The following is a 72,089-nucleotide window of genomic DNA, read 5'->3' as shown; positions in this document are numbered from 1 at the left end:
TGTTCCGGTTTGTCCACTATATTCCTCGCCACACATGTTACAAATAATGCAATATATCAAGTTTTTCGATTTGCATGACATGTTATCATTTACAGTAAAATATTTTCCGCATTTAAAAGTAATAGAAGGTCCTGTTTTTGGGGAGGGCATGTACCACACCTCAAGTCACCACATGTAGAAACTGCATATTTTTATGCCCCCGAGATCGAAGATCGGGGGGCATACATGTAATGTTTTTGTCCTGTCTGTCATTCTGTCTGAAACTTTAACCTTGCAAATAACTTTTGAACAGTAAGTGATAGAGCTTTGATATTTCACATGAGTATTCCTTGTGACAAGACCTTTCCGTGGGTACCAATATTTTTTACCCTATGACCTTGATATTGGAGTTTGACTTACTTTTTGAAAACTTTAACTTTGCAAATAACTTTTGAACAGTAAGTGATAGAGCTTTGATATTTCACATGAATATTCCTTGTTACAAGACCTTTCCGTTGGTATTGAACCTTTTGACCTTAACATTTGACCTACTTTTATTTTATTTTTTTTTACATTGGTCATATCCTCTAAATGGTAAATATTAGAGCTTTCATATTGTACATGAACATTTCTTTTGACAAGATCTTTCTACTGGTACCAAGATATTTGCCCTTGTGACCTTGGCCATCTTCGAAATTGGCCATTATCGGGGGCATTTGTGTTTCACAAACACATCTCGTTCAGGCATTGAATTGAATTTGGCTATTTTTTAATAATTTCTTCAAGTTGGATGGTTGTCGTTGGCTGTGGAGTAGGTCAGATTTGGGAATAGTTTTCTGAAGTTCTAAACCACGCTCAATAATTGCAAAATTTTTCTTAGCTTCCTGAAAGATATTTTTATGTTTTTCGTTGTAAGTTGTCAAAAATGGTATTAGGAAAGGACCGTGGTCGTCTATTTTTTTTCTTGTTCTAAGTATATGCTGTGGAATTTATGGCTAAGAATGAGTTTTTTCCTGATAGTTCTGTGCAGTAAAAAATATTTTCAATTCGGCCAGTCTTTGGTCTTTAGTATTTTCATCTTTAACAATGATGCAAATCCTGACATATTTTACAAAACAATGGACACACACCAATATTTGTTTTTCAATATTTGAATTTCAAATCATGTCATCCTACACACACCAAAAGGAATATCCCGTACAATTTGGCCTGAAGGATTTGCACCATTGTTAAATATCAAAGAAAATAGTCAAAAATGTGCAAGTTATTTCGAAAATATACATACATGTACACCTATAAATCTGAAATTCTCTCCTTAGTCACACAATGCCTTGATGTCCTCTGTGATGGAGATGAACAACCAACGCCAGCAGCTGTCTCCAGAAGTGCTAAGATACAGGACCACGGGTGAACAATTACTGCCTTGGGAGACCAGACAGCCAAGCCTCGCCACGAAACGGAGATGTCCATAGCAGAAGGAAGACGTCATCAACGATAGTGTGTATTAGTTTTTAAAATGTCAGAACATTAAAATGAGGACAGATATCAAATGTGAATATACTTTAAACATCTTATATATATAGATTTGAAATGAAAGCGCTAAAGCTTTACTAAACGTCTTCGTGTTTCATTTTTATTTTTTACCTATATATATATAATGTGTATACTTTATATTAAAATATTTCCTTACTTAGGGCACTCATGTCTATTTAAGAGTTCATGACAAACTTTGTGCTTTATAAAATATTTCAAATCCAGTGTGTATCTTGTGTGTTCCTCTTAAATTTACTTTAAATGACTCTTTTCCATTCTCAATGTCTATGTAGCGTGTGACAGCGTGGCGAGAATTCCACCGCGCCATCGAAAGGTCTAACGCCCTGGTCGCACACTTGGTTCCGCAGGTCTTGAGTAAATATACGACCTGTCCCTTTTTCAGGATGATAGAATATTTACATAGAAGAAGAAAGAAACTACATGTAGCATTAAAAATAAACTTCAAAGGCCTGAAAAAACAAGCATCTACATATTGAAAATCGTCAGGTTTTTCTAAAGAATTGAAGATCAGTCTTAACTCAACGTGTTTTGAATCATGGTGAAAAACGTGCACGATATCATATGATTTTTTTATTTTTATATACATGAATGCCAGTAACCTGGCCAAAAAAAATAAGGATTATTAAAAACATATTATATGTGTCAATATGACTGTCTAGAAATGTACATTTACATGCAGAATGTAGAAATAAGCGCTGTATATTTTCCATTTACCTGAGAATGTCGATACATGTATATTAAGCGCTGTATATTTTCTATTTGCCTGCAGAATGTAGATATAAGCGCTGTATATTTTCTATTTACCTGCAGAATGTAGATATAAGCGCTGTGTATTTTCTTCAAATATTACAAAAACCAAAGTTCAGCAAACTTTCCTATTATTTTGTAATATAATCATCCAATGCTGGGATAATCACAAATGAACACACGTGATTTCACAAATGAACACACGTGATTTCTCGTTTGGTTGCTATTAAAGCATTGTTTGAAACAAGCACAGACCACAGTGTTGTATTCAATGCAAGGTGAAGATAACGAACAGTGATCAATCCCATAACTCCTACAAGCAATACAAAATAGATAGTTGGGCAAACACGGACCCCTGGACACACCAGAGGTGGGATCAGGTGCCTAGGAGGAGTAAGCATCCCCTGTTGACCGGTCACCCCCGCCGTGAGCCCCATATCCTGATCAGGTAAACGGAGTTATCCGCAGTCAAAATCAGTGTGCCAAGAACGGCTTAACAATCGGTATGAAACACGTCAGACAGCATTTGACCCAATGCGAGGTTGTATTGACGAACTAGATCGTTATAAGGACCATAGAATTTGCGAAATGCTGACTTCAATCGAGACTGTTGAAATCCCTGTACCATCAACTTGTTTGTCAGTAGCTTACCTCGATTTAAAAACTGACTATACCCAGAACAAGCTCTTGCATATCGAATCAGTTGAGATATATAAACACCATATGCAGGTGATAATGGAATATTGCTACATAAATGTGGGAAGTTGACGATGGAGAAGCTGAAATCATCCCGTTTGTCATACAGTTGAGTTGTTAGTTTGCCGTTAATGTCTACTTTCAATAAAATATCTAAGTATGAAACAGAAGTGGACGACTCTGTGGTGTCCTTTATTTCGAGTTCACAGGGATATATCAAATCGACATATGAATGAAAGCTATCATTGTTAATAGACAAAACGTCATCGATATATCTAAAAGTCGAATTGAAGGTCACAGCGAGAGATTTTTTCTTCTCACGTAGAAGTTTTTGAATAAATTCTGCTTCATATGAATATAAAAACATGTCAGCTAACAAAGGAGCACAATTCGTGCCCATGGGAATTCCAACAGACTGTTGGAAGACCTGATCACCAAAGACCACGAAGATATTGTCAATGAGGAACTCTAGCATATTTTTTATTTCAACTTCAGAGTACTTGTGCGTGGAATCAGAGTGGTGTTTAACAAAGTAAGTTTTTGAATGACTGATCACTAGATATGAATATTTCCGTTTTTGTTGAAGAAGCAACTGTCTATGATGTCAAAAAGTCTAGTCTTTAATTTATCGTGAGGAATGGTCGTGTATAGTGTTGAAAAGTCATAGGTTTTAATGCTATTGATTTGGGAAAAATTCTGTGATTTCAAGTTTACTAAAAGTTCTTTAGAATTTTTTAGAATCCACATTTGATTAACACCACTTCTGGCATATGTAGTCGCACAGTAAGTTTGAAGTTTCTCCTTCACAGCTGTTAACATTTTCGTGAGGAGCAAAGATAGGGGCTTGGTAGAGCACTTACTGGATCCAGCAATGTATCTTTGTTTGTAAGGGTTTTTATGTAGTTTAGGAATCCAGTATAGGTACGGTAACTCATATTCATTCGACCCATTGACTGGAATATTAAATGTGTCTAAAACTGAAGCATGGTTTTGAAGAATTTCGTCTTTTGAAAGGGCAGTCGGAGTATAAGTATGATTACCAAAAGTGGAATTAATGCCAAGTTCGTTTAAAATACAGTTGTAATAATGAGCCTTACAAACAAAGACAATGTTGTTACTAGCTTTGTCAGCTGGAACCAAAACATATTCCTCATGTAACCTATCTAATTCTTTTATCACTTCTGGTTTACTAAACACAGAAGGATAGATGGTACGTACTTTTGTTTTCATGTGTCTAATGCGGGATTTTAATATCCCTCTTATGCTTTTAACCCATTCTGACAATGTATCAAGTTCTTCTTTTTCATATTTAGCCCATCGTCTGGCATAATCTTCGACAGAACTCATAATAGAGATGAAGTTCTGTCGCCAATTAAAAGACCGAGGTTCTCTGTATTTAGGACCTTTAAGAATAAGTGATTTGAGGTCCTCATTTTCAACTATATCAACATCACCAGTAATGACATGTCCAGCTGGACTGTAGTTGAAAAAAGATGAAGAACAAGAACATGTTGGTGGATTACGTATAAGATGGTCTCAATATAAACTGTACATGCAGTGCTATTAACTGTTTGTGTTACAGTTCCGATTGATTGATTGTATCTTGCTTAACGTCTCACTCTAGAAGGAGACGTCACCAAGACCGGTGAAGGGCTTCAAATTTAGGCCTATGCTCGGCGCTTACGACCATTGAGCAGTGAGGGTTCTTTAGCGTGCCACACCTACTGTGACACGGGTCATCCGTTTATAAGGTTATATCCGAGGACCCGTGACATTCACACCTGATGCCGAGCGTTTGGCGATGGAACTGTCAGTACCTGTTTTAACGACTTAGGTGTGTCGCGGCCGGGATTCGAACCCCGGGCCTTCCACATACAGGGCGAATGCTCTAACCCTTCGCCCACCGCGGCGGTTGTTTCAGTTCCGAAGATGAAATATAATTTGTATATTGCGTGTTCAAAGAATACATGTATCTAATGATAAAAAAGGAATACATTGTACATGACCCGTTTTGACGATTTGATAAATGGATTATTTTTTTTTCTTAAAAAGTCGCTTTTGAATTTTCAAAGTGAACTTCACAGAACTGGTAATTTTCATTTTTTAAGTACCTATCGGGTCTATGTATAGCCGATGAATTAATTGGCTTGGTTGTAAAATAGAAAACGAAATAGTACCCATTTTTAAACGATGAGGTTTGACTGAAAGAGGTTGAATCCTGCAGTGGGTGTTTCATCATTAGTAATGGCAAATTTTATTTATGAAAGATGAAGATAACGAACAGTGATCAATCTTATAAATCCTATAAGCAATACAAAATAGAGAGTTACCGGTCACACTCGCCGTGAGCCCTATATATCTAGATCAGGTAAACGGAGTTATCCGTAGTCGAAATCAGTGTGCAATCGGCATGAAGCACGACAGACAGTATTTGACCCAATGATAGGTTGTATTGACAAACTAGATCGTTATAACGACCATAGAATTTGCGAAATGCTGATTTTAAACGAGACTGTTGGAACCCCTGCACCATCAACTTGTTTGCCAGTAGCCTGTTTCGATTTAAAAACTGACCCGTATCGAATCAGTTGAGAGATGTAAACACCATATGCAGGTGGTAATGGAATATTGCTACTTAAATATGGGAAGTTGACGATAGAGAAGCTGAAATCATCCCGTTTGTCATAAAGTTGAGTCGTTATTTTGTCGTTAATATTTACTTTCAATAAAATATCTAAGTATGAAGCAGAAGTGGACGACTGTGGTGTCTTTTATTTCAAGTTCACCGAGATATATTGAATCGACATATGAAAGAAAACTATTATTGTTAATAGGTAATACATCGTCGATATATTCAAATGTCGAATTGAAGGCCACAGCAAGAGAGATTTTTTTTCTTCTCACGTATAAGTATATAAATTTATCAAAAGCAATGTTTTGTGCTCATCATGTGCTTAAGCACTCCATGAAAAATATTGTATCGTGAAGTGCTGCTTTTCATAACCTCATGTATTTTTAAAAATGAAACTCATTTTTTTTTACGTTTATATTCAGTCTACTTTCATTTCTGTTGCAATATCCCCAACCGATACAATAGTCGTACTATGTAAAGATCCATACGACACGACCATTGTTCACGTTCATGAGGAAATAGCTATCATTTCATATTGATACAATGTAAATATATCGAAGGTAAAAATTAAACATTGGAAATGTAAATATTTTGCATTGCTTTTTGTATAGACATGTATATACACCTAATCAATTGAATTACTAGAAATCATTGTCATATTTCATTATGTATCATTTCCTTGGTAATTTTGATTGAAATTACTCCCATAAATCTCCTTTAAGAAAACTAATTAATAAACAAAAAGACCAAGTATCTTATCATTTGTAAATCAGTGTAGATTCTCTCTCTCTGTCTCTCTCTCTGTCTCTCTCTCTCTCTCTCTCTCTCATGTTTAACATTTAAAATAAGGACGCGACATGGTAATGCTAAGAATAAGGTTTTAATTGGAAGCGTATTAACCGGGTTAATTGTGTTGAATTAGCTCCTTTATAAATGATAGGCAGGAGCATGTCTGTTGATTCAGCAGCCTTTTGTAGTAAGCCGATGTGGCGACTGATACGACTCCGTCTCCTATATTTGATCTAATTAGCAGTAATCAGGATGGAGATGACAATACGACTGAGGGTAAACTTAGATCAACGTAACGATTGGCAGACGGTTTCATTCTATTTATAGCACCGTCCTACAGTCTTTGACTGCAAGCTTACACATTTGAAGATTTTGCTGAGAGCTAAAAATCATTACCCGGTATCGCTCTTTTACAGAAATGGAAGTATAAAGTCCTGACATTCTCTGATCGTGCTGTTTTGACAGTTTCAAAATCTCTGCATGGAAACTATCTTATGCTGAGCTATAAACTATTTTTCCGCATAGATAACCAAAAACGCTTCAACTAATTTGAAAATTAGTTCATATGTATATATACGTTTGAAGCGGCGATACCCCCCCCCCCCCCCCCCCCCCCCCCCCCCCGTATTTGATACAGCAAATATATATTTGAAATACATGTAATATAAAATCAGATTTTCACTATTCGTGTTTTTTCCGAAGTGCAAATGAATATAATTTAGAATATAAAAATCAACTTTTTATCATATGCATTTTATTCACGTAAGGAACAGTAAAAAAATAGCAAGGCATGCATATATTTTTCCAATTCATCACGACTTGTTTAAAGCTGCACGTGACTGCTTCCTTGGCTTAGCCTAACAACCCTATCTTCCTATGATTAAACACTAAGGTGTTTTCCTTACTTTGTGTTTATTTGATCAATACTAAGTTGTTTTGTGGTTTTTTTTGGTACATATTGGGATGGAAAGGTTGTTTAAGGGTCAGACCATACTAATGTCGGATACAAATTAAACGCACCATTGTACATGTTTTTTAAACGAATCGGAAATTAGGACACATCTATTAATTACAGCAAATTTGAAATAAGTATTGCAGTGCACTTTGTTTTAAAATTTGCATGAATTACATATAACTTCAGAATCAGTATCAATGACACTAAAGAAGATGTTATTTAAATGTTTTACACATTAACACTATATACCAAGTTTGGTACCGCTCTTGTGGCAGAACTTCTACCCTAGGGATTATGAAATTTATAATAGTGGTAGAAGCCTTCCTGCTCTACATCACCATGCATTTAGTAATAGAGAAGCGTATTTTTGAAAATTGGTCAATTTGTGGCAGTTCCAGTCCCACCCTTAAGACCCCAGGAGTTCAAGAGTCCTGAAATACAATTTATGTCCCCTCGTTTAAATGATGCTTCATGTCAAATTTGAAAAGAATTGGAATTGGTAGTTATCAAGAGGAAGTTAAAAATGTTGAATTGTTAACACACGACGGACGCTGACCAATTGGAATAGGTCACCTGAGCTGACCTAACAATTCAGACATGGATTGAAAATGAATTTTTGTTATCCGTAGCAGTGAGGGTTCCTTAAAGTGCCAACGCCTTTCGCGATACAGGACTCCGTTTTGAAGGTCATCTTTTATTCAATGTCTGTATCACTTAATGTAACTATTCATCTTCACTTTTTCATTATTAAAACAACACAAGCTGTAGCAAAGTACCACAAATTCAGACTTATGCTTAGTGTTCTTGGCCACAGCATAGTCCGAAATATCTGACGTTTTCCTGGCTTATTTATGATTTTGATATTTACCGTGCCAGGAAAACGTCAGAACCGGCGCCATTACGTAAACTGGAAATTCACCGCCTCCAGCTGGAGGCGGCATTCTCGGACCGATTTTAAATACTTGCAAGCCGAATATAATGTTAAGCTCATAATTAATCAATAAAATGATGCTTCTTGTACTTATTAATATCGATTTTATGGTTTCTTCAATCACATAAGCAGCCTCATGAAAACATTTTAACAAACAGTCGAGCTGTTTTGAGTCACGCGACTCGTTCGCTCAAATGACAGCGAAAATTCGGTTGACTACAATTGTGTGCCTATGTTATCGAATTTCGGAGTGATATTTTCTTTTAATCGATATTAGTAAGTACAAAAAGCATCGTTTTATTGTTTAATTATGAGTTTAATATTAAATTCGGCTCGCAAGTTTTCCTGGCACAGTAAATCATAAAAAAGCCAGGAAAACGTCAGATATTTCGGACTAGTCACAGCAGTGCGGGCTCGCACCAATACTTCCAACTACTACGTAGATGAAAAGATGAAGATTACGAACAGTGATCAATCTCATAACTCCCACAAACAATACAAAATAGATAGTTGAGCAAACACGGACCCCTGGATATACCAGAGGTGGGATCAGGTGCCTAGGAGGAGTAAGCATTCCCTGTTCCCCGGTCACACCCGCCGTGAGCCCTATATCCTGATCAGGCAAACGGAATCCCCCGCAGTCAAAATCAGTGTGCCAAGAACGGCCTAACAATCGGCATGAAACACTTGATTAAATGACAGGCTGCATCGGCAAACCAGACCGCCACAACGATTGATTAATGTTTTCCGCCACACTCAACAATTTTTCATTTATCTGGTGGCGCCCAATTTTTATTGGTGGAAGAGAGAACCCAGATTCAATGTACCTGAGAAGAGACCACCGACCTTCCACAAGCAAACTAGGAAACTTTCTCTATTAGCGCGAGCGGGATTCGAACCCGCGCCGACCAAAGGTGAGAACCCGTGTGGTTTTGAGCGCTATTCTCTAACCACTCGGCCACAGGTTTTGCTGTTATATATTTGGGAAAAGTTTTGCGATTTCAATTTACTAAAAGTTTTTTAGAATTTTTTTAGAATCCCATTTGATTAACACCACTTCGGGCATATATAGTCGCACAGTAAGTTTGAATTGTCTCCTTCACAGCTGTTAATATTTTTGTGAGGAGCAAAGATAGGGGCTTGTTAGAGCACTTACGGGATCCAGCAATGTATCTTTGTTCGTAAGGGTCGTATCTGAGTTACTTATAGGTGAGAGTACTAGTTTTGCAAGGAGCAATCAAATGTTTACGTTTTCATCTTGAAGAGGAACAATCACTCCTTTTACGTCTTCATCTCAACGATGCCATCCATGATTTCATGATATCCCAAGGAAGAAAAGGTCAAGGGTTTTAGGAACTGGTTCGTGTATTTCTAAATATTGCACATTATTTAGAGTGATATTTGGGCAATTTTGTTATATTGTGTTTTACAAAATATTTTTATTGAGCAACAAACTTTTGAAAACTATTCATCTATGAAGCACTTATCTACGTAATGAATGGTCATTTAAACTTAACATCAACAGTTGCAAAATGGTATCTAAAAGATACAATTTTGCTTCTATAATGCTTACCAAACTATTTAGCTTTTTAGATATTTAAAAACAAATTCTGGCGCATTTGGGTCCTTTTTAAGGGACTGGTCCCTAAAACTTGATATCGTCGTATATCCTTTTAAGACGGTCTGAGATTTTAGAGAATGTTTTGCATGCTAAAAAGGGGCGTGGAGGTATGTTAAAACCTATGAATCGCAATATCAATACGAAAAGAGAATAGCAAAAGCCCGGATGCGTAACACAGACACAGTTTACCCAAGATTGAGCAGAAGTCTAAATAACTAGGTGTTATGTGGTTGGCTATTAAATCAAGAGTGAAATTATTTGCAATTGAAAGAAATATTATAGACGTTTAAATGAATTGTTGGGATGAAAAGTTGTTATGTTAAGATATCCTTCCGAGGGACCAAGCACAGGGGGTCACAATCTATGTTTTTGGTCATTACGCATTTTTACGCTATTAATATGTTATTGAAAGGATACATGTATATGATATTCAGTATTAGGGGACACGTCCTGGACTCCTTGAAAGGGGTTGTAAGACAAAATTAGGAGATATTATTATTGTTTACAGTCACATTCTGACCAATTTATGTTGCTTATCGTTTTACAAAATATTTCGTTCAAGAGATAGAAAGCATTAAAGTTCCGTACATAATTCCCCTTGAAATCCCTTATTACGTAATAAATTTTCATTTTGGTGATATCAGCAGTTGCAAAACGTTCAAACCAACAACTTTTCTTCAAATTCTTTTTCGATTTTGCGATATTTAGAAAATACTTTTGACCTCTCTTTCTCGGTCCTTTATTTAAGGGGCTGACCCCTCAAACTTGATATTGTCAAATAGGTTTTAACAGTATCTACAACTTTTGTTCTACATCGGTTAACAAAATGGTAATGGTTTTAGTTTTCTAGACATATAATAGGCTATTCAGTTCTAGGGACCAACCCCTGAATTCCTTAAAAAGGAATCTAAAGCATAGTTTGAAGACGTGTTATTGTTTGGAGTCACATTCTGACCAATTTATATTCTATAATGCTCTTCAAAATATTTTGCGTTTAAGAGATGGAAAGCATTAAAGTTTCGTACAATATTCCCCTAAAAATCCCTCATTTCGTAATCAATGATCATTTTCTTGACATCACGAATTGCAAAACAAAGAACTTTCCTTCAATAATGCTTAACAAATTCTTGTTAATTTTTTTTAGATATTTTGAAAATACTCTTGACCCGTCTCGGTCCTTTATCGGAGGGATTGACCCCTAAAACTTGATATAGTAGAATAGGTCTCTTCATTATCTACAACTTTTGTTCGATATGTCTTATCAAATTAGTTTTCGTTAGGAAGATATTGACGAAAATGTTTACAAAAATGCATGAAAAACTTGTGACTTTTTTTCGAGGCCTACCGAGCTTCTGCATTTTTTACGTTTTAAATAATCTATTGCTTATAGGAGATATGTTTTTATATTCATATGAAGCAGAATTTATTCAAAAACTTCTACGTGAGAAGAAAAAATCTCTCGCTGTGACCTTCAATTCGACTTTTAGATATATCGATGACGTTTTGTCTATTAACAATGATAGCTTTCATTCATATGTCGATTTGATATATCCCTGTGAGCTCGAAATAAAGGACACCACAAAGTCGTCCACTTCTGCTTCATACTTAGATATTTTATTGAAAGTAGACATTAACGGCAAACTGACAACTCAACTGTATGACAAACGGGATGATTTCAGCTTCTCTATCGTCAACTTTCCATATTTGTGTAGCAATATTCCATTATCACCTGCATATGGTGTTTATATATCTCAACTGATTTGATATGCAAGAGCTTGTTCTGGGTATAGTCAGTTTTTAAATCGAGGTAAGCTACTGGCAAACAAGTTGATGGTACAGGGATTTCAACAGTCTCGATTGAAGTCAGCATTTAGCAAATTCTATGGTCGTTATAACGATCTAGTTCGTCAATACAACCTCACATTGGGTCAAATGCTGTCTGATGTGTTTTATACCGATTGTTAAGCCGTTCTTGGCACACTGATTTTGACTGCGGATAACTCCGTTTACCTGATTAGGATATAGGGCTCACGGCGGGTGTGACCGGTCAACAGGGGATGCTTACTCCTCCTAGGCACCTGATCCCACCTCTGGTGTGTCCAGGGGTCCGTGTTTGCCCAATTATCTATTTTGTATTGCTTTTAGGAGTTATGAGATTGATCGCTGTTCGTTATTTTCGCCTTTTATTATACACAGATATGAAGTCTGCTCTGCAATCGATGAAAATTTGAAATTGATACTTTTAATAATTTCCGAGAACACCCCCAAGATTTAACTAAAATGTCAATATCTTTCGTAATAATTGACGTAAACGAAATCGTAAACAAAAAACATACTGAGTTTAAGTGAATATCTATCATTCCTGAAAATTTGACGAAAATCGGTCAACGCATATCCAAAAGATCGCGTGCACAAAATTTGTACGAAAAAAGAGAACAAACTTGAGTCTTACAGTGGAAACAGAAGACCTTAATGATAAAGAAAAGGGGTATCGTTTTGGAGCAACAAACAAAACGAAAAACTAAAACAGATATTTTGTTATTCGGCACCTGAATTTAATTTCATTTACTTTAAATCGAATCCATGCGCGGAACAAATGATTGATTGATTGTGTATTTTTAACGTCCCTCTCGAGAATCTTTTTTAACGTGCCTTCGCCTGCCGCGACATGGAACCTCCGTTTTAAAGGTCATATCCGAGAGACCTGTAATTCTCACTCGCCTATGTTTGACGCAGCCATGGATCGGGGTTGGAACTCACGACCTCCCGGTTAGGAGGCACTGAGCTACCGCGAATTCTTATGAGGAGGCTAGACATGCATTTTCTCTTAAATCTATAATATTTTATTTGTCATTAGCAATTTGTATATAAAAAGAAAACAATTTATTTAGATTGATTGATTGAATATTGTTTAACGTCCCTCTCGCGAATATTTCACTCGTATGGAGACGTCACCACTGCCGGTGAAGGGCTGCAAAATTTAGACGTATGCTCGGCGCTTATGGCCATTGAGCAGGGAGGGATTTTTATCATGCCATACCTGCTGTGACACGGGACCTCGGTTTTTGCGGTCTTATCCGAAGGACTATTTTGTATTTTTAAATATCTTTTTAAATATAGTTAGTGACGTAGATATTAACTGCAAACTAACACCTCAAATTTATGACAAACGGGATGATTTCAACTTCTCCATCGTCAACTTCCCATATTTATGTAGCAATATTCCATTATCACCTGCATATGGTGTTCACATCTCTCAACTGATTCGATACGCAAGAGCTTGTTCTGCGTATGGTCAGTTGTTAAAGCGAAGCAGGCTACTGGCAAACAAGTTGATGGTGCAGGGGCTCCAACAGTCTCGTTTAAAATAAAAATTTCGCAAATTCTATGGTCATTATAACGATCTAGTTTGCCAATACAGCCTATCATTGGGTCAAATGCTGTCTGACGTGTTTCATACTGATTGTTAGGCCGTTCTTGGCACACTGATTTTGACATAATTCCGTTTACCTGATCAAGATATAGGGCTCACGGCGGGCGTGACCGGTCGACAGGGGATGCTCACTCCTCCTAGGTACTGATCCCACCTCTGGTATATCCAGGAGTGCGTGTTTGTTCAACTCTCTATTTTGTATTGCTTATAGGAATTATGAGATTGATCTTCGCCTTTCACGTATCAGAGGATGAACTAGAGGGAGGATTGTACACTCTCTTCCTTTGGTTGAACATTTTAACAAAAAAGTCATTTTTCCCCACTTTGGGGTATTCAACACTCCTTTTTGGGGGCGGAAAGGTTACAAACTTGGGAAGCAACCCTCTACCCACACAAAGTGGGGGGAAATTCCCAGCCAATAGTGAATCGGGAAATGATTATGCTTAGAGTTCAAGTAGTAGTTTTTTTTCCATTCAAATGTTAATGTCACTTTATATTCAAGCTACATTGCATATATTCATCCATGAAATCTTTATCCTCAAGCGAGCAAAGAAAGCGACATGTTACATATTCATACGTATCATTCCGTTGGAACATCAGCAATGAGAAGACGTTCGGAGAATGAGAGAAGAAATTAATTTTTAAAGATTTCTACTTCCTCATAAAGTGATTTTACGACTAATTCCTGAAAAAGAATATGTCTATGAATGGATGATCAGTTTAGACTTCTACGATTTACTCAACAATATTGTGAATATTCTTTTGAGGTATTTTTTTAGAGGAGAAAAAATACATAATCCGTAGAATCTTTGCAATAATTGACAAAGAAAATGTCCACTCATTAGCAGATAAGTACAACACAAATCCAGCTAACTCAATTTCCTTTTTCGTCCTTAGAAATGTGAGTTATTCATGGATACTTGTACCATCAACTCAGAACAGTATTTTCACTATTTGAATTACTCTACTTCTATTTGGTAACTGTTCATTTTTCATTATCATTAATACAAAAAAAACCTATCACGTCATACACAATAGTACTTTCTGACCTAGATAGCTTTGCTATTATATGCGCATGTTACCTAAGTTTTATCACGTAGTACAGGCATTTACCACCACCTGTATCTCAATACACCTGTGTATTTACCTCTATCCTGATTAGACCTGGACGAGAATACATCTCCTCTAGCGGTATTAGCTTTTAATTGTGACTTAAAACATACGTATATTTGTGAGAGTATCGAATAAAGATCGCGTAAATTTAAGCACAACTTCTGGTAGAGGTCCAGAATGCGTCATTCTAGTTGTATATAGGGAATTATTGATTGATTGATTGAATATTGTTTAAAGTCTCTCTTGAAATTTTTTCACTCATATTGTCGGCAAAGGGCTGCAAAATTTACGTCTGTGGTCGGCGTTTACGGCCTTTGAAAAGGGAGGGATCTTTATCGACTGTGACACAGGGCCTCGTGCAATATAAAATAGAACTGTATATGTATATGTATTTTGAAATAATTATAACGTATTATGAAAAATATTAAACAACGCCTGTAGGTACCATCCATTTACCCGGCTTTGTAATTTTCTGAAACACCCCAAACAATATGTTGTTTCACATACACAAGAAAAATAAATAATTATACTGAAAAATTCTTGATTTATAATTTATTTACTTTCACATTTTACTACTTTATTCTGGTTGCCACCTTAAGAAAAGATCACATGAGCCTATCCAATGAATAAGATATTTTTATTCCCACCCCACCCCCTGAAACAACATTGAAAAAGATAAAATAATTGTAAATCGATTGTATATTGTTTAACGTCCCACTCGAGAATTTTTCAGTCATATGAAGACGTCATTTTAAATCGAACTTTTAGTCACACTAGATATATTTAAGATAATTGATCTTGAGTTTCATTCAATTCTACACTTGGAATAATATACATTTATGTATCACATCAAATTCTAAAGCGAACGAGTCCGGTGTGGGTAAAAGGTTTGCGTCAGTTGGGATCGATCTATGTAAAGTGGACGTTGGTACATGTACCAGTGTCCTGCGGATTAGTGTTGAACCCGAAGAGATACAGTGAGGAAACTTGACTGAAATAGAACTAATGAAAACTAATGTGAAGTTTATGACCCTAGTAAGAGGACATCACATATTTATTTCGTAATACATGAAACAGCTAAAGGCTAACAGAGAATGTAATGTTTAAATGGAATTAAAAAATTAATCTAAATAAAAAGAATAGACTGCCAGAACTCGCCTATTTAGGACCGGAGTACTACACACTTCTCTGATACACATGTAGTTGAAAAGTAATAAATCCAACACAAGATGTTTAACTTAATGGCTTAATAGAATGGTCGTTATTTTGATATCACACCCCCTGTTGTAAGTACACAAATATACTGTACTACATGTATGTGTAAATACATATGGATTCAATGATAATGTATATGATGTGGGAAATTTGACTAGTCCACAAGGAAATAACGTTAATGTGATGGGACTTTTTCCCAATACCCAAAGACGAAAACGCAGTCACGGACATCGTTCATATAAAAGACCAAGTATAAATGATGTCACGTTTGATTCACTTTTGCCTCACGTCAACAGACAATTGGGTCCACATCATATTCGTACAAAACTTTACTCTATTCCATTGAGGGTTTTACATACGTTATTTGAAGAAGCTGTGGCTAGGCTATACTTGGATTTTTCAACACCTGAATATAGACTGAACTCTATGATTATGGATGTTGCCTACCATAGGCTCTATAAACAAGCACGGACCATGGATCATATTCCTTCCAAATCATGCTGTCAGTTCCTTAAGTTCAAATTTACAAACAAAGGAATAGATGCCGTCAACATAAGCAACATTCTTCGTCATAAAAGGGTTCAGTCGTGTATTCCAAGTTATTTCAAGTTCAAGTCTACACCCTGTACTTCCTACAGCTATACTTCTACTATTGCATCCAAACTTTTTAATTATAAACAAACTTTGCAGTGCTTAGATATAGACCATCTTATACATAATCCACCAACATGTTCTTGTTCTTCATCTTCTTTCAACTACAGTCCAGCTGGACATGTCATTACTGGTGATGTTGATATAGTTGAAAATGAGGACCTCAAATCACTTATTCTTAAAGGTCCTAAATACAGAGAACCTCGGTCTTTTAATTGGCGACAGAACTTCATCTCTATTATGAGTTCTGTCGCAGATTATGCCAGACGATGGGCTAAATATGAAAAAGAAGAACTTAATACATTGTCAGAATGGGTTAAAAGCATAAGAGGGATATTAAAATCCCGCATTAGACACATGAAAACAAAAGTACGTACCATCTATCCTTCTGTGTTTAGTAAACCAGAAGTGATAAAAGAATTAGATAGGTTACATGAGGAATATGTTTTGGTTCCAACTGACAAAGCTAGTAACAACATTGTCTTTGTAAGGCTCATTATTACAACTGTATTTTAAACGAACTTGGCATTAATTCCACTTTTGGTAATCATACTTATACTCCAACTGCCCTTTCAAAAGACGAAATTCTTCAAAACCATGCTTCAGTTTTAGACACATTTAATATTCCAGTCAATGGGTCTAATGAATATGAGTTACCGTACCTATACTGGATTCCTAAACTACATAAAAACCATTACAAACAAAGATACATTGCTGGATCCAGTAAGTGCTCTACCAAGCCCCTATATTTGCTCCTCACGAAAATGTTAACGGCTGTGAAGGAGAAACTTCAAACTTACTGTGCGACTACATATGCCAGAAGTGGTGTTAATCAAATGTGGATTCTAAAAAATTCTATAGAACTTTTAGTAAACTTGAAATCACAGAATTTTTCCCAAATCAATAGCATTGAAACCTATGACTTTTCAACACTATACACGACCATTCCTCACGATAAATTAAAGACTAGACTTTTTGACATCATAGACAGTTGCTTCTTCAACAAAAACGGAAAACGAAAATATTCATATCTAGTGATCAGTCATTCAAAAACTTACTTTGTTAAACACCACTCTGATTCCACGCACAAGTACTCTGAAGTTGAAATAAAAAATATGCTAGAGTTCCTCATTGACAATATCTTCGTGGTCTTTGGTGATCAGACCTTCCAACAGTCTGTTGGAATTCCCATGGGCACGAATTGTGCTCCTTTGTTAGCTGACCTGTTTTTATATTCATATGAAGCAGAATTTATTCAAAAACTTCTACGTGAGAAGAAAAAATCTCTCGCTGTGACCTTCAATTCGACATTTAGATATATCGATGACGTATTGTCTATTAACAATTATAGCTTTCATTCATATGTCGATTTGATATATATATCCCTGTGAGCTCGAAATAAAGGACACCACAGAGTCATCCACTTCTGCTTCATACTTAGATATTTTATTGAAAGTAGACATTAACGGCAAACTGACAACTCAACTGTATGACAAACGGGATGATTTCAGCTTCTCCACCGTCAACTTCCCACATTTATGTAGCAATATTCCATTATCACCTGCATATGGTGTTTATATATCTCAACTGATTCGATATGCAAGAGCTTGTTCTAGGTATAGTCAGTTTTTAAATCGAGGTAAGCTACTGACAAACAAGTTGGTGGTACAGGGATTTCAACAGTCTCGATTGAAGTCAGCATTTCGCAAATTCTATGGTCGTTATAACGATCTAGTTCGTCAATACAACCTTGCATTGGGTCAAATGCTGTCTGACGTGTTTTATACCGATTGTTAAGCCGTTCTTGGCACACTGATTTTGACTGCGGATAACTCTGTTTACCTGATCAGGATATGGGGCTCACGGCGGGTGTGACCGGTCAACAGGGGATGCTTACTCCTCCTAGGCACCTGATCCCACCTCTGGTGTGTCCAGGGGTCCGTGTTTGCCCAACTATCTATTTTGTATTGCTTGTAGGAGTTATGAGATTGATCACTGTTCGTTATCTTCACCTTGCACATGTAAGTTTTAAGACGTTTTGCTATGCGCCTATTCTCATAATAAGTTCCAACTTTTAAGTAGGATATGCAAAAATAGAATTATCTTTTTATTTTCAAGGATTTAGAATTACTTTATAGCGTTTTACTTCCTCATACTGAACACTCGAGTATAATAAATCTAACAATTAATACTCTTCGAAATTCGAATAATGCACGGTGCAACAATTTCATTCCGATTAAACCTTTAAAATTCCTTTGGAAACAATAAACATGTGATTTCAATGTGGGTTTATAAGAAATAGAACTACTTTCTCCCAAAAATATACAATACTTGATAAACTAAGCGCCTTTAAAAACCACACAGAACAATTGAAGTATATCAACATTTATTCAGAATGATTTTTTTTCTTTTGTTTAACTTGTTTTTCATTACAATCCTTCAAATACATTCCGTTATAAAAACTAAACCCATCTAAAGTTGATACGAAACTGATTTAAAGGAAACCCTAAACATGGCTTTATTAGCTCTAACGTCCAAACAGAATCACACACACAAAAAAATACATGTAACGTAGATTACAGAAAACACAACGTAGATTACAGAAAACACAACGTAGATTACAGAAAACACAACGTAGATTACAGAAAACGCAACGTAGATTACAGAAAACGCAACGTAGACTACAGAAAACACAACGTAGATTACAGAAAACACAACGTAGATTACAGAAAACAACGTAGATTACAGAAAACAACGTAGATTACAGAAAACACAACGTAGATTACAGAAAACACAACGTAGATTACAGAAAACAACGTAGATTACAGAAAACGCAACGTAGACTACAGAAAACACAACGTAGATTACAGAATACACAACGTAGATTACAGAATACACAACGTAGACTACAGAAAACACAACGTAGACTACAGAAAACACAACGTAGATTACAGAAAACGCAACGTAGACTACAGAAAACACAACGTAGATTACAGAAAACAACGTAGATTACAGAAAACGCAACGTAGACTACAGAAAACACAACGTAGATTACAGAAAACAACGTAGATTACAGAAAACACAACGTAGATTACAGAAAACACAACGTAGATTACAGAAAACACAACGTAGATTACAATAATATTGTACAAGTGAAACTTGAATTACAAAACTAAACAATATTTAATTGAATTCACTTAGTGTCTGTAAAATATCGTGTTTTGAACTTCACTCTAACAAATAAATATCATAACGTAAATTACACATTTTGTTCATTAATCTAACACTACTTACATGTAGTGCCTGAAATCCTTATTCAACAAAACACCAGTCTAAAAATGTATGAATATGACAAAATAAAAGCAATGAAATGCCTTCGGAATTGGTTCAGATAATACAATATAAGAAATATGTATCCTTTCAAGTAATCTACGTTATAATTATCAAACTTTTTTGTTGCTGTTTCAAAATCTTCTTAGATATTTCGAAACTTCTTCCAGTTCTGCAATGCTTATTTGGTTCAGACATTTTGCACAAAATTTAATTTGGTTTTACCCAAAGCTCATCAGAATTAACCGGTTATGAATATTAGGTCCGCGTTTCTGGTAATGTTGTCTGGGCGCAAATAAGTCATGAGAACTTCACAGTCATCTTCGTCGACTTTAAGAATTTTCCCAACAAACCAATCATTATCGTAGCACGTAGCAACATACTGACCTACATTAATTTCTTTATCCCGAGAGAACATTCTTTCGAGTCATTAACATCAGAAGCAACAGGAAGATCTTCCGACCCATGTTTGTGTTCTTCGTGTGGAATACCATGTGGGATACGAAGACCGTTCTTGGCACACTGATGTTGACTACGGATAACTCCGTTTACCTGATCAAGATATAGGGCTCACAGAGTAATCCGTAGTCAAAATCAGTGTGCCAAGAGCGACCCAACAATCGGTGTGGAACACATCAGACAGCATTTGAATGATCAATATTTAATCCTCATACTAGACGTTTTCTGCACTTATCTCCAGACATGTGTCATTTAAATGTATGTTAATTTCCGTCAGTTGCCTGGCAAACCTCATCAGTTGTAGGGTTTTCTATTTCAACAGGTTTCATATTCTTTACAGTGACAGCCATATTCTGGTGTTTCTGGCATAGACATGTGTTTCGTTTGGGGTTTTTTTGTTTTTTGTTGGTTTTTTTTTTTTTTTTTTTTTTTTTTTTTGCTGTTTTCCGCCACACTCAACGATTTTTCAGTTATCTGGTGGCGCCCTGCTTTTATTGGTGGCAGAGAGAACCCAGATACAATGTACCTGGGAAGAGACCACCGACCATACGAAAGTAAACTGGGAAACTTTCTCACTTACCGGCGCGAGCGGGATTCGAACTTGCGCCGACCAGAGGTGAGGGGCCGTGTGATATTGTGCGCGATGCTCTAACCACTCCGCCACGGAGATATGTGTTTAGTGAAATAAATTTCTTGAGACAAATGTAATTTTGTATGAAGAGACAAAATGTGGCGAGAGAATTGTTTCCAGATGTCTCTGTTACAACTTTCCTGTACAAACAGGCCATACTACCATTCAAAACCTGTTTTTGCATGTTTCCACTTTAATTTGAATCCTCTTTTTCGGGTGTTGCTAAAACGCGGAACGGAAAATATTGTACGCAACATGTTATGAGCAGGTCAGTATTTTGCAAAATAAAAGGTTTATCATGAACAAGGGAAGCAGAAATTACAGAGAGAGCGGGAAGTCATCCACAGAATCCATCGTTCCATATAGTACTTTATACTAATGCATATGTATTTTGAAATCATTAACTTACTACGAAAAATATGGATGAATAAAAAAAAAATTAAAAATCATACTGAAAAAGACTTGAATTTTCAAATTTTATATCTAACGAAGATAAGCCCCATCCCACTCCCCCCGAAAAAAACATTGTATTAGATAAAATAATTTTTTCAACAATTTTCTCCAAACATAGCCTTCTTAACTCGTACTTGTGTTTATTCGTAATTTAGTTCTACACCTGGTATAGTACATGTATGTATCACATCAAATTTAAAGCGAATGAGTCCGGTGTGTTTAAAAGATTTGCTTCATTTGGGATGACTTTATGTGAAAGTTCGTACATTTACCGATATCCTGCGGATTAGTGTCGAACCCGAAGAGATACAGCGGGAAAGAAAGATTGAAATAGAATCAATGAAAACTAAGGTGAAGTTCACGATCCATAGTAAGAGAAATTAACAGATATAAAATGGCTAGAACACTAAGAGACAATTTATGCTTGAATGGAATTAAAAGGTCGTTTCATTATTAATCTAGATATTAAGATGCAAGTATTTAGTTTAGAAATAAACTGCTAGAAGTCCTCCCTATTTAGGATCAGAGTGCTCTGGTAACAAAGTCTCTGTTACTTAAAAAATAATATATCTATCAAACATAAGATGTTTAACTTGCTGACTTAATAAGATCATGAATTGTCGTTGTTATATACATATCACACTTCCTGTTGCAAGTATACACTTACTCGGTATATGTGTAAACTTACATGTAAATGTGCATTAACGATGTTTTGCCATCGTGTGTTCTATCCATTCTCTACCCATGGGTGTTGCTGCTCGCTAACACATCTGTCAATGCCGAAATTTCAAAATTCTTATAAAACGCTTTGTAAATTCTTATACAAACGTTTAACTTCGCTTAATCAATTTATTATGCATAATTTTAAGATAGGATTGTTTTACCGTTGTAAAAAAAAATTCCAAAAATTTTGATTTTAATCATAAATTATTTTCTTCCGATTTTTTGGTGTTATCTTAGCTACATTAATCATTCTAATTCTTAAATTCTGTTCCGTTCCGTTTTCCTTTCCGCGTTTTAGCAAGACCCTTTTTTGTCATTATTTTCCTGGCATCATACGATTACTATCATCCTTTTCTAGGAACCTGATAACAGTATTCCGAAGGGGTTCTCGTGCCTTCATTTTCGTCCAATTATTGGAAATGCGCTAAAAAAAATTCTGTTGAAGAAATGTCTCGTGAGACTCTCGCCAACATATTATCAACAAATTTCCAGATATTATCTTTGAGATCATTTTCCCTTTCGTTCCATATCCTTTCCATGCGCCATGCAGTTTGTCAGTCAAGTGTTTCTTTTGAATATTTTTTGGCATCTTTCTGTAGACGTTCACTTCCTGAGTTGTAGCCGCCGTAAAATGGCTGAAACATTGTCAAAACTACGGAAAACCACAAACAATCAATCCTGGATTGTAGGTTGGTTGTATCTTGTTTAACGTCCTGTTCAAGAATTTTTACCCATATGAAGATGTCACCATTGCTGGTGAAGGGCTGCAAAACTTAAGCCTATAGTCGGTGCTTCCGGTCTTTGAGCAGGGAGGGATCTTTATCGTCCCACACCTGCTGTGACACGGGGCCTCGGTTTTTGCAGTCGCATCCCAAGGACCGTCCCATTTAATCGCTTCTTACGACAATTTCCATTGAATCTACCCATTGCATAACACCTCTGTCATTGCTGAATTCACAGGATTGTAAAACGCGTCGTAAACGTTTATTAGTTTTTATACAAATATCGGAATTTACGTTAGCTTGATCAAATGTTGGTGCAGAATTTTAAGATGACATTGTTTTACCGCTTGTAAACAAATTCCTAAAATATTCTACTTTAAATTTTGATAAAGCCTATTTGCCCGATTTCAGGTGTTACATGTATCTAAGCTACATTTATCAATCTAATTCTTACGTTTCGTTCCGATTTCCATTCCGTTCCGTTCCGCGTTTTAGGAACACTCAATACATGTGAAATTTTCTCCGGTAGCTCCATTGGTTAGGCGCTCGCTTCGCCACCGGGTTTAAATTTCGATCCCGACCCACGTACTATCGTTTCAATAATATTGTCACTTCGCCTGATAGGACATGCAAACTTCACTCACTGATTGACCGTATGGTGTCAATAAAAGTGAATTGGGATGACCACGCTATGCCATTCTTTCAATGTGATTGGTCACGAGAACAAAAGTAAAAACATATTTCATCAAAATCTTTGAGAAGCCATACCAAGTGCGTTATGACAGGTGAAGATAACGAACAGTGATCAATCTCATAAATTCCATAAGCAATACAAAATAGATGGTTGGGCAAACACGAAGCCCTGGACACACCAGAGGTGGGATCAGGTGCATAGGAGGAGTAAGCATCCCCTGCCAACCAGTCACACCCACTGTGAGCAACATATCTCGATCAGGCAAACGGAGCCATCCGCAGTCAAAACCACGAACAGTCCAACAATCGGTATTAAAAACATGTCAGACAGCACTTTACCCACTTTGGTCACAATCCAATCGTTATCCTTTCAACTTTGTTAAAGACGTCCTAATAAAAGTCTTTTGACACATGTCTGATGCTGAGCGCTTGACGAGAGACTGTTATTAACTGTTTTATGTCTAGTCTGGAATTGAACTCTGGAGCCTGTACAGAGCACAAGCACCCTACCACTGAGAGCCTGTACAGAGCACAAGCACCCTACCACTGAGAGCCTGTACAGAGCACAAGCACCCTACCACTGAGTTGAACTCTGGGACCCGCACAGAGCGCAAACACCCTACGACTGAGTTGAATTCTGGGACCCGTACAGAGCGCTAACACCCTACGACTGATTTCCTCTGCTGGTTCAACAATCTTTCAGTTATATGGAAATGTCAGGAATAAGGTGAATCGCCAAACATATTAAACTAGATGCTAAGCATTCTATATTGATGATCATAAGGTAATCAATTTCATTTTATTTGTAATGTCAAAGCCTCCGTTTCTAATACCGGGAGTTCAGCAAAGAATCACATGTCACAAGAGCGCCATCAGGGAACGCTATACTTGACATAGGGATACATCATGGGAAAAAAAGCACAAATTGATATTATAGAATAAGCGTTGTGAATATCGTTCTGAATGCAACACTTTTGTAACCAGTAAAGAAGATTTTTTATATATTTTGTCGAATTATCACATTTGTGTTTTGTAACCATATCATGGCTGGTAAATCGCTGTTGTGCATTATTTTAATACCTTGCATTTCTAGTCAAGATTCAGGCATGTCTCCAAGCCATTTTGTTTCCGTATTAATTTTTTGGACTCACATGTTTTCGTCATTTTAAATAGATGACAACTTTTACACCTGAACATGCTTTCTGTTATGATTTACAGGGGAAACAAACAGAGCTGCAATGTTGCCCTGGATTAAGAGCGAGGGTTTGACATGATTTACTTACTAGTCATTTCAAACCCTTTCAATATCAATGATAAGAAATAGCATCATATGTACATGTAGTCATTATATGCTATCACTGACGCAATAAATTTCGAAATGAATAACTCGCACGTATGAATTAGTCCCTCATCCCAGAGTAGTGTAAATCCTGTTACATTGTGCCGGTTATGAAAACCTGGTACAAATCTATAAAGAGACCTGCGTATTTTTCCATAACGGGATTCATGTTAATCGCTCGGTCGATCGATATAGGATTATCTGACAAAATCACTGAATCGAATTTTAAATGACAAAACATCTCATAAAATAAACACACGTTGTAGAAATTACTGGGGAAACGCTGGTGGGAAATCCCTTTTCAGGTTATAGGATAGTAAATTTATTTACCTGTGTAAATCATTAATATGAATCAGTACCTGCAGCTGGTGACGTCACACCATTTGAGTGATATAAGAAAAGTATTGCGGTTACCAGTCGAGTATTATTGGTAAGTAAATCTGTGAACAGCCGTGTGTAGTGATTTCCTCAGCAGGAGCAGACTGAGGTAAGCCATATTAAACCTTATACTTTTACATATTTACGGCCTATCAAATTTTAAAAGTATTAAACTGTGCTTTTTCACACATAAGGTGTTCATAAACTTAAACTGAAGTTTCAACGCGTACAACAGACTATTTTCGGAATCAGTTTCCTGCTATTTTTCATGGATAAACTAATGGACGTAGATATGAAAATGATGAAAAGAATTTGATTTTAATACATTTATTTGAAATTATGAGTGTATGATAAAACGTAAAATTGTGGAAATTCATTATTGTGATAATGTAATCGTCGCACTGGTTCTTAGGAGTTTTTCACGTATCCGTGCAGGGGTTCAGATTTTTGGTTTATTTTGATGTCTCCCTTCGAGCTAAACTTCGCAATCATTTTAATACCAGTATGCCGTGAGTTCAGATAGTGGAATAATTGGGTACGCATGCATGCATATTAGCTAACATCCCGGTACATACTCTAAACTTTAACCAGTGTGGACAAATACTCTCAATTGCAATTGTTACCCGCTCTCTTTGGTATTGTGTATTCCATGAAACAATACCTTTCGATCGCGATGGCGGGTTTACCCCCCCCCCCCTTCACAAAATTTAAGATTACCAGTTCTTAACCTTTTTCAAAAGCACTAATTCATCACTTTTGAATGTTATATAATAATATTATAATGTGATAGCCATTTTGTTACCAAATTACTGCTCATAATTCATTATTTTGCTTCATTTAAACCCAAATTTTCTGGTGGGTCAAACCCTAAAGAATCTGGACACCCCTAGATGACAAGCATTCCGTCCTTGGTTGCCTTTCCCCCTTTTGGAAAATTCTGGATCCGCCACCAAATTGATACCAAAATAAACTTATATCCCAATTCCCGTTGAAAAGCTGATTGCGTGGTCCCCTGTCCTTCTAGTTTGCATTACAATCAGTTATATCAATATTCTGTAGTATCAAAGTTTTCACCTTACCAAATCAAACTATCCAAGTTTTTACCACAATTACGTGTGTCTTTACTATTCATTTTAATTACTGTATAACGGGAACATTTTGCCCCATTCACCGTTTTTTCGTCCCGAATAGGGGGATTTAAAACTGATATTTTAAATTCATTTAAAATCCTTAATTAGTATTAAAAGTTTTTTTCCAAAAACATCAAGCATAGACTTAAACAAACTTTGTTTTGAACTTATTTTATTGATCAAATCAAAAGGATTGGGAACAAGTTCTAACAACTTACAAGTCCCTCTCCTAAAATATTACAATATGTCATGCAAGGTAATAATTAACAGGTAAAATGTACAATAATTAGACGAATCTACAAATTTCATCTATAAATTTATGAACAGTTGAAAAAATATTTATAGAGGTAAATTAACATTACTGCATATAACAGTTTTGAATCAATATTGATCAAGTCAAGCATGAAAAGGCAATGCAAAAGATAATTCATAGCTCCAGAGTAATTTTTACAAGCGAAAAAGTTGATATGCATCTTCGTTATGGCCACATGAACAGAATGGAGAATTTGTAATATTTCATTTATAAAGATCATATAAAAGTATACAGTTGTGGACTAGCTTTATATTAATATTGTTGATGTATCGTTTCCCAAAAGAGTAATATGATGGAGGTCTTGTAATGTCTGTTATTATATTTTTGCGGAATGAATTGGTTGAGATGGCTTCTCTGGCTTCTACATTTAATAAATTCCAATATTTTACGGACTCATGTACAAATGAGATTTTTGAATAACTCCAGTCTGCTTCTTTCAATATAAAATTGATCTTTGTTTCGTGCACTATATTAAACGGGATGTATTTTATATGTATATTTATACCGTACATAATCATCTTTCCTGTTAAATTTTAAAATAGCCCAAAACTGCGATCAATGTTTTTCTCCATGAAATCTTAGTAAAAATTAAAATTATTAAGAAATTGTTTAATTCTAATGCCATGAGCTTCGGATGCCCCTAGATACTTCAAATTGTCTATCGTTAAAGCTTTAAAATTTTGGGTTAAGAAGGTGAAAAAAAGATCACTTGATAGTCCCTCTCTACATATTTACGATTGTACGTCTTATTAAAAAGTACATATGTACATTTGTCAAAGGTATGATTGTTATTCTCAGTTATACATATATACTCAGTTATACTCAGTTATACATATATACTCAGTTATACATATATACTCAGTTATACATATATACACAGTTATACATATATACACGGTTATACATATATACTCAGTTATACTCAGTTATACATATATACACAGTTATACATATATACACAGTTATACATATATACTCAGTTATACATATATACTCAGTTATACATATATACTCAGTTATACATATATACACAGTTATACATATATACTCAGTTATACATATATACTCAGTTATACATATATACTCAGTTATACATATATACTCAGTTATACATATATACACAGTTATACATATATACTCAGTTATACATATATACACAGTTATACATATATACTCAATTATACATATATACACAGTTATACATATATACACAGTTATACATATATACTCAATTATACATATATACACAGTTATACATATATACCCAGTTATACATATATACTCAGTTATACATATATACTCAGTTATACATATATACACAGTTATACATATATACTCAGTTATACATATATACTCAGTTATACATATATACACAGTTATACATATATACTCAATTATGCATATATACTCAGTTATGCATATATACTCAGTAATACATATATACACAGTTATACTCAGTTATACATATATACACAGTTATACATATATACTCAATTATGCATATATACTCAGTTATGCATATATACTCAGTTATGCATATATACTCAGTAATACATATATACACAGTTATACATATATACTCAGTTATACATATATACTCAGTTATACATATATACTCAGTTATACATATATACACGGTAATACCTAAATCTTATGCAGAAGATTGTATCTCCTATTTTCCTTATGAAATACCATTTCTGACTTGTCTTTAATGAAATATGTCGCATTATACAGGTAAATGAAAACCTGATGTTAATGGATTAAAATGTCATATCGAGCAGGTAGTCGTTTTTGACATTTAAAGGTCAAAACTAATGTTCAAGCACACTCCCTGCCTACATCGATAAAGAATTAGAGACAATAAGGTGGCGATTTTCCCCTAAAATGTAATATTTATAACGTCAAATGAAAACCTAATACAGTTAGCCTAATAAATGTGTGACAACATTAATATTATCAAAATTGGCATTTCGGAAATATCTTATTTAAAATCGGGTTACTTGCTTCTTTTTCTTAGAAATGTACATGTACATGTGAGTCACATTATAATATGCACCAATCCCCATGATTATACATAGCATCGAGGGGGGGGGGGGGGGGGAGTTATCGGGATGTCCCCTTTTTGACAACATACGCATCCGCTGTTGTTCAGTGATAATTTCAAGTAAAGTTCGTTATTTCTACATACAAAAATTTATTTATTGCCTGCTCTCTTTTTATAACAGCAGTAGTAGTGAATGGTAGTGGAAATGAATGGATTAAGGGTAAAATGGAAAGTCAGTCTCGTACAATTTCAGCAGCGAGGTGTAGAAAGGAGAGTCTTGATTTACTACCGGAACAGTTTTTACACGAATTTTTCACACGCTTTTATATTTTGCTAGACATATGATTTTCCGGTTTCTTGCAAAATCATTTTAAGCGGAAAAATTAAAGGCATTACAATACTTTTACTCGTGAAATCATGTACAATAGCTTGATGAAGAATATTTCCAAGAAGGCGTGCTACATGTACACCAGATAGCAGGGTAGACTGCTTATATTATAGGAACGTGCAACGGAAATCGGCAACCGATAACGTGAGGGCGTGGGTTGTTGAATACACATAGCCAATACATTGCAGAAATTGTTATTCTTTGTATTGAAACACAAATATTTCAAAAGAAAGTGCGAGAATCTACAAACCTATCGTGTAATTCAACTTTGATTAGATTGTATCCTGTGATGTCCCGGTAGGTCGTGCGATGGTGAGCTTTCCGACTCAGCCAAGCTAGCCTAGTCTTTGGTCCCTTTTATGTGTTGCGAAAGGTTAAAGCTTAATCTTTTTCATTTAACCATACCTTTCAGGGAAGGGGGTTATTTAACATTAGTTAGTGAGCGTCGGGAGACTATTCAGATTTTCATCAGCATCTATATGATAACATTTCCTTCTGTCATTAATCTGATGATACAACATTGAATGAAACAAAGTCTAATCTATGTGTTTTACATGGAATTTACATGACACGAAACTATAGCAAAATAAGACATCACATTGATATACATGTATTTCATATTAGCACACTTATCCAAGAATTGATAGTTCTGTAACCCTTCAAAAGCAATCACAAATGAACAATAAAGTTTCAACTTTGCCGCTCTACTAAACACGTTGCATTCGCATGCTAAATTGAACACAGATCGCCGCCACAAATTTATCACCCCACCCCTTTTCTCTGCAGAATTATTGAGGCAATGGTCTTCGCTCCTGCGCCAACGCCCTTGCCTCTGCTTCTTTCTCGTATCGCTATGATATTTATGTCTCATACTATTTCCTTTTCAAGAGGACAGCTCACCGAAGCTTGTTTTTGCTTCGCTATGATATTCCTGGACAGCATATTATAAACTGTATCGCATATAAGTATGTACATGTTATGGTCTGCACCGGAAGTATCGGGGGCTATCAAAACTTCGAAATCCCTTGACTACAGTGTGTCAATTCAGAATAAAACGATGTTCCGGCAGATGCTTGAAAATCCTATTTTAAAGAAAAACAAAAGGAACTCTGCCTGGTTAAAAATTTACCCACTTTAATTAGGTGGTTACCATCTCTATATATATATGACGTGTCGATTGCACAGCAGGTGCCCATTAGAAACATTGCACATTGTACACCTTGTTGTAGGGAGAGGATGCCTGCTGCCCGATCCCATTCTAAATTGCGCATCGTATCTGCAATGCGTGTATAGGTACTGTTAAAAATTGAGCCGTATAGATATGCTTTACTGAACTGCTATACATATCGGATGAACTTTATCGTGACTTAAATTCAAATTAAAAGAATGTACAAGTTTCAACAATGGACGAGACCGCAAAACCGAGGCCCAGTGTCACAGCAGGTGTGGCATGATAAAGATCCCTCCCTGCTCAATGGTATAAGCGCCGAGCATAGGCCTAAATTTTGCAACCCTTCACCAGCAGTGGTGACGTCTCCATATGATTGAAATATTCTCAAGAGGGACATTAAACAATATTCAATCAATCAATCTTTATTGTTTTGGGGATTTAAGAGTAATTCCACCCTCCTGTGACGTCATGCGCATGATCGCAGAACAATAACGTATTGAACTTGTTAATTTTGGATTAATTTCCCCATAGTTACATTTTCGTGGTACATGTTTACCACAGAATCTAGCTTAAAGGAAATTTGTATATGTCAAACGTTGCAATAATCTTTACCATTAATTTTGTATTTCATAATTTCTCATTCGTATTTTACAAATTTTTCATTTGTATTATAGCTTCTATTCATACAATCTAATTAAAATTAGATGTTGGATCCGCTCGCATACTCGCTACACAAACATCTAACAACATCCCGTAGAGTGTCACGTCAGAGGTCAAATTCGATTGACCAATGAAATCACCGCTGGCAAAATCATTGAATGTTTGTTGAAGCCGATAAGTCTAGAGTGATACCGAATTTGACCTCTGACGTGACCCTCTATGGGATGTTTTTAGATGTTTGTTTAGCGAGTATGAAAGCGGATCCAACATCTAATTTCAATTAGCGAGTATGAAAGCGGATCCAACATCTAATTTCAATTAGATTGCTATTCATATTGTATAATTTTCCATTTAATTTGTATTCTGTATTTTCCATGATATAAATTCGGTTGATATTTGTGCTTTATCACGTGAAAGGTGAAGATAACGAACAGTGATGAATTTCTTATAAGCAATGCAAAATAGATAGTTGGGCAAACCCTGCTCCCTGGACACAGCAGAGGTAAGATAAAGTGCGTAGGAGGACTAAGCATCCCCTGTATGACATACAGTACCTTGTGGATGTTTGCATTTGATTGATCGATTGTCTTGTATTACATGTACTTGAGTACATTGAAGACGTGTGTTCTACATATCATCTGGTATATTGAGTAATAGTACGAATGTGGAATAATAACCTGTCAATGAGTCTGTAATGGGAACTACATTTGCATATTACACTGCGTCACAATGACATACTTTCGATGAAAAAATACACAATACAATTTCACAATATTGTTAACATCTTTTTACTTTCGACCAATACCATTTCATTTCCCTGCTTAATCATCATTTTAAAATCATGTACAGGATGAATTATTGATGAAAATATTATATTATACAGTTTAAAATGTTTACATACGTATACTGTATCCAAAATCATCACTATCTGTCGTTTATAATTTGGCCCTTTTGCATCCGAAACCATTTGTGCTGTTTGTAACTTACAGGAAAGATAACTATTACACAATGAAATGTGTATTTGAAATGTTTGGGAGTTTAACTTTGTTCAACTTCCATAGGCCATCACACACTGCGCGCATGACTATATAGTATAGGACTTTAATGTGCGGCCTGTTCAACTCCTCGTTTTGGTTGAAATAACAGGCATGTATGTCCCAGAGAACGTCCTTCATACAGTTTGATCCTATATTTAAAGAGCTTCTTTCAAATTATAAGTACTGTATAAACAGATATATGTTACGAAAAGATCTACAATTTTCACGCGAGTTTTGTAAAACGAGCATCACACGTTAGCATTATATGGACGAGTTCATTACTGATTAAAGATTAAGAAATTCTCTACAACACGCTTGAGTTTCTGTAAATAGATGAATATATAAAGTCATTAAACTAATATTAACCATTAATGTTGTGAAAATAAATCAATATTAATTTTTTAAAAAGTAAATAGTCATTGAATCAGAGTATCAGTATATAGTAGATAAATGAATATAAAAATTCATTGAACTACATTTAGTTAAAATAAATCAATATTGAATCTTTTTTAAAAAACAACAACAACAACAACAGAAGGATTACTTTAAAATATACAGTAATTATTTATTCTTTGAATGTTTGAAGAAGTTCAACTCCCACTACTAGTACTTTCGTTAAATATATATGTCATTATTGCCGTAAAAGTTAAGCTTATGCTTAACGCTTACGGCCTTCGAACAAGGGGGATATTTTTTGTGCCCCACCCGCTGTGACACGGGGCATTAGGTTTTGTGGTCTTGTCCAAAGGACCGCCCTATTTATTTGCCTCTTACGATAAGCAAGGGGTGATTGAGGACCTATTCTAACCCGGATCCTCACGGGCTTGATCTGCTTGAATGTTGTCAAAAGTTATATGCCATATGTAGATGTTTTAAATAATCAGACTAATAGTCCGGAATGTGTCATTCCTGAGAGGGGTTCTCACTTTTCAATGACATATTTCGTAACTCAATAATCATATTCTGAAGTTCCTTTAATAGCTCACTTCAGCATTACATGACATGGATTTGACATTTGATTTAAGTAAAGACATCAAGTTTTATCAAATATACTTGAAAATTGTTGGACGATGTTGCAAAACTTCATGTCATTGTTATTATTTGGCAAGTGCAGTAGCGCAGCAATAAATGTTACCTCCCCCATCAAGATTTGTAAAGATACGTGTCTCCTCTCCTAGTATTAACATACAACATCGTGTACTTCTGCATTGCCGTTTTTAAAACACGATTGACTCGAAATTTTATTCTAATTGCCTTTATACATTAGAGGCGATGTTAAGGTTTATGACATAGGTACCTTAAACATACATATATTTATGTTAAAATTTTCTCTTACTCCAAGGCAACATTGCAGCTCTGTTTGTTAAAAAAAAGGATCAATAAATGAATATTTGACAAGCAGGTTATATATATACAGCTCTTAACTTCATAACCGTAGTCAATAACACTAAAATACATATGCACAATAACACTTCCCCCTCGATGTGGCTAGAGGGATGTATGTTGAATCGTAATGTTTCATTATGATGTCATATAGTGTGATTGATCACCTGCCAGTTAGCGGCATAGCATCTTCACAAGTCAAGGGTTATTGATTCGTTACGTCGCACTAACCCTTGATCAAGGGTCACCATTCAAAACTTGAGTTCAAGACGAAGCATAATATTGGTGTTGTAGCCTGTAGTGTGGAGCCAATCAGAAAAAGTTTTTCATAGTCGGCCGAAAACGAAACTAAACACGCATAACGACGGCAACATGGTGTAGAATCTCGGACTAATCGAATGATTTTCGGAAATCTATTTTCTTTGAAGAAACAAACAGACGAAGTTATAGATGCTTTTCACTTAATACATTTTCGTCAATAGACGCCATTTTTTAAATTTCGGTTTATGTTTTTAACCAAACTGGCATATGAAACAAGGAGTATAATTGGTTGATTTAATTTTAGGGTATTATGTCATCCACCATCTCGAATCCATGTTTTGATTGGTAACTGCGTTAGTTAGTGCGAGGTAACGAATAAATAACCCTTAACTTGTGAAGATGGCGGCATAGTAGAGATCAATGTTGCCAATCAGTAACAAAATACAGAAATAATGCACATCCACAGTCACTTGTGCAACTGTTTTGTAGTCCATACTTTGATTGGCTATTGCACTGATGAGACAGTGTTAACCGAGCATTAACGAGACAGAAGTTTTTCATAATGACATCATAAGGAAATAATACAAAACGTCAAGTGTAAATATTTTGTGCCGTAGTTCATGTAACAAAGAATCAACATTAAGCGATATCAAACTGCATTAGAATGGGATTAACTATCTTCTCATTTTGAGATCATTAATGCTGATTTAATGGTCCCAAACATTCTGTATCCATCTGATCCGTTAACGCCTCGTTGTTAAATCAGCATTAACGGACACAAATAACAAATGAGAGAAGAGTTATATGTAGTCCATAAATAGTCACTGCACTGCGCCTGTGTCAGATTATGTTAACGTAACATTGTGTGTTGTACAGTTATGTAGACGTGGCGGAGCGTTCTATAAAGTTGAGTCAACGCGACGACATCTGGGGTATAAAATTGTTTTTAGCAAAGCGGCATGCGGTGTTACATGTACATGAAGCGTGTTAAGTGACTTTACGGCGGCTCGTTGTGTAAAATTGTGTTTGTGCTTCGGTATGTTTTGTAGCAATATGGAATTTTGACTCAATCGGGACACCGTAGTCAGTCTATAGTGGTGATAATGATTTAAATCGATCCTACTGATTGCAGGTCTGTATGATGCGCGTATTGTTTCATTAGTATGATACAGGTCTGTATGATGTGCGTATTGCTTCATTAGTATGATACAGGTTTGTATGATGTGTGTATTGTTTCATTAGTATGATACAGGTCTGTATGATGTGTGTATTGTTTCATTAGTATGATACAGGTTTGTATGATGCGCGTATTGTTTCATTAGTATGATACAGGTTTGTATGATGCGCGTATTGTTTCATTAGTATGATACAGGTCTGTATGATGTGCGTATTGCTTCATTAGTATGATACAGGTCTGTATGATGTGTGTATTGTTTCATTAGTATGATACAGGTTTGTATGATGTGCGTATTGTTTCATTAGTATGATACAGGTTTGTATGATGTGCTTATTGTTTCATTAGTATGATACAGGTCTGTATGATGTGCGTATTGCTTCATTAGTATGATACAGGTCTGTATGATGTCTGTATTGTTTCATTAGTATGATACAGGTTTGTATGATGCGCGTATTGTTTCATTAGTATGATACAGGTCTGTATGATGTGTGTATTGTTTCATTAGTATGATACAGGTTTGTATGATGCGCGTATTGTTTCATTAGTATGATACAGGTTTGTATGATGCGCGTATTGTTTCATTAGTATGATACAGGTCTGTATGATGTGTGTATTGTTTCATTAGTATGATACAGGTCTGTATGATGTGTGTATTGTTTCATTAGTATGATACAGGTTTGTATGATGTGCGTATTGCTTCATTAGTATGATACAGGTCTGTATGATGTGTGTATTGTTTCATTAGTATGATACAGGTCTGTATGATGTGTGTATTGTTTCATTAGTATGATACAGGTCTGTATGATGTGCGTATTGTTTCATTAGTATGATACAGGTCTGTATGATGCGCGTAGTGTTTCATTAGTATGATACAGGTTTGTATGATGTGCGTATTGTTTCATTAGTATGATACAGGTTTGTATGATGCGCGTATTGTTTCATTAGTATGATACAGGTTTGTATGATGTGCGTATTGTTTCATTAGTATGATACAGGTTTGTATGATGTGTGTATTGTTTCATTAGTATGATACAGGTTTGTATGATGCGCGTATTGTTTCATTAGTATGATACAGGTTTGTATGATGTGCGTATTGTTTCATTAGTATGATACAGGTTTGTATGATGTGCTTATTGTTTCATTAGTATGATACAGGTCTGTATGATGTGTGTATTGTTTCATTAGTATGATACAGGTCTGTATGATGTGCGTATTGTTTCATTAGTATGATACAGGTTTGTATGATGCGCGTATTGTTTCATTAGTATGATACAGGTCTGTATGATGTGTGTATTGTTTCATTAGTATGATACAGGTCTGTATGATGTGTGTATTGTTTCATTAGTATGATACAGGTTTGTATGATGTGCGTATTGCTTCATTAGTATGATACAGGTCTGTATGATGTGTGTATTGTTTCATTAGTATGATACAGGTCTGTATGATGTGTGTATTGTTTCATTAGTATGATACAGGTCTGTATGATGTGCGTATTGTTTCATTAGTATGATACAGGTCTGTATGATGCGCGTAGTGTTTCATTAGTATGATACAGGTTTGTATGATGTGCGTATTGTTTCATTAGTATGATACAGGTTTGTATGATGCGCGTATTGTTTCATTAGTATGATACAGGTTTGTATGATGTGCGTATTGTTTCATTAGTATGATACAGGTTTGTATGATGTGTGTATTGTTTCATTAGTATGATACAGGTTTGTATGATGCGCGTATTGTTTCATTAGTATGATACAGGTTTGTATGATGTGCGTATTGTTTCATTAGTATGATACAGGTTTGTATGATGTGCTTATTGTTTCATTAGTATGATACAGGTCTGTATGATGTGTGTATTGTTTCATTAGTATGATACAGGTCTGTATGATGTGCGTATTGTTTCATTAGTATGATACAGGTCTGTATGATGTGCGTATTGTTTCATTAGTATGATACAGGTCTGTATGATGTGCGTATTGTTTCATTAGTATGATACAGGTCTGTATGATGTGCGTATTGTTTCATTAGTATGATACAGGTCTGTATGATGTGTGTATTGTTTCATTAGTATGATACAGGTTTGTATGATGCGCGTATTGTTTCATTAGTATGATACAGGTTTGTATGATGCGCGTATTGTTTCATTAGTATGATACAGGTCTGTATGATGTGTGTATTGTTTCATTAGTATGATACAGGTCTGTATGATGTGTGTATTGTTTCATTAGTATGATACAGGTTTGTATGATGTGCGTATTGCTTCATTAGTATGATACAGGTCTGTATGATGTGTGTATTGTTTCATTAGTATGATACAGGTCTGTATGATGTGTGTATTGTTTCATTAGTATGATACAGGTCTGTATGATGTGCGTATTGTTTCATTAGTATGATACAGGTCTGTATGATGCGCGTAGTGTTTCATTAGTATGATACCGTGATGCGGATTTTAGTTCTATTTTGTCACTCATGTGGATTGAGTCTGAGTGTGACATAAGTTTGAAGATGTTAGCCTTTCTTATTGATGATATTTTCATCCGTTACTTTATATAGTTAATTAATGAATTACTGTAGACCGTTATCTTGGAAATAATACTAAATATACTACACTGCACTACTACAAATTAAACAAGAGAAAGGCAATAAATCATTAAAGTCATGAAAACTGCATTGTGCTGTACGCAATATTGAATGCTCGTAGCATGATGCGTATTGAATCGTGAGGTATCCCACATTACCCACGTGTAATAGTCTACTACAGTTAACTATAAATTACTACAGGATGTTTGTTAGGATATCTACAGTATCATTTGAACTTCGGCAACAACAAAAACCCGTCAGTTACACGGAACAAAAACCGTCATTAAAGATGTACTAAGTTTGTTTATAGGTCAAAATCATATGTAAATAAAAATAAAAATTTAATGATTCCGGATAACTTGTGTATCATTATTATCCTATAAAATGTGAAGTTTAGCTATTAAAACATAACATGCCATAAATATCATGAAAAGATTACAACTTTGAGTAGTAGATAGGAGTTTACATGTTTTGTAAATTATTAATAAAGTCTACTTTTTATCTCTGGTAAATCAGTGGCGGGTCCAGGATTTCAGAAAAGGTGGGGCATGTGAAAGGCAAGTAGTAGCCAAAATACTCAGCCATTTTGGGTGCCATATCTGGAGTTCTACTCACATTATTTCTAAATTTGTGGCGCAAACGAGGGTGATTTTTATGAACAAAAAAAAAAACGGCTGTAAAATATTATGCAACCATCACTCTGTAGTGTACAAGGGACATAGCTGGACCTTCAACTCAGACGAAAAGACTCCCTGTATCTAGATCATCAAAGATTTCTAACTATTCTACATCTATGTATCGATTTTTATATTGAAGAACTATACGGCTACTGCTGCTAAAATTATAATAATCTGTCACATCATTTTAAAACGCTACTCCTCCCACCCGACGTCTGGATTCAATAAATCTTTGTACAAACGAAGACGATATAGAAATACATCAATAGATTTATCAATGGTTTGCCACGAAGAACGATATGTCCATTAATTATTGTCGTTGCTAATTTAAAAGTTACTAATGGATATTTCGAAATGCAAATCCATCTAAAGGTTTTGGTCAGACTTCAATGAAACTTTGTACAAACGTTTAGAAAATGTTACTAAAATAAGGCAAATTATTCCAAAAATAGTACACATACTCCTTTTTGTCCTTGTATACATGATTATATACATACATATCGATTCCGCGTGTGGGTGTAAATGAAATTAGATCTGACCATTAAAACTTGTCTTTACAGAGATTTAAGGTATCGCCAAATACGTTACATCTTTTGACTAATTACATAACAAATACAGCTGAATTTAAGCAATAGTTTCCCTAAATAAAGGGGTTGATGACTAGAAATAGTAGATTAAAGTTAGGGATTATCTGTGGTTGAGAAAAGTTGCAGAAAAAGTGAACCTAAAGAGCCTTTGGGCCTTCGATGGCAAAATAATTATATACTGTAGTTAGCTTAATGAAAGCTTTGATTCGAGCAAATCAAATATAGGATGTGGGTTTTCGCCACATCTGCAGTGAATGCGATATAAATTTAGCAATTTAAAGCATTAACTAAAAGACGCGCTCTGACGTCATCGCAATGTGGACAACGTGGATAAAGTGCGCGCTGACGCAAGAACGCGTCCTTCATTTACTGCGATACTGCACATTTCAAATCATGAAACACAGGGGCTAAGCCTGTTTTGGACCCGAACTATGTGATACCATAAATATAGAAAGGGGTCTAACTCTGACCCTGATAAAAAAAAACAACTAACCACTCGCTTCAAATGCCTAAAAAATATTTTAATTAGGTACGCTATGCGTAATTTGCCGATCTCCTCGCATAGATTAATGTTTTAACTACTTGCATGCCAAATTTCAAGTCACAGGTTCTTAGAATAATAAAGATATACGTCATCGTTCTCTTGATTTCACTTGTTTATTTTTACTAGGACATTTGCCGCTCCAGGTCACGGAGTCGTTTCTCACCTATGACAGCAGCGAAATTCAGACTAGTGTGGACGATTTCGGACCTGTCAATTAAAATTTCACATTAATTATACGCTACTTCCTTCCTCATACCTTAATAAAGTTCTCATGTTCCCTGTATCTGGTTCGCTTATTTTACAAAAAACATCAACTCCTGACTCTTAACTGCCATTTTGAGAAACGCACTAAAGACCCGAAATATCTAAAACTTTAAAGAAGGGGGAAATGGGTAAAAATAATCTAAATGAAATAAAATAAACAAAAACAAAAAAATTAAGAAAGCCAAAAAATAATATTCAATTTCCTTCTCTAGGTGCAATATCACAAGAATAATGTTTTGATCAATTTTAAGGTATTTGAGATTTTAAGTCTATCGGGTATTTAGTGTTTTCATTAAAATCGCAGATGTTGTCAACAGTTGATGCTGCTAAGGAAAAATAAGTCGTGTATTGTCTACACGAAGAACATTATTAAGGTATGAGGAAGGAAGTAGCGTATAATTAAAGTGAAATTTTAATTGACAGGTCCGAAATCTTCCACACTAGTCTGAATTTCGCTGCTGTCATAGGTGAGAAACGACTCCGTGACCTGGAGCGGTAAATGTCCTAGTAAAAATAAACAAGTGAAATCAAGAGAACGATGACGTATATCTTTATTATTTTAAGAACCTGTGACTTGAAATTTGGCATACAAGTAGTTAAAACATTAATCTATGCGAGGAGACCGCCAAATTATGCATATCGCACCTAGTTTAAGATTTTTTAGGCATATGAAGTGAGTGGTTAGATTTTTTTATCAGGGTCAGAGTTAGACCCCTTTCTATATTTATAGTATCACAGGGTTCGGGCCCAAAACGGGCTTAGCCCCTGTGTCATGAAGAGGGGAATATTTGAGTAGTTTTTGTTTAAGTTTAAAGAGAGTGAAGAGTCGAGGAAGTTTTGTTGCTAACAAATGAAACCATCTCAATGACCCTTGTCTTGTATAAAAATGATATGTCGATCCCTGGTACATTTACGTACATGTATGAACTGGAACTAAGGGAAGGGTTGGGGACAACGAGTGAACAAATTAACAAGACAATTCCATTGACTTGAACGGACAGCCGGTGGCGTCCGGTAAATGTCCCGAACATTACAAAGACCCTCTATTAAAATGCAAGAATTCCCTGCAGCTTCTTCAAGTGGAGTAGAGCGGTGTAATCTGTATTTAAAGTACATTAAACGCACATCAACAAACACGATAGAAGACTTGTTAAATGCTACTCTGCATCTCTAAGGACATAAACATTGATGTTGAAGCAGTTGTAAATATATATGCGCAGAGACATTCACGAATGTCTGTCAGATGACTGAGAGAATAAGATGCGATATCGGGAACGGATCAAAGATTTATCTGCGCGTACATATTTTATCATTTTTACCACTGCTTCAATGTCAATATTTTTATTGTTTAATTTTTCCCTATCTGTGTTAAGACAGACCACGAGCAATGCTATTGATTAAAGTTGTGTAATGTTTTGTTTCTTAGTTTACTTTACCATGGGAATTTTTCACCAGCAGTAGGTTTAGACCTTTGCTTAGCGCCCAGAGCCGTAACGATGAGTGCTCTTTAACGTGACAACGCCTGTACCGACAATGAACCTTCCTATTAAAGGGATTTTTCCGCGAAATTAAAACAGCCGCAATCATTTTGCAAGTGTGACACAATACATTTTGAACAGTTACCAGTAATCAATTTGTAATCGAATTTCGCGAAAATAAAACCACCGCAATCAGACCAATATGAAAAACGCGAACTTTTAGCAGCGCGAAATTAAAACCACTTACAGTATTCACTATGGTAAAAATTCTATTTGACATACATGTATTTGATTAGAACATCTCCGATATTTTCGAAAATAATTTTGATGATTGACATTTTCGATAAGTTTGATAATAATTTTGATCATTGATATTTTTGATAAGTTTGATAATAATTTTGATCATTGATATTTTCGATAAGTTTGATAATAATTTTGATCATTGATATTTTTTATGAGTTTGATAATAATTTTGATCATTTACCACAATAGAGTAAAACGAAATGTACTTCACATTGATTCAATGTTTTAAAAACTCCGATACTATGATTAATTGATAATGAATAAAATCTTTGATTTGATATAGCAAAAACTTTATATATATATATATAGAGAGAGAGAGAGAGAGAGAGAGAGAGAGAGAGAGAGAGAGAGAGAGAAAAGGCTACGACACTGTTGGTTATTTAAACCTCGAATTGTCGACGCAACCCGCGTCTTTATCAAGAAATATATAAACAAATAGCAAATACTACACACTACGACAAAAATTGGAAAAAAGAAATCGTGTTTCCAAGAAAAGAAATAAAAAACTGAAAAGATTCTAGTTCCGACTATGGATTACATCATTTATCTTTCAGCGAATTTTCAGGGAAGGTTCTTTAATTTTTCATCTTGAATATAATGTCAAAAAGAGGATGACATAGAAACGGGATAAGTTTGAATTTACTTTAGGGATTCAAGTTTGTAGACGTCACATACAAACCACTGCTAACCACATTATGAAACAAAGGAAATATCATTAGTGCGATTTCATCGAAAGTATAACTAATTAATTACGAATGTCATTGGTTTACATTAGAAGAAGAGAACAGAGTTTGTTGATGATAATCTGAAGCACTGCCGCTGATAATAGGGTACATTTCAGAATGTTGACACGGCGTAAGGTGAGTGTCACTATGTCACTATGAGTAATATCTCTTTGTATTTGATAAACGTTTGCTTTGACAATCCGGTGGCATTGGAAGCAAAATAGAATTGGAGGAGTAAGAAAAATAAGGAAGGGTCCAAGTCAGTGCTGAGAAGGGAGACATGGAGCCAAATCCCCGGAAGTACCTGGGATTTCGCTTATGTTGCATAATGAGAGTTTTGTAAAGATAAGGTTTCTTCTAGTCTTTTTCGACAATTAAAATTACGAAAACTGCATATGCCTACCCCCTTTGGGACACATTCCATCAACAACTCCCCTCCAACGTGCCTGGTCCTATGTCAAGGTCAATAACATAATTAGGTCACCTGCAATCAAGTAATGTCTCTGAGAGTGGACAAAATCTTGAATGGAACTTAATTAAACACACAAAGAATATCTATCTGTCTTGGGCGAAAATGTAGGGTTTGGGCTCTCCCTAACTGCAATAATGTAACCCTCTCCGATTTTTTTCGGGAGAGGGCTACAATTCCATAAGATCTTCTTCATGGTTCAAAATATTTTTATGAATAACCTGTAATGCGCGCCGTGTATTTGTCTCTAATGATGTTTACACTGAAATGAGTACCAAGTTTGCACTTTGGCCAGTGTAATAAATGTGATTTTCATTAAATACCATGTACAACATGCAAAAGGTATCACACCGGTAATTGTTCAATCAAAATGAACTTAGTCAATTGTAGTTCCATATATTTAAAGAAATATTTTTTTCCTTGCGCGATTTTTCTCATTTCCTCTTCTTCTTTTCTCTTAATTTTTGTACCCCTGATTAGGAAATTTTGTGTAATTTGTAGAAATAATCAAGTGTATACAAAGGAACTATTTGCTGTTGGTAGCTGAGGCTACTTCCTGAGGTGCACTCCGGCTGTTTACACACATGTGAAAAACACGTGGATTTGAGGGTAGTCTTGTTTGCGGGTAAATTTTTTTCGAAAATGCCGCGTAGGGTGTTGTTTTTCTGGTGTCGGCAGACGAGATAGGTAACATAGAACGTGTCTGACTGCGTTATTCGGCATCAATTTTGTAAACTGATTTTTAATGATTTTTTCCCCTCTATAGTAATATATAGTGAAAATAATTACCGGTGTGATACCAAAATTCTTCGTCTGCTCCGCCATGCTTGTTATCGCGAGATCTCGTAGGTGGATCTACTGACAATCAGCGCGAAAATGTAGTTTACTCGAGCCATTCCTACAAAGAAAGGAAAATCATATGATGGCAGAAAAAACACACTCTGCTGTTTGTTTTTTAACTTGAATCAAAAATTAAACCCTTTTAATACCGACGAAATCGCTTTCTCTTCTGTATTCCTCCAATGATATAAATACTGCCTTTTATGGGCATATGCAAATAACTTGAGAACCAGAAGTACACCAAATATGGCGCATATTATGAATTGAGAAATTGGAATATATCGAACTTGTTAAAAACGGTAGAATAGAGTCTCATAAATAGTAAATTAATGGTTGATATTGACTAAGAAACATGTGATATCAATTTATTTACGTGAAATAAGCCAGCAAATGTTTAGAATGATCGAAAATGTTGCGGGAGTGATTCAATCTCGCGTCTGCACCATTACGAAAATCTTAATGAAGATATAGCCCTCTCCCAAAACAAAAAGTCGGAGAGGGCTGCATTATTACAGCTAGGCTCTCCCTGCCAGTTTCCCCACAACAATGCAACTTTGCATCAAACATGTTATTCACAAATCACAGGTACATTCATCGTTTCCCTGCACATCTGTACCCGTAACAAGTCGGTTTCTGTACCCCTAATTCCTCAGTCTGTTTCTATACCTCTAATTCCTCAATCTGCTTCTGTACCCCTGATTCCTCAGTCTCTTTCTGTACTCCAAAGTATACTAATACTTAGTCTGATTATTCGTACATGTTTCTATATGATTCCTGAGTGTTCCGTCTGTTCCTGCACCCATATAGTACTCTGTTTCTTGCAATTGAGTTTTATGCTAGCCTTGGAACTTTCGATTTATTATTGAGACGTGAACGTTGAATAGCGAGAGCTGGGTTGGGGGTTAATTATTTAGACCTGGGTAGATACATAAGGAAAGAAAGTGTTTTTATGTTCCACGTAAATCAATGTTTCAATCACGTTTACTGGGGGTGCATCAGAATCTGTCCCCAAAAGGAATGTAAACGTGTTCACTCCCCTGTACAGTACTTAACAGACTGCATAAACCAGAAACAGAATTTTAGACACCAAAGAGATACTTAATTAGCAGGCTTTATAGTCAGTACCTTGAACATTTGTCTCCTATCTACATATCACTCAAACAGACAATTAAATCCGGTACCGATGATAGGCTATTTTTAAGCTAATGAACACACCCAATTTTACGTGCGTATCTTAAAAACAACAGATCAATGTCTTCTATAAGTATTTCCATTGAGCCATATTTAATTTATAAAGTCCAATAGAAAGCAATCTTTCCAATTTCATTTCAGATGAACTGGTACTTTGGTTTGTTTTAACAGTAAAAGCCCAAGGCCTTCCGCTCAATATATCTTCACGTCTTCCGAATTTCTCAAGGATTGTAAAAGGCGTAGCGCTGTGGACAATACTGAGGATTATATTTGGTTTAAAAACATTAACTAAAACAAAATTCAATTGGAATACTGCAATCCCACCTAGTGCAACAACACCCATTTATTCCGGCCTCTCCTTCAAATTTCTGGACCCGCATCTGAAGTGGTGGGTTTAAGAAACCACGAGAGAAGGCCATTTCACGAATGCTTATAAATCTGTCCCAACTTGATGGAAACTTAAAGTTAAAACCAAACTATAACCATGTATTTTTGCATTTAGAATTCCGCAACAACTGAATTTCAGATGTAATGGTCAGGAAGAAAGCTAAGAAACGGTGGTGAAATATCGTAAATACATGTATCAACACCTAAGGGACAGAACAAAACACCTGCCCAGACTCTATAGAAATATGTTCTATACTGGTTAATATTACATATTATTTATCAATTGTGTAAATTCGTATGTTGACTGAATTTCATAATGTGTTTTCTCCCGTGCGGTTTTCAACGAGTTTCAATAAAAATTAAGGTCAAGTGTTTCAGGATTATTTTAGAATCTGCAACAGAGCTTCACAACCATTATTGATTACATTTGAATTACGACAGTTGTACAATCGAGCTTTACACGAGGCGCTGTAGATGAATCCAAGCGCTATATGCACTTTAAACGTTGATAAGAATAGCGTAATTTTTTTCTATTATTTTGGTATCATAAGTGCATGAAGATCATGGTGGTTTGCAATTGAACTACATAACACTGAAACTTAAGATAATGGAAGTCATGCATGAAAATGATGATAACCTTGCCACCATTCTTTGAGTCATTTAGTATAAAATCGCAATTTTACAACAACAACAAAAATGTACCATCAGTTTTCATGCAAGCTTTGTAGTTTATGCATCTCCCTCTCACCATTATCTTGCATGTCCACGTTGCGAACACTCTGCTATTTGACACTGTTTCACTAGGATATGCTCGTTGTTTTCGCAGTGGAGGTAAGTGTTGAACTGTCATGCCAAAATATTCAGTACAAACATTGAATGCCATCATTCACATACACATTCAACTGTCCCATAACCGGTTAATTAACATAGGACGTTTAAATGCTGACTATAAGAGCGGACTTAGTGTACTTTAACTGGGGATGTGTACCTACATGTATATATAAGAGTTAACACAACAGCGGATTCCGTTAGATGTTGACAGAAAAATGTTCTGTACCGGCAATTTTTAATAATTAAGCCATCACCTCTGTCTTCCTTAGTAAAGATTCAATGTATGATATTAAGGAGCTATCTTAGATTGTAGCTCTTAGATTGTCCAGACCGCCACTACCGCCCACATTTATAGGTTCAATACCACTGTATTTAAACAGCTGATGTGGTACTACAATATTATATTGCCTTCAAGAAAATGTATCTTTTTCAGATGGATAGGTTGTTTAACATTGGAAATTAAAAATGACTTTGGTAAGTTCGTACAAATGCATGTCACGTTGACAAAGTTAAGTTTTCTCTCTTTTTCACTTCCAATACACTTGTATAAAAACTGCAGATTTCTTGTCTTTACTTTGTTTAACAAGTAACAATCAAATGTCTCTTAATTTTAATATATTTATTCAGCCAGTAAATCAAAACTCATAATATGACGCTACTCTGCATTGTTTTTCATTCGTAGAAATAATAAAAAATAATTTGGTTACCAAAATATCATAATTTGATATGTTCTATAACAAATTATTTAAACTCTAAAAGAAATATTTATATATATATATATATATATATATATATATATATATATATATATATATATTGCCTAGATGGTCAAGCGGTCTAGCGCGCTGGTTACATGCTGCTAGGAGATTTGGTTCCGCAGGTCGTGAGTTCAATCCCGGGTAGGGGCGGAAGTGGGTATCCAAATAAAGTGAAATGTTCTCTGCTTTATATATATATATATATTATATATATATATGTGTGTGTGTGTGTGTGTGTGTTCAGATACGTCTTCTACTTCCTGTCTATCTGTCCCATTTGCGTTTGACTAGTTTTGAATAAACCACTGTGACAAGATTATATCTTCATCACATGCCTCTTGGTGAGAAAATACCAACCATGTCCCAGTTATTCTGACGAACTTTGAGGATGTCCTCGTCTAACTACGGTAACTGTCATTTCTAATGACAGCATGAGAACCAAACCCAATTCCATTTCTAACCTTGATCCCCACATTTTTAAATTTTGCTGATGTCTGACTAACTTATTGCGGATACCGTCATGGAATGGAGATATATGACTTTGACCTTATCGTATGACTTCACATTTACGAATGTTTGTTTGAGTTCAGTTCTAACTAAACTATTCAGGATGCCTTTATCAAACTCCATACACAGGTACAACTTGATACGAATATGAAAACTATGCCGTAATCTATTTTCATTTTGACCTGATTATGAGACTTCATGATTTTCCTTTTGCTTTAAATCTCAACACTCTATAATTGCTGTTGCTGAACTGCTACATTATTTCCAGTAACACGCGGTCTCCTAGGGTCATTTCCAATCAAAATATCAAAGATATAAGATTAACTTTTGTGGTTGTTGCTAATATTGTCATCTTGATTCCTTAAATCCTTTATCATATTATCAATAATATTCCATTATCACCTGCATATGGTGTTTATTTCCCCCAATTAATTCGATACTCAAGAGCGTATGCTCGGTTTGAAATCGACACAGGAGTTGATGATACAGGGATTTCAAAGTCGGCATTTCGCAAATTATATGATTGTTATAAAGATTTACTTTATACAATATGTCATTTTGATAAAATGATATCTGACATTTTTCATACCAATTGGGCCGTTTTTTCCACACTGATTTTGACAACGGATTACTCCGTTTACCTGATCAAGATATAGGGCTCACGACAAGTGTGACCGGTCGACAGAGGATGTTTGCTCCTCTTAAGCACTTGATCCCACTTCTGGTATATCCAGGTTCGCCTAACTCTTAATTTTGTATTCCTGCTCGTTATCTTCACCTTTTCATTCAGGGTTACATTCTTAACATTCCACGAAAAAGGTGCCTAGAAGGAGTGAGTATCCCCTGTCGACCGGTCACACCCGCTGTAATCCCTATATCTTGATCAGGTTAACGGAGTAGTCCTTGTCACAATCAGTGCGTAAAGAACGATTGGTATGAAACACGTCAGACAACTTTTGATCAAATGACAGGCAAACTATATCGTTATAACGAACATAGAATTTGCGAAACACTGACTTCAAACAAGACGGTTGAACCCCCTATAACATCAATTTGTTTGTCAGTAGCCTGTCTCAATTTAGAAACCGATCATACGGAGAAAAAGTTCTTGCGCACCAACTCAGCTGAGAGACATGAACACCATGTTTCAACAGTCTCGATAGAAGTCAACATTTCGCAAATTATATGGTCGTTATGACGATCTAGTCCGTCAATACAACCTATCATAGGGTCAAATGCTGTCTGACGTGTTTCATACCGATTGTTAAGCCTTTCTTGGCACCCTGATTTTGACTACGGATAGCTCCGTTTACCTGACCAGGATATAGGGCTCACGCGAGTGTGACCGGTCGACAGGGGATGCTCACTCCTCCTAGGCACATGATCCCACTTCTTGTGTGTCCAGGGGTCCGTGTTTGCCCATATATCTATTATGTATTGCTTATAGCAGTTATGAGATTGATCACTGTTCGTTATCTTCACCTTTCATATGCAGGTGATAATAAATATTGTCTCCCAAATATGGGAAGTTGATAACGGAGAAGTTAAAGTCATCTCGTTTTCATAAAGTTATATTCTTAGTTTGCCGTTTACATCTAATATGTTCAATAAAATGTCCAAATATGAAGCAGATGTGGAAGACTCTACGGTGTCCATTATTTCATCGAATCGACTAATGAATGAAAATGATTATTTTTAATAGATGAAACGTAGTCGATACATCAAACTATCGAGTTGAAACCCACAATAAGATATTATTCTCCTCATGTAGAAGCGTTTGAATAAATTCTACCTCATAACAATATAAAAACAGGTCAACTAATAAACGAACACAAGACCTGATCGCCAAAGACTACGAAGAGTAGCTCCACCCTCATGTGAATTATCAATATTAATGATTAAAAGGGGGAAACTGTATTAATGTCCACTCATTATAGTTTGGTTGAATTGATAACCAAAGAAAATATGTATTTTGCCACCTCTTTTTAAGATATCAGACATACGAAAACAGAAGTATAGGCCAACATAAGAAAATCACACATTTTAGTAAAACAATACTAAAAATGTATTTTTAAAAATTGTTAAATTGACAAATTTTTAATGTCAACAGTTTAGAAAAACCGCAATTTTATAAATATGTATAAATTAATTGTGGATGTTATTATGGAAATCATTGTATACATGTTTTGACACATAGATTAAATACCAGCAAAGGAATTATTACCCTTGACAACACTTTTTAAATTAGGTGATTATCTGAACTTTTTCACTATCAATTGTATACTAGATTTTTTTAAATTTTATCCAGTGAATAAAATTCCTTTGAGAAATAAATTTCAATCATGCGCAAAGTATTATTTAATAAAGATTTTTGCAAAAACATTGTGATCACATGAAGATCGGTCTACCTTAAGAATCAAACGCAGACACGTAGGAATTCGAAGTTTGGGAAAAGGAGATATTCTAGGCTTCTTTTTTGCTTGTCAATCATCTTAGACGACAATATCTCCTCCGGTTGTCAAAACACTTTGAAAAACGATGCTACGTGTCTCCGTACGATTCCAAACTCTTAAAAAAAATAATAACCCAGCAGTAGGATGTAAATTTGCGGTTTTTTTAATTGACAGCCGCCATGTATAAATTAAGTGGCGACCGCCTAACGGCTTCCGTAGGAAATAGATAGTAGACCTAATTGATTATTTTGATTTAAACAGGTTTTCTTATTGTCGTTTTACTTTGATCTACTGGCCAAAAGAAATGGAATTTCTTCATTAATTGCATTTTATCGTTTTTCTCTATAATTAGATATATACACACATCCATGATATTCGTTAATGTGTAAGTCTTCACCTTGATAACTGCATTGAGTAAGGCATACTGTTCAGGATGCGCTAAGTTAACGCGCTTCATGAAACGCATGCTGCTGTGAGTGTCACAGTTCATTCCCTCATGCAAATTTTAAAAAAAGAATTTTATTCATGTCGTAAATCCTTGGTGCCCGAAATGTAGATTAAGCATTAACCAAATTAAGAATTAAATCCAAGACAATTACATAATTACATGTATGTTTGGACTGTAGAACGTTATAGCAAATGTGTTTTCTTGTTTTTAGAAGTTTCACGGGAAATATAATCTGTCTGATAAATGTTCCCTAAAAAACAGAAATGCCCGTAATTATGGAACTATTACATAAAGATACTTTCTGTCTGTAAATGAATGCAGTTGCTCTGTCCGTGAATAATTCATGGAAAAATGCATTTCCGTGGAAAAATGATCCGTAATTTATATACTTTTTCCTGAAGCCGTACATGTAACTGTCCGTGTTTGTAAACCATTGGTGTACGTTTCTGTCGTTCACTCAAGGGGAGGGGGTGGCAAAATACCAGGAATTTTAAATTTCTAAATGATGCCATTCATTCGGTTAGATGGAATGGCCTACATTTTTGCAGTTACTCCCCTTACACCGGAAGTTGGGGGGGGGGGGGGCGCTTACGATTGCGGTCCTAAGCTTTACAAAAATAGCATTAACAAATAGTGTATAGTAAAGCTCTATAGTATACCAAGTTTTAACAGGTTGTAATATATCTACATGACAAAAACAAGGTTTAATTTCTTCGATTTCATGAAGAAAACTTTTTAAAGTATGCACTTCGTTAAATTAAAGAGTTGGGAAAGGGGGAGGGGGTGTTATAGATGTATTTGACGTTTATTTCTGTTCAAATTATGTAATTAATACCGAGGATTGCAATAGTAATCTGTTTTAAAAACAACAGACACCTAGAAATAAAAGCACAATGAAAGCATGTGATACAATCAGGTACGCGACATCGTTTAGAGAGAGAGAGAGAGAGAGAGAGAGAGAGAGAGAGAGAGAGAGAGAGAGAGAAGTTGACTTTATCAACAATGCCTAAAATTTCTTGACAAGTAAATTTCAACCAAAAGAAAAAAACCAAAAAATAATAATGATAATCCAAAGCTCAAGAAGGAAGGCGGTAAGGGTTGATCTTTCAGTTCCATTCATTGGTGAAATTTTACATTTCCACTACCATTCCCGACAATGCTGTTGTTTTTTTTAAAGAGGGGGGGGGGGGGGGCTATCCGACAATAGATCTATATCTGCACGTAAAAATAATGTAATAATAAGAAGAGGTAGACCCATTGTTGCTACAAGCCTGATGATTGTTTTTGTGCTCATTTGAGTAATTGAAGTGCAAGAAGAGGTGTAAGTTGATGTACACAAAATCTAACTTTCAAAAGATTGAAACACACGCGAAAAAAAAAATCTAACTAAAATATTATACTAGAGATACCAATTCAAGATAATTAACATGCGTTATTTATTGGCACCTAGTGTACATTTAGCAACAAGTAGTTTTGTTCAGTGTGAAACGATAAATTGATATTGTACATGTATGAGTTGGGGGGGGGGGTGTATTGGTTGTCGAAAATATTGATAAAAATTAATAATGAAGAATTGCTGATATACTAAGGACATCATGATTCTGATTTAAAGAAATCGAGGACTAGGTAATATTTACATACTTTATTACATCATGACCATACATTGCTTGCGAGAAAATCACACAAGGGACACATATAAATGTAATTAGTAAAACAATTGGTTCAATTATACCATTTTTAAGTCATTACACTTAATCTTAGAAAAATTCCTTAACTGGCAATTGGTTGCAATCAAAAATTGTAAATCTTCTATTCATTCCTTAGATGACACCGTCAACCGAGGACCGCAATTTGCTGCGCGCCCTCTGTAATCAGGGGAAAATAACTCGCATAGCGTTATGAAAAATGTAGGCGATTACATTCCTTTACAATTGTCTATGCAGTTCAAAAATCAATATGATTTTCCTATGAAAAAATATATAATATAGACTGTGGTTTATTTGACAATAACTCGGGACAGCACAGCGTCACACTAAGTAATAGCATTAGTCCGATGAATAAAGTTGAAGAAAACCCCCAGAAATGATTATTTCAATTTATAACTGACAGACACGGTCTTGAGAATCGGATGTTACAATGACGTAAATATCACATACATGTTTACTGTCAATGGAAGCGTCAAAGTTTGTGTTTGGTATCTGCTGTGATGATACATGTAACACACAACGCTATGCAGAAATAAAATGCCTAACGCATGTCTCTGCTCCGCAGCATGGTATCACATGTATCATAAGATATTCCAACAAATAGAAATTAATGCTTAATTACGAAGTATTGTTTCCCCTTATGAAAAGTGCTCGTCATCAATCTAATGTATATTGAAATACTTACCGGTGCAAAGAGCCAATCTTTCTAGCAAGAGATTATTACGTCACGACCAGAAAAGTCAAGCGAAGGCAACTACAAAGACAGTCTCACTACAGAAAACTGTGACGTCACAGCGAAACGGGAAGCGACATCCCATTTGGATAATATTATATCGCAATTAGAATTTGTTGGGTTGAATTTAAATTTGCTGTGATTCCACGTTTTTGTTTATGACGCCGTTTAGTAATTCAAAACATTCGGACAGTGACCATCACATGTGATTAGATTTTAGAGATTGCTAAATTTTTATATCGTTGGGTAGTTCATACAATTCTTGCTTGCACAACTTACTTTTGAATTTTTATTTTTTTTTACATGAATAAGCCTGATGTTGATGCGATGGAGTAACTGTCACATATGTCCCTCTACCAAAATATGTATAAAATTCCATATATGTATACAGTCGCTATAATTTACTAATAGCTAGGATTTGATTCTTGGACGAAATCCAACATATTACATTGCGATTCTGTTTACATTAAAAGAAAGTATTCCACTGAACATGCAGCACGAGCGGAAAGATGCGCTGTATGTTTTCACAGGTAAACACAACGTTTTTATCAAAATAAACATACTTTAGTGAACTTCAGTTGTCAATCAAAATTTTCAAATGTTTATTTTATTGAATTATTTACTCTACTGTGATAGATTATCTAAACATCACTGTACTCAAAACATTAAGACTTTTTTTCTAATACGTCAAGGCATCAGAAATCAGTGGTGTATATATGTATGTGTGTTTCTTTTATTTTTGTTTTTTAATTGGTTTTGGGTTTTTTGTTTTGTAATCGGTTTTTGGTTAGTTTTTTTTTCGCAGTAGTGTCAAAGTGAATTTACAATCACGATTTTGTAACGAGTAATTGTTTGCTTACATGTATATACCTAATGTATCAAAAATGGGAGCCATTATCGACATATTTATGTAAAGCAATTTTACCGGTAATAAGATTTATATAATGTACCCGGATAATGATAATAGCTCTGTCCATGGACCGTTTATGCACCTATCACAAAAGTATTCATATCAATTTACAGCCAATAGTGAATGGCCTAAAAAATAAATTCTATCAACAATTTTTTTTTTGGGGGGGGGGGTATCATTAATATGCAATTTGATATGCTACAGCTTGAAAGTTTATTTTAAAAAATAGCACCTGTTAGCCGACAGAAAATGTCAAAATTAATTAAATTTGAAAAGAAATATATGAACAAATTGGTTTAACGTACATAATGTACCACCCCCTTGCTTACGTCTGGCGATCGCCCTCCCGTGTTTGACCTATAAACCGTGATTGCTTGTGATTAGATATTGATGCTGATAAAACATTGTTGTTTCTTTACCACCTGAATACACTCCGTGTTGGTAACGAATTATATTCTTTATCATTCCAAGTAGATTATCATGGGGCAAAAGTTCGTGTCTCCTTCAATTAGCCATTTATCCTTTTCCAACGACAGATCATCACTTTGAAAATGAGTAATAGATCGGTTTTTGTGGGGGAGTGGTGCTGAATTCGGTATGCTTTGAAATTGATTTGCAATTGAAAAGGGTGAACAAATCAAATGCCCTTATCCAGTTCGCACTATTTTTGTGCGAGTTCGACAAATATAATAATTTTTTCATGCAAATATGTACTATGTAGAGTCTACAATGTAATAACATTTGAATTAAATTGAAGGAAATAGCAAAACAATAAAATGATGTAAAATTGCAAGGATTAAGTTAGGTTAGAGAAATACAATAACAATTCTTCCTAATTTTTTCACGCATGTGCTTTTTTTTTCAATTTAAATTTTTTGTGTCGTTTGTTTTTATTTTGTTTGTTCGTTCGTTTGGTTGAACATTAGAACTCTAAGTAAATTAAAGTTTAGACCTTCTAAATACAAGGATAAGAGCAATACTTGAGCTTTAACTTTTAAAATATTAAGAAATCTCTATGGGGTTTTTTCTGATATTTTTTAGATTGTATGTTGTTCTTCGTAATTGTTTTTCTGCTACCTCTTAAACGTATTACTATTATGTTTTGTTATGCATACAGTGTTCTCCTCTGGTATATAAGAAAGTTGCATTGTTCCATATATGAACCTCTGACGATTTTTCTTGCATGTATTTTATTTCTTGTACCTCATGTACCGTTTAACATGGTTTGAGGGAATAAATTGAATTGCTTTGAACTCTGTGTTATGTAAACAAGACTCGAGCCTTTTCTACGTTTACAGACAAACTAGTGAGATGTTAATTTTTGTAATTTAAAGCATTCTAATTTCGCACAGACACAGGTTTAACTTTTAGATGACACATTTTACCTACAGAATACTTAAATTGCGATTTATATCATAAACGTACATTGATTACCTATACATTTTCAAAACTTTGTGAACAATATTATAACATACCCTAATCTTTGTTAACACAACAAATATTACACTCTATAATGATCTGTCATGTTGTATAACCTTAACTTTTTGTGATTTTTGTTTTCATCATTTGATAGTAGAATTGATCATTAACAGTGAAAAACAAAAACAAAAAACAAAAAAAATGGAGAAAATCGTGAATCAGTACCTTTAAAACTTGAGCAATACCATGGTATTTGACGTACATGAAAGTTTGACATGACACTAACAATGTCTCTTCATCTAATATGAGATAAGTTGTTATCTTGCGCCATTTTAATCTCATTAGTTGCGAATAAGAAAACGTCACACTCTCCAGTGACGTATCATTTTCTTCCGTGATGTCTCCCACATGAACATGATATAGGATTAGGTCTGTCTTAATGAACGGAGCGTTGTAAAAAGTTATCCTATGCATCGTTAGCAGCTAATTAAAGACTGTAAAAAATGGATGCCAGTTAGCGCAGCAACCAATTGCTATCATTCATCATTAGCAGTAATTTGTAAGGGGATCACAGTAAGCAATCAATGGACACAAGATATTTCTTTGTCACACTATGTCGTTTCTGTTCTGGACTTTTATTGATATTTTTCAATATTCTGGTCACCACCCCTGGACAAGTAAAAACATGCCTATTGGAATCACTATAATCTCTAAGAAATCACTAAAATATTACGCCGGTGCGAATATTGTGTATCACATGAGTGTATCGTATTATGTCGATGTGTTGTATTACATGCTCGCGTGTCGTAACACATGCGTGTATTCTATGCATATCTATAGTATTACATGCGTGTATTGTATACATATCTATAGTATTACATGCGTGTATTGTATGCGTGTTTATTGTATTACATACGTGTGTTGTATTGTAGGCGTGTTTATCGTATTACATGCGTGTATTGTATGTGTGTCTATCGTAACACATGCGTGTATTGTATGTGTGTCTATCGTATCACATGCGTATATTGTATGCGTGTTTATCGTATTACATGCGTGTATTGTATGTGTGTCTATCGTAACACATGCGTGTATTGTATACATATTTATAGTATTACATGCGTGTATTGTATACATATTTATAGTATTACATGCGTGTATTGTATGTGTATCTATAGTATTACATGCGTGTACTGTATTACGTGCGTGTGTTGTATTACATGTTTTTGTCGTGTTATGTAAAATATGTTGTATTAAGTTTGTGCGTTGTTATAGTTGCGTGTGACGCATTACGTGCGTGCATTATATAATCGTTTCCCTGTGATATCTTGTGAAAGAAATTCCTCGCGTCGAGATGTGTAGGAAATAACTTGAAAGATCACTATACATGTCTTCCTGTAAAACAGATTCGATACCCTTTTTTCTTAATCAGAGTACCACCAATCATTCACAAGTAATAAGGCCTCTGAAATAAATTATACAACCTTTTTTTTAGAGGACAACATTCCTGCCTCCCTGTCAGCAGAGATAACGGAAGAACCAGTCATGTACTTGATTATCAAATATTTACATGATATCTGCCAGGCAATATCAGATATGGCTTAGTTAATATATCTACATGTCAATATATGAGGACACTTATGTGTGATATAATCGTCGTTCTCACATAGTCACCATTCTTAAAACAGTTATTCCAGTGATGTAATACACGTAGCTAAAGAAATCCATGACATTGTAATTTGGGAATAATTAGGTGCCAAGGTTTTTGTTTGTTTTGTCGTACAATGCACGAGAAAATGCAATACTAGACAAGATTTGTTATCTTCGCTCACCGAATATCTGAATATGTGTCAGTAAGGTATAGGAGACTGAAACGACGCACCATCATCGATAGTTCGTGTACAAGGTCGTGCATTTTATTTTTGGCTGTGGTGATACAGTGTAGTTTATGGTGCCAGAAAAACAGCCTCTTTTCTAAACATGTATTTTAGCATACATGTATGCGGTGTGTGTTAGGATCATCTATTTCTGTATCGGTCATATTTGTCCAATGTAAGTACATCTTAAGGTATCTTGTTGAATTACAAAGTTAACATACCCGTATCATCCGTCTATCATTAATCGTCAATCTAAACTCTCATGTTGGTAAATTATTGACCATTTAAATAAAATCTTTATATGGTATTTTTGCATGATTATTAAAACGTGGAGGATTTTTTAAAATGCCTCAGGTACTTCTGTAATATAATTTGTCGCCATTATAAAAAGCGGTTTCACATTTTTATCTATTTGCACTTGTGCGACACGTCCCCAGTAACTGCTTTAATACCTTTGAATCTAATATGATACCCATATTTTTAAATTCTAAAAATAATTGTAATTTGAAACTACGTCAAAACCAGGAACAGAAGGACAGTTGTAGCGTTGCCCTCTAAACACGCCTTGCTTCTCAGAAAGGAATTTAAAGGCTTGCGCATGTTTTTATTATATGCAACCCCGTTTCTTGCGGTATTTAAATAAGATTTATTTATAGAAGACGGCAGTTCATGGGTACCATGAAGGCTTTGATTTCCTAGTTGAACTGAGCTTATTACTAATGAATTTGGTATAGGATTGATAACTTAGTACATTATACAGTCCATAAAACGGTAAATCAGTGGAGTTTATGGCTAATAAATGTAAAACGTATACGGTACCAATTTTGATGCACCAGATGCGCATTTCGACAAATAATGTCTCTTCAGTGATGCTTAAACCGAAATGTTTTGTCATTTTTCAGGTCTCGATTTGGTTCCCTGGGATGTGGCCTGATAAAGTCTGTCTACACCATGTATGTTACATTATCATGATAGTATTATGTGTGGTTTCACTTCATGCACGCCCAACATCAAAGGGTCTCAACATCGACAAAAATGTGCTCCAAAGATTCAAGCAGACATTAACAAATCACAGATTGCAAACATTCAACGATTTTCACCAAGTTCTGGACGATTTGGATAATATATACTCACATCAAGGTATGTCTAAATTTTATATATAAAATTGCTATCCAACATCCCATTAAAAAAAAATCAAACCATGAAAGCAAAAAAAAAAAAAATAATATTCGGGGTCATGACTATTTACATGTAACATGATAATACAAAATCGCTATTAAAAGGATATAAATTTTATACTTGGTGCAATGGATTGGAAATTACACGCTTCAAATCTAACAATTCCTTTATCAATATATACATGTACATGTTGAATAGTAAAAGTATGTTAAAGCAAGTTTGTATATCATTCAACTATAGCGTGATACACGTACCTCGCGATGTATCTTGATACATTCATAAAAGATAAAATTAAAACAAAACATTTTAAATACCTGTATGCGTAAGTTTAATAACAATAACATTTATTGTGAGTTTATAATGTACACTACATGGTATGTAATCTGTCAGGGATTTTTTTTAAATAAAACGTTCATTACACAGAAACTAATGACAATGATTTAATATTTTTAAATTTTTCTTTAAAAAGGGTTCATTTACTTTAAATTTCGAAATTGTATTGCATCAACTTTAATGGTAACCCATTAATATATTATTGGTATCATTAATCTATTATTTTATTTTCGCACGTTTCAGAACACTATTAATAAATACAATACTTTGATTACAGTGGTGGTGAAGATCCTCTAAAATGGAAATTTGTTTATTAAAAAAAAAAAAGATAGGACCTTAAAACAGGAAAAGAGAAAAGGTTTCTGCTCCGCTTAGAATAGCTTCAAAATGTCTATCATGAAGTAGATACAGGATTTAAAAAAACAAACACGAGTTTTAGGAGTCGCCTGTTTGTTGCTTTACGTTTCGTACTGATGAATTTTGTTGATACACATGCCTTCACACCAGTTTTGTTTTTATCAAAAATAAATATATAAAAAAGGGAAAGTTGAACACCAATTACATTTGTAGTTGCTCGTTAATGAAAAAGATACCATGTTCCATTTGCGATCGGTTCATATATCAAAAATTCACTGTAAAACAAGCGGGTATGCATTTTCTTGATGGATTTGATTAATCAGTCTCAGGGATCTTGGTATATCGTGTTTTGTGTACCTAACCACAACCACCTTAACTTGTATTGCTAATTGATATAAATACGACTCGTTCATAGTAGTACTGACAAAATATAACTGTAATTACATCTTTTTATTTTTTATTATTATTATTATTTTTTTTTTTTTATTTTATTTTTAGATAAATACAGTATTTTAGGAAGACAGACTCGGGATAAGAGAGACGCGGTCGGTAAGTGAACTATCTGACACATTTACAGCCTCAATTTAGGTGTACAGTCTTCTATGATATGCTTGTTTTGAAACAAAACAGAAACAGATGGTTTGGTTTGAATGAACGATAATACATTGATAGAAAGCATTTGATGGGTCATAGAGTTGAACGCAATGACTTGAAATCATTTTAATATTCTTGTACCAACGTATCTCAATACTATATATCACGCTTATCAAAGCTAGGCATCTGCCCGAATAATTTTCTCTTCCTACGAACTTAAGAGTTTATTTCCAATTAGTAAAATTTCAATATCTTATCACATTCATTAACCGTAACTTTGAAAATGTGTTCAATGTTCAAATGCATTTTGCATACTTTTACGTATAATCATAGCAATTATTAAATAACTTGCCTTAGAAGCACAATTCTTGCATTTTTAATGAATTTTTACAAGATTTAGTCTGCTTCAAGAACGTTTTAACCGTATTTCAAAATCTCGCATATCTTACACACTGTTACATCTACAATTCACATTAGGAGGGGACAACTCTGAACCAAGTACTACATTAATACACCAATTCAACTAAAAGTTCAGAAGCATACCGCCGCGATGGCCCTAGAGGTTAGAGCGTTCGCCCCCCCCCCCCCCCCCCCCCCCCCCCCCCCCCCCCCCCATATGGAAGGCCGTTAGGGTTAGTTAAAACAGGTAGAAACAGTTCCCATCGCCAAACGCTCGGTATCAGGTGTGAATGTCACAGGTCCTCGAAGATGAAGAAAATCAAATATATGAGAGTAATGTATATTCGGATACACTCTTCAACTTCCGATGAGTAGCCTTAATTACATTCTAATCTTTATTCCGAATAGCTGCATACCAAGTCATGGTACATGTTTAGAAGTATTGTTACGTTTCGGAGCAATCCAATAAGGCCCCCATGGCATTTGGTTAGTTGAGACAAAATCGACTTGTTCTCCGCCAAGACACAATATGTGCAGCTGAAATAAGTAGTAGTTCCGTAGACGTTTTGTTACTTTGTTGGGGGGCAATTAATTACCACTATGTCCTAGACAAAATGGACGTAGCCGGGGAGGCTTAATAAGAGTCTCCATACTTAGCAAAATGTTTACAATGGTAAACCGGTGGCGGCAGCCTCGTGCCATTGGTGTGACAAAAGCCCCTCACTGTGACGTCACGGCCGTAAACGCCATGCGTAGGTCAATTTAGTGACACTTCGTCAAAAAATAGTGACATTATAACAAAATAAGAAATATTCCTACAAAGAATTGTTACGATTTACCGGTAAACAAAACAAGATAGTTTTTATGGAATATTCCCACATATCGATTTACCGGCAAAACAAGATATGAAATATTCCCATAGAAAGTTACATATCCCCCCCCCCCCCCCCCCCCCCCGCAAAACAACTTAAAAACTTCAGTAGACTTTTTGCATTCCGATTCACTTCATAGTCACCATACTCCTTACGATGTGCCTCTAGATCTGGTTATCTTTCAGAAGTGTTTCTTACTTTTCGGGGCGATCCTAATTCAAATATTGGCTGTCTGAGACAAAATTTGTTGATCAATTCTCCTTTAAAAACAATTGCATACCAAGTCACCTGTTTCAATATTTTAGTCTTACCTTAAAAGTCTTGTATCTTTATGAAGTGCTCCATGCTAATTTACATTGTACCATTACCATTGGTATTGACTGGTTGAGAGAAATATAATTCTTTTCTAGAACATCTGAACCATAAGCAATTACAAATGCACTACCTGATACAAAAGGTGCTATAAAAGTTTGGATTGCTTTTGGAGCAGTACAGTATGATGATGGGCTTTGATGGTTGTAATTATTATGCATATTCAATTTGTCATAATGCTATAAGATATATGTCTTTCGCAATAAAATAATTGATTCGACTTCTCCAATTTCCTGTTGCAGACAAGATAGTTGAATTTGACTATTAGCTTGTACTCCAGCCTTGCATTCATATAGATAACTGTCGATTAAACGGAAATGTTGGACAACAAAACCCAGACAGCCGCATTTATTTTACATGCATTTTACTTGCATGCAGCAGCACATATAGCACACACGTTGTTCTAGTGAACCCAAGGAATATTGTAATTTGCATACTGAATTTCGCTATGATTGGCATAGCTATTTAGTGTGATTGGGAGTAAAACAATCTTTTTCTCAAGAAAAAAATGCATGGCAAGTCTTCCTTCGACTCGTGCATATGCGAGCAATCCAGGCTCTCAATAGCCGATTGACATAAGCGTACCGAAAGTTAGATGTTCATGTGCATAAATTTCCTCTAGATTTCGAAACACACTGGTATTCAATCTGTCTGAATAGCTTCTCAATTTCATTCGCCCGATTCTATTTTCATATGGTCTTAATTGGATCGAGTCAATAGTTTTCTCAGATACTGACAATCACACTATCACCTCAAATAATTATTTACTTGACATGAGAAGTGTCGCGACCCGCGAGACCCACCACCAAGAGCCATTTAAAAAAATAGATAAGAAAGTTCGATGGATTCTCGTTAATTTCTTTGATCTGTATAATTAGTTAAGAGAAAATTAATTATATGTCCCATTCATCAAAGGGTTGTCGAATCTATGAATTCAACCCACATTTTATTCTAAATCTTGTTGAGCAAGCATGTATACCTAGAGTGCAAACCAGAGCAATTAAGATCTATTATTAGTAAATTGCAGAGCAATCTATGTCTATAAAAAGACTGAGACGATCAATCAGACGCTTGAATATCACCAAGAGCTTTAAAATTCAAATTAGGGTACTCAATTTCCCCCCGGTGTAGTTCCTCAGATCGTGTTGAGTTAAATTCACTCATGCCGTGATATAGTTATGATATACCAACACTCATGGGTCCACACTATTTGTAACATGACCCTACTCTAACGCACCGATTTGTTTGATCCATTGCTCCAATACATCTAATTTAAGTTCATATGATTACACATCTATCTTATTTACGGTGAATGAAGATTATTTATAAACGCTGGGTTTTTAAACTCTTCCCCCACCCCCAATTTCATCATACATCAACTAACCTGGAATTAAAATGTTTATTGAAATATACACGTTTCTCGTTCAGATACTACATATGTACATATGCTGGAGATAATTCGGATCCTGTATAATCAGCTGATTACACAATGTTAAAATGTAGAATGCCAATGGGCAATTGACAAGCATCACGTGTTACAGCTATCTTGTATATGTATATAACACGATAATTCTACAAACCATTCAGTGTTTACAAAGGTACTGCCCATGTGATATACCCATGTATTTTCATTTCTTAATGAAATTGCATTATGACTACCATGCAAAATTTAGTTCAGACATTGCAGAATGCAATAGTTTATCAACAAATATATAAACAAAAATGTCACTGCTATTTGTATTGAGGTTTTGTATTCCATTGTAGGTTTTGCAGGAAGCGATATTTTGGACACGTTGCTGTCCACATTGTTGCGTCCTGGGGGCTCGGGTCGAGGGTCACATTTCCGGCCGCCATTCCCACGTGGACGATTGAGTGTAAATGCGACATTTACGATGCTTCGAAATCAAATGCAGTCCAGTGGTTGATGGCTACTTATTCTTAAATCGGGGAACTTTGATCTGATATTTATTATTGAGTGATATTTTGTTTTTGTTGTTGTCTGTTACCTATTATGTTAAAATTTCATTTCAATTCAAGAAGTATGTTACCTCGCATTATTTATTGACTTTCATTTTTGGTGTTTCCCTTTCCTATCATATCAACATTCATCAACTGTCGGGTCGTGACTACTATTTACTAAATTAACACCATCATGTTCATGTTCCTGCCCTTCGCAGTCTCTCAATAACTAGTGTTTCGTTTAAAAAACCAAATGAATACATACACGACATCCATACACTGACAACACACGTATCTCCTAAGGTATAATTTACAGTCTTGAAAAAATTGGCAAAATGAAGACATAGTGCTTTAAGATATTACATAAAAACAAATGAAGTTAGTGTATTATCAAAAGCATGAATGATATAAGAAGATGACATCGTGAAATCATGTAGGGACAAAATACTGTCCCGGATGAAGGCATTTCGTGGGTGAAGAACACACACTGCAATTAGTAACACAGTCTAAAGCCTATGTTAATGAGCATACAGGTCTTGTTGATGTTCCTTACCTTGCAAATAAATGTACTAAATGAAAGAGCTTTTATCATTTACTTTAATTTAATTCAAACAGATCCCATGCGGAATAGAATTACATGTAACATCATGGTTTGTCAACGTTAACATATTTGATCTTTATAAATGTTCATTTATATTTTCCTTTTAATATTGTATATATGTCCAATATGTTGTTTATAAAACGGTCTTGTATGCAATATATCCGATGGGTTGTTTATTTGTTTCGCTACCAAGGATTTCATTGGTCTAATTTTGCCCTGCATCGATTAAAAAGCACGCGACATATTCCGGGTGCACATCACAAGGTCACGAAACCGCAGTCTAGATTTGATTATCTACAGGAAAATAGAACAATCAACACAAAGATACATACCCAACCGTTGTAACTTGAAAATCGTACCACGTTACAAAACAGTTGGCAAATCATGAAATATGTCTGTACGAATTTAGTTTTGTGTAGTAGCTGCTTTACTAAAATGGTACACAATTATCAGAGGCGTGTGCGGACTTTGACAAGTCAGCTTGTCAGCCACAATATTTGAACTGTTCACATTTTGAGGCTGACAAACTTATAACTCATTTTAATGAATTTCTTGAGAACAAAATCAACAATTTCTCTGATACGATAGAAAAGAATTAGTAACGCATACCAATGAGATATTACACTACAAATTGAAAGTCATATTATGAAAATAGAAATAAAACACCAAGGATAGAAAATCAGACTACAAGTGCAAAATATAGAATGCAAATCACTTGTTTGTTTGTCTCCAATTCGAGAACTTTTCACCTATGTACAGACGTCACTTGATTTAGGTGAAAAGCTACAAATTTTGACCTATATGTATATGGTGTTTTTACGCTGAAATATGAAAATGTGAAGATAACGATCAGTGATCAATCTCATCCATGTAACTCTTATAGAGAATACAAAATAGGGAGTTGGGCAAACACGGACCCCTGGATAGGAGGAGTAAGCACCCCCTGTCGATCAGTCACACCCGCCGTGAGCCCTACCCTGGATAGGAGTAAGCATCGCCTGTCGATCAGTCACACCCGCCGTGAGCCCTACCCTGGATAGGAGGAGTAAGCATCCCCTGTCGATTAGTCACACCCGCCGTGAGCCCTACCCTGGATAGGAGGAGTAAGCATCACCTGTCGATCAGTCACACCCGCCGTGAGCCCTACCCTGGATAGGAGGAGTAAGCATCCCCTGTCGATCAGTCACACCCGCAGTGAGCCCTACCCTGGATAGGATGAGTAAGCACCCTCTGTCGATCAGTCACACTTGCCGTGAGCCCTACCCTGGATAGGAGGAGTAAGCATCCCCTGTCGATCAGTCACACCCGCCGTGAGCCCTACCCTGGATAGGAGGAGTAAGCATCCCCTTTCGATCAGTCACACCCGCCGTGAGCCCTACCCTGGATAGGAGGAGTAAGCACCCTCTGTCGATCAGTCACACTCGACGTGAGCCCTACCCTGGATAGGAGGAGTAAGCATCCCCTTTCGATCAGTCACACCCGCCGTGAGCCCTACCCTGGATAGGAGGAGTAAGCATCCCCTGTCGATCAGTCACACCCGCCGTGGGCCCTGGATAGGAGGAGTAAGCATCCCCTGTCGATCAGTCACACCCGCCGTGAGCCTTAGATAGGAGGAGTAAGCACCCCCTGTCGATAAGTCACACCCGCCGTGAGCCCTACCCTGGATAGGAGGAGTGAGTATATCCTGTCGATCAGTCACGTGAGTCCTATTTTGTAATCAGGCCTCATTTGATGGCTCTCACCTCTAAATATCGAACGTTTACTTTAGAGCAGTCATTACATACAGTGTATGTGATAAATGTCTTAGGCTTGACGCGGCGTCAGAATACAGAATCTTGCGCGGGAAGTTAGTGCCCTAATCAATAGGCTACTGCGTCTGGCCGAATTCAAATGAAATAGAAAGGAAAAAGGTATACAATACAAATAAAAAAAAATCAACTTCATTATGATCATATACGTGGTTATTTTTCGCGCACGTCATTATGTGGACATTACACGTCATTATGTGGACATTACACGTCATTATGTGGACATTACACGTCATTATGTGGACATTACACGTCATTATGTGGACATTACCTTGCACGTTATAGAAAGAGCTTGTGTAGGGTCTGCCTGCTGCCTAATCCTATCAAAACGTTATATATAATAAAATACTATTCAAATCAAAACGATCATCTATTGGACACGACATGCCATAAATTAATTTTAAATTCGGTACAGTATCTTGTTCATATGTAAAATGTTAAAAGCCTGATTTATGGGCAGTATGCGTGCTAAAACTCTCGCAAGACCATAGGAGATGAGTTACTTTGTGTATTTTGCAGTTCATAAGCCGTTGGGTGGAAGAAGAGCTGGTTGCGACCGAGGTTTTATGTAATAAAACCAAATGTCAAGTACACTGTAAGTGATCATTCCTGGACTTTCCATTTACACTGTCACCTTCATATATCGCCACCCCGCATAACGCCATCGAAATATGTAGAACGGATTGCCATACACGCAAAAACCGTTAAAATTCGAAACCCGCCTATCGCCATCCGCCACCCGTTTTCAGGTACAAGATGTCAATTACCTTTATATAACTCCGATAACAAATGCCAACACACTAGGGTTAGAAGACATACTTGATAGGACCTATCACGTGTACTATGCGGTAAATCGTAACAAACTTAAATTCAGCATGTGTCGTGAAAACAGGTTAGTATAAATATAAATAATAATTGTTTCACTATTAATGAAAACAGTCATCAATCTCATAACTCGTATAAAGAATTCAAAATTAAGAGTTAAGCAAACACGAATCCCTGTACATATCAGAGGTGCTATCAGAATCCTAGGAGGAGTAAGCTGCCCAATCGACCGGTCACAACCGCCGTGAGTCATATTTGTTGATCTAGTAAACGGGGTAATCCGCAGTCAAAACCAGTGTGTATTGGTATGAAATACCCGGTGCGTCAGATGACATTTGATTCAATGACATACTGTATTGGATCTAGATAGTTATACCGACCATAGAATTTACGATATGCTGACTTCATGTTTAAACCACTGTAACATCAACTTGTATGTCAATAGCCTGCCTCGATTTAAAAACCCATCATATGCAGTACAAGGTCTTGCGTATCGAATCAGCTGAGAAACATAAACACTATATGCAGGTGATGATCATGGAATAATGCTACACGAGTATGGGAAATTGATGATGAAGAAGCTGAAGTCATCCCGTTTGTCATAAAGTTGAGTTGGTAGTTTGCCATTAACATTTATGTTCAATACCATATCTAAGTAAGAGGCAAATGTGGAAGAATTTCGAGTTCACTAATTGACATACAGCTGTATGAATGAAAATGATTATTTTTAGTAGATAAAACGTCCTCGATATATTTAAAAGTCGAGTTGAAGGCCACAGCAAGATATTTTTCTTCTTCTCATGTAGAAGCTTTTGAATAAATTCTGCCTCATAAGAATATAAACGGATTGTTGACAAATCTGATCACCAAAGGCCACGAATATATTGTCAATGAGGAACCCCAACATCTTGTTAATATCAAATTCAGAGTACTTGTGCATAAAACCAAAGTGGTGTTTTAAAAAAGTATGTTTTTGAATGACTGATCACAAGATAAAAGGTGAAGATAACAAACAGCGATCAACATCATAACTCCTGTAAGGAATACATAATAGATAGCTGGACAAACACGGAACCCTGGACACACCAGAGGTAGGATCAGGTGCCTAGGAGGAGTAAGCATCCCCTGTCGTCCGGCCACACCCGCCGTGAGCCATATATCTTTATCAGGTAAACGGAATAATATTCATTAATGGTGACGCCTACCTTTAGAAAAATAAAATATGCGTTTTATATATAAATGCAGAAACGCTATCTGACAAAATTTTAAAACTAATTCAAAGCAAATCAATTCAAAAAAACTAAACACCTGTATGTGTTTTCGTAGATATTTGTTTTGGACATTGCGATATTTAACTGCGGACACAACAAAGTCCAGACTTATTGTTACCCTTTATAATTACGATTTTGGGAAAAATCAAAAGTGCATATGGTGGAATGTATTCACAGTATCTGATAGACCTTGACCGGACTCACATGTCCTTGTAGAATAATCCTATAGGAGAATCATAGGATACACACTCCTACAATCCTATGGGATAAAATCCTAATAGGATTAATTCCATAATTTTCAGCAGGATAATTAATCATATCAGAAATATGTTAGAAAAACATTTTATCTGGCACATTGGGATATGAAGATATCCTATACCTGAAATAAGAATTTCAATCCCATAAGAATTCTTACATTCGGATTATTTCTCCTATTCAATTTGTATTTTGTTTGTTTCACTTTATACTCCGTAATTCTCTATGTATTATCCCCTCCAAAACTATTAATGGTGTCCTCCTTTCCCCATCTTAACTAACCTTTACTATAATATAGTACTTCCTATATGTACAATTGTGAATCTGTCAAAGTTACAACCAGACCTCATTGACATTATTGCATAATGCGATAGTGTAAATAGGTCTGGCTTTAGTCACATTGTGTCCTCCACGTAGTACCAAAAATAGGTTTGGACAAAAACTGGTGATATACAGAGGTGACGGTGTATATGCAAATCTAACAACTTCATGTTAACTACCGGTTCCACAGTCACCGAAAACGAATTTTATAGAAACAAGAGATGTTTGTAAAACACATATGCCCCCCATGGTGCAAAATTGAAAAGGATTATACACACACACACCATTTAATTGAGAGTAGTATCATCAATTCAAAATATTGAGCAGACAATATCTTCCTATGTCAAGAGTGGATTGACCATGTGACCTAAAAATCAATAGGGGTCATCAACTCCTGAAGATGTACCAGTGTACCAAGTTTGATGTCTGTCAAGCAAAGGGTTCTCAAGATATTGAACGGACAGTATATTCCTATGTCCAATTTGACCCTTGAGTCTGTCAAGCAAAGGGTTCTCAAGATATTGAGTGGACAGTATATTCCTATGTACAGTTTAACTCTTGACCTTTGACCACGCGTCATCAAAATCAATACGTGTCATCTTCTCCTGAAGATGTACCAGTGTACCAAGTTTAATGTCTGTCAAGCAAAGGGTTCTCAAGATATGGAGCAGACAGTATATTCTAATGTCCAGTTTGACCCTTGACCTTTGACCATGTGATCTGAAAATCAATAGGGGTCGTATTCTCCTGAAGACGTACCAGTGTACCACGTTTGATGTCTGTCAAGCAAAGGGTTCTCAAGATATTGAACGGACAGTATATTCCTATGTCCAGTTTGACCCTTGACCTTTAAACATGTGACCTCAAAATAAATAGGGGTAATTTTCTCCTGAAGATGTACCAGTGTACCAAGTTTGATGTCTGTCAAGCGAAGGGTTCTCAAGATATTGAACGGACAGTATATTCCTGTCTAGTGTGACCCTTGACCTTTGACCATGTGACCTCAAAATCAATAGTGGTCGTCTCCTGAAGACGTATCAGTGTACCAAGTTTGATGTCTGTCATGCAAAGGGTTCTCAAGATATTGAGCAGACAGTATATTCCCATGTCAAGTTTGACCCTTGACCGTGTGACCTCAAAATCAATAGGGGTCATCTCCTCTTGAAGATGTACCAGTGTATTAAGTTTGATGTCTGTCAAGCAAAGGGTTCTCGAGATATTGAATGGTCAGTATATTCCTATGGCCAGTTTGACCCTTGACCTTTGACCATATGACCTCAAAATCAATAGGGGTCATCTACTCCTTAGGATGTACCAGTGTGCCAAGTTTGATGTCTTTCAAGCAAAGGATTCTCAAGATCTTGAGCGGACATTATATTCTTATGTCCAGAGTAGATTGACCCTTGACCTTTGACCTTTTGACCTGAAAAACAATAGGGATCCTCTTCTACTCATAACTAACTCACATATGAAATATATTTAACATCAAGTGAATGATTCTCAAGATATTGAGCAGACAACACATGGTCTACAGACCGACCGACCGACCGACAGATCGACCGACCGACAGGTGCAAAACAATATGCCCCTTCTTTTTCAAAAGGGGGCATAAAAAGGCATCACTCCTGTAAATGTGAGTCAACCGTGACGACAGATTTTCTTGATCTGTATTTATTTAACAGAACGTCATTACACAAAAAAGGTTTCACCATGTACAACCCCACATTTGAGGGTGCAAAATAGTGACCCTAGGGGGCATGTAATTCGAAGTGTTTTACTAAATAAGTTGACATATTTAGGTTGGTTACAGCGATAGAAATAAAACTCGTCTTATGTTGATATACGACGGATCACAATTGTGACAGGGTAAAGCGAGGTGAAGATAACGAACAGTGATCAATTTCATAACTCCTATAAAGGTGACGATAACGAACAGCGATCACTCTCATAACTCCTACAAGCAATACAAAATAGATAGCCGGGCAAACACGGATCCCTGGACACGCCAGAGGTGGAATCAGGTGCCAAGGAGGAGTAAGCATCCCCTGTTGACCGGTCACACCCGCCGTGAGCCCTATATCCTGATCAGGTAAAAAAAAAAATTAAAAAGTAAATATATTATTTCATTATTTAGATTATGAAGATAAGTATATGACAAAAGTTGTCTTTACTATTAATTTATTTTATGTACAACTTAATAGTATATGCAAATATCTTTATATTTATAGATTATGAGATCACAGTTATGGTCAGTAATAGCACTATGTAAATATTTTTTTTAAATCGAGGCAAGTTACTGACAAACAAGTTGATGGTACAGGGGTTTCAACAGTCTCAAGTCAGCATTTCGCAAATTCTATGGTCGTTATAACGATCTAGTGTGCCAATACAACCTATCATTGGGTCAAATACAGTCTGACGTGTTTCATACCGATTGTTAGACCGTTCTTGGCACACTGATTTTGACTACGGATAACTCCGTTTACCTGATCAGGATATAGGGCTCACGGCGGGTGTGACCGCTCGACAGGGGATGCTTACTCCTCCAAGGCACCAGATCCCACCCCTGGTGTGTCCAGGGGTCCGCGTTTGCCCATCTATCTATTTTGTATTGCTTATAAGAGTTATGGGATTGATCACTGTTCTTTATCTTCACCTTTCATTTATAGAATGTAGAACTCTAATTTCATTGGTTGTTTAAATCCCCTCTCTTTCTTATTGTTCATATTTTGAATTGTCATCTAAGAGTATACAAGTGTTTTCTAGAAGATTTTACCATTTTGACTGTATGATTTTCTTTTCAGTTCTTTATGATCATAATTATATAATTCAAAGTACATGTGCTTACTTTGAATTAATACATTTGCTGAATAGTTAGATTTTATGCATTTTGTATGATAGTAATTGAGTTAGCTGCAGAACTGTAGCTCTCTGGAAAAACTATTGTGACGGACAGAGAGCTACAGATCCACCTCTTATAAAAACCTTCGGTTTACGGCGCACAAAAAGCTGTGCACGGTTGAGGACTGATATCGTTGTATTCTTGTGTTGCTGTCACATAAATTTAATATCAAAAAATTCTTAACATATTTTCCTACTATTCTTGTGTCAAAACATACCTTCAAATATTCATTAAAGCCCCATACGACCAGAAAACTTACAGCTTCAAATGATTTCGTTTGTTGTCGTAGCCATGTTAGGTAGCCGGTCAATTCGAACCCTGTTGCTATTGGTATCTATTCATAAAATTCGTTATAAGTCATGTATTCGCTCTTCATTTGTTATCAACACGAATTATAACAGAAATTAAAAAATATAGTTTTTCTAAAGATGAAATAAGCTCTTGATTAATGAAAATGCTACAAAAGCCCATTATGGTCCTTAACACTCCAGTGGCAGGGATGGAGACCGGACCAAATTAATGAAAGCCGTGAGTTTACCTATTTGAATAATTATTATTCAACGGAACTGGGATGATATATTATTGAAAATAATTAACTAAAATATTTATGGAGATTTTAGTTCACATCTAGACGTTATTGTGCAAGTATGGAAATGAACCGGGATTCGAATTGACTAGCTACCTAACATGGCTACGTCAACAAACGAAATCATCAAAAGCTGTGAGTTTTCTGGTCGTATAGGGCTTCAATGAATATTTGAAGGTATGTTTGGACATAAGAATAGTAGGAAAATATGTTAAAAAATTTTGATATTAAATTTATGTGACAGCAACACAAGAATAGAACGATATCAGGCCTCAACCGTGCGCTATTTTTACTTTTTATGATTTCCTTGTGTGAATAAGTAATTTAACATTAGTTTCACACAAGTATTTGATATCATTCCATTTTTTCTATATAGATTTATTACCAGCATATAGAATATTCTGGACCTAATAAGAAATTTGGCTCTGTGTCACATATAGGTACATGTATGCATTACATTTTTTGTATATTCTTTGCATTATGATGTTTTGAATATTCTTATCAAGTTAATTATTTAGTCTATTTTAGTAATAGTTAAGTAAGATAAAGCTATTAATTTTTAAGCACTATTAAGGGGAATAACTCTTGATTGTAAACTGTGCTGAGCAAATGAGTTTTCTTTGTTAATATCCTTATATATGTATTATATGTTTTAATTGATGATATTATATATATGTATGTATGTATATATATATATATATATATATATATATATATATATATTCTTGTTATATATTTCAGAGCTGAATAGAAAAGAATATAAACTCTTATGTTTGACCCAACCATTGGTGTTGTGTTGTTGTTTACACATTATTACACAGTAATAATCCCGCTTACTCTTACTCGTTTCCCACCTAACAGTTCGTGCTAGAAATAAGTGAACACTTCAACAATATTCGGCAACCACACGTAAGGATGCAAATATAATAGATATTTGGTGAAATATTTAATTATGCTGCCACTCCACATAATATAACTAATACGCATGGTTTCTGTACATAACGCTGTAGCAGATACTTCTAAAATTCCACGTCAAATAAACGGTGAAAACTTCAATATTATGTGTTCCACTTGGAGATACATATTTCTGTGGAGGAAGAGGGCAATGAACCAATCTCTCAAGATATGGGTTATCAATAAAATTTCAATTATTTCTACAGAATACA

General features: G+C 35.5%; 2 protein-coding genes across 2 annotated transcripts in view; both read left to right on the top strand.

The window, feature by feature from the left end:
- The window catches only part of LOC125648294 (retinal homeobox protein Rx-B-like), a 12,296-nt gene extending 10,559 nt beyond the window's left edge, over positions 1-1,737 (top strand). The window contains exon 4 of the mRNA XM_048875271.2: positions 1,299-1,737. Within this exon, the coding sequence (XP_048731228.1) occupies positions 1,299-1,451 (153 nt within the window). The 3' untranslated portion in view covers positions 1,452-1,737. The remainder of the gene's footprint in view (positions 1-1,298) is intronic.
- Positions 1,738-45,919: 44,182 nt separating this feature from the next.
- On the top strand, positions 45,920-63,115 carry LOC125648295 (uncharacterized). Its single transcript, XM_048875272.2, has 4 exons — positions 45,920-45,955; positions 57,192-57,429; positions 58,657-58,707; positions 62,160-63,115. Exons 1-4 carry the CDS (start codon positions 45,947-45,949, stop codon positions 62,318-62,320), a joined length of 459 nt encoding a protein of 152 aa, XP_048731229.1. The 5' UTR covers positions 45,920-45,946; the 3' UTR covers positions 62,321-63,115.
- Positions 63,116-72,089: the final 8,974 nt, after the last annotated feature.

This window comes from Ostrea edulis, chromosome 6 (genome assembly GCF_947568905.1).
Source record: "Ostrea edulis chromosome 6, xbOstEdul1.1, whole genome shotgun sequence".
NCBI classification, from domain to species: Eukaryota; Metazoa; Mollusca; class Bivalvia; order Ostreida; family Ostreidae; genus Ostrea; species Ostrea edulis.
This window is presented reverse-complemented; position numbering and strand designations above follow the sequence as displayed.

Excerpts from the sequence above, each read along its gene's own strand:
- LOC125648295 (XM_048875272.2), top strand. Across the intron at positions 57,430-58,656 it reads TAATATATACTCACATCAAG|ATAAATACAGTATTTTAGGA; the intron begins GTATGTCTAAAT and ends TTTTATTTTTAG. Across the intron at positions 58,708-62,159 it reads GGATAAGAGAGACGCGGTCG|GTTTTGCAGGAAGCGATATT; the intron begins GTAAGTGAACTA and ends ATTCCATTGTAG.